The 72,089-nt window shown below is 35.7% G+C and overlaps 5 protein-coding genes across 5 annotated transcripts; 2 read left to right on the top strand and 3 right to left on the bottom strand.

Moving 5' to 3' along the window:
- The first annotated feature begins 32,397 nt into the window (after window positions 1–32,397).
- On the top strand, window positions 32,398–33,028 carry LOC111903741 (auxin-induced protein 15A). The gene has a single exon (XM_023899500.3). The coding sequence runs from the start codon at window positions 32,509–32,511 to the stop codon at window positions 32,809–32,811; it is 303 nt and encodes a 100-aa protein (XP_023755268.1). The 5' UTR covers window positions 32,398–32,508; the 3' UTR covers window positions 32,812–33,028.
- Window positions 33,029–41,152: 8,124 nt separating this feature from the next.
- LOC128127560 (uncharacterized) lies at window positions 41,153–42,628 on the bottom strand. Its single transcript, XM_052766132.1, has one exon. The coding sequence runs from the start codon at window positions 42,497–42,499 to the stop codon at window positions 41,879–41,881; it is 621 nt and encodes a 206-aa protein (XP_052622092.1). The 5' UTR covers window positions 42,500–42,628; the 3' UTR covers window positions 41,153–41,878.
- A 1,444-nt stretch (window positions 42,629–44,072) lies between these two features.
- Window positions 44,073–45,552, bottom strand: LOC128127561 (uncharacterized). The gene has a single exon (XM_052766133.1). It carries the CDS (start codon window positions 45,417–45,419, stop codon window positions 44,799–44,801), a length of 621 nt encoding a protein of 206 aa, XP_052622093.1. The 5' UTR covers window positions 45,420–45,552; the 3' UTR covers window positions 44,073–44,798.
- Window positions 45,553–50,216: 4,664 nt separating this feature from the next.
- Window positions 50,217–51,060, bottom strand: LOC111903740 (auxin-induced protein 15A). The gene has a single exon (XM_023899498.3). The coding sequence runs from the start codon at window positions 50,773–50,775 to the stop codon at window positions 50,356–50,358; it is 420 nt and encodes a 139-aa protein (XP_023755266.1). The 5' UTR covers window positions 50,776–51,060; the 3' UTR covers window positions 50,217–50,355.
- A 6,425-nt stretch (window positions 51,061–57,485) lies between these two features.
- Window positions 57,486–58,077, top strand: LOC111903746 (auxin-responsive protein SAUR19). Its single transcript, XM_023899505.3, has one exon. The coding sequence runs from the start codon at window positions 57,595–57,597 to the stop codon at window positions 57,892–57,894; it is 300 nt and encodes a 99-aa protein (XP_023755273.1). The 5' UTR covers window positions 57,486–57,594; the 3' UTR covers window positions 57,895–58,077.
- Window positions 58,078–72,089: the final 14,012 nt, after the last annotated feature.

Below are 72,089 nucleotides of genomic sequence, written 5' to 3'. Positions count from 1 at the left end.
GAAAAATGTACACAGTAACGTCTTGCTGTTGTTTTAGTTAGTACCGAACAATTTACTTTTGGGCATGTAATATTATGGATCAATGTACTGAATGTAAACGCTACCAGTTGTAATATTCCAATGCTTGGTATTGTATGATGTTATGTTTCATGTATATTCATTGTGATGGTATTCAATTGAGTCACAATAGCCCTCGGACGTTTCCGCCGTCTGGTTCGGGGGTGTGACAACCGTTGAACTCAATAAGGTATGTATATTATCTTGATACATGCTAGAAAATGATGCGTTGGAAAGGGAGAAGAGTAGAGAGTTTTTCCGTGTCCTTTACCATGTACAAGATCACTATATTTATAGTGCAAACTTGTAACTCTCACCATAATTATAATTTATGGCGATTACAAAACAACACCTTAATTGTTGAATTAAAATCAATACTAAACACAAAATTTATAATGGAAATTTTGTTTATTTTTCTATTTTAATTCATTTTTAAAAAAAAATTAACAAAATAGAAATTTGTTTACTTTAATTGTTTAACCACTCGACCACTCTATACACCATAGTTTGGTGCGTAATTTCTCATTCATTTTTTTCCAACAATCCCCCACATGAATGGAGATTTATCATACATTTTCAAGCTACCTAGATAAATCCAACAGTTGAATCATGTATTGGATAGGTAGGTGTTACCCTTTGAACCTTCCTTTAAGATACGTATTTATTTTACTAGCAAACCAGTAGACTCGATGTCCTTGAACTGTTCTTCCGTTTGTGTAAATAATCGATATATGTATCACATGATTCTCCCTGACCTATTTAGGTTCTCATTGATATGTCCGTTATGGTCATGGGCACTTGTCGATTTCTGTAAGAGCTCTTAGGAATGTGCCCATACAATTCCATTTGAAGAGAACCCACTTTTCTCTCACATAGGTAATTACATCATAATCATTAAAAGCTAATGCATGATGATTTACAACTTATCATCTTCGGCTATAAGCTTAACCTGCATCACTGTTTCTTTTAGGAATGGGACGGGGTTAACCCCCACAGTGATTCACAAATGTTATATGCAAGTAGGTTGTCCCATTGAACCTAGATCTTGGAATCTCCAGTCAAGTAGGTTGGGTTTTCCATAGAAATAAATTATTAATCTATGGGTTTTAGTCCCATTCATCATAAAGACCTCTCATTCCAAGCATTTTGTTAACGGATCCACAATCTTATTTTTACTTTATGTAGTCACTAAAGATAATTCACCTTGAGAGTCATTGTTGAATGATGTTATGTCTTTGAAAAATATGTCTAGACTCACCATGTACACATACAGGAGATATTAGCTTATCATGGGACATCTCCCAAGAACTTACAAAGGCCTTATAAACTTGCAAATTTGTTATCCTACATTTTCCAACAAATGTTGACCATTATCAATATGGTTACTCTTACTCCATAGTTACCACTATTGAATATGCATAATTGTGTCAACATAATACGATAAGCATATGTGCTACATGTATTTGTGAATTCACAATAACATTGGCCAAATGTAATTATGAATATTCCATACATGAGTTTCCTTGCAATATCGCATTTTCCATGCAATTTCTTGCTTTAGCCATCTACATCTAAAATTCTTTAGGCATCCTGTCACACCCTCAAACTGGACGACAGAAACGTCTGAGGGCTCGTGTCACCACAAATTGAAATATCATCACAATGAATATACATGAAACATAACATGATCATCACCAAACATTATATAATACAAATGGTATTATTCACATCAAGTACATTGTCTTAGATTACATATTCCAAAATGTTAATAATTGTATGATGCTTGACATTACACAAAATAAATCCACACACTTGAAGATTCTTCTGCTTAACGGTTGCCTGAGAATACAAGTTATTTTGAAAACGGTCAGCATATATAATGTTGATGAGTTCAAAAGCAAGTTTGATTTAAAAAGATTTGTATTGATAGTATAACCCAAAAAATCAGATATTTTTTGTAAAATTTATTTACAACATGATGTGATGATCTAATATATGTGTGTATGTGTGATTTCAAAACATGTTTAAATGAATGAATTCCAAAAGTTTTCTTTGTCTTGTATTTGATGCATGTAAAAGAAAGTAAATGATGGTAATTCCCAGAAAATCCGATATTTCCCGATCTATAATAGTATTGTAATAATTGTATTATCGTATGAATTGTTTTGTATCGCCATAATGTATGAATTTCATTTCCCCTGAAACGTATAAACGGTAATGGGTCTTTATGTGAGTCGTTATAACCATGCATGTTAAATGAGTAATTCGCCTATCTTGGCATTTTTCCAAACACCGGTTTGGATCAAGATTTTGTCACCCTAGACTGGCTGAGTCTAACTGTAACGAACAGATCAGGTGTGGGGGAGTCACCCCTGTATAGATCTATACACAAACTCTCGCTCTCCCTTCCTGGAGACTCTGACTATAACTACAGGCTACGACCAAACACTCAATGGTGTCAACCGATAATTCTCATTAGACCCTAATGATTTTCACATGAATATGATTAAGGTTAAAGGTAGTTTGATTTACTAACACCTGATCATACTTGAATGTGATAGACACAACCCAACAAACATGCATAAGGACAACTATGGCCCAGTAAACACGTAAGTTATTTCTAGGCTTGATGGCATGCAAACGGACACGTTGAAGCCCATTAAGCATACAACAACTCTCTCCGGGCAAAATTAACATGCAAATGGGCCACTAAGGCCCAATAACATGTAAAAGTTAATTTAGACCCAATAAGAATGTCATTGGGTCACTAAGGCCCAGTAGACATGAATTGATTATATTGGGCCTAATAAACAGGCAAATGCATCACGAAGGCCCAATAAGCATGTATTACAAGTACCAGACCCAATATTGATACCATTATTCTATTTTTGTATATTTGATGTGGTATAGTGTTTTTATATGAAGCATTTACTTATGATATTAAGATACTCAATGTTTGATCTATAACGATTTTAAATCCTTAATAAAACTTATATTGGTTTATAAAATATACCATTTTAAATCCTTAATAAAACTTATATTTTTGGGCCAATGGTTTAATAGTTGATACGTTTGACTCAAAACTTTTAATTGGCCATTTCAAACCTTGATTTGTAAGAATTTACATTTTCAGCCCTGATTTGTAAAAAAAATTCACTTTTGGCCCAATTCCCGCAAATTTTACATTTTTGGCCCAAAATCCAAAAACTTTGCATTTTTAATCCCAATTTAGAAATAAATGTTATTTTCACCACTAAATTTGGTTTATTTACATTTATGGCTCAAACTTTGGTCAAATGATATTTTTAACCCCAAAACTTCTTATTTTTCCCAAATTTGGGCCCAAAACCATAAGGCCCAAATATTAAGCCCATTAGGCTAAAATTTACACTTTTGGCCCTTTGAAAAGTATGGTTATGATAAAAACCCATTTTTATACAAGTATGACCTGTTTGATCCTTATAAAACCGTAAATGTCTCTTTTTGCCCTTATCTTTTGTTTTCTTGACAAATATGACCCTTAACAAGATTTTTGCTTTGAATTTTTTCATATCTTAAGCATATAAACACTTTTAACTTGATAATATGATGTATAAAGTGACTTAATTCATGGGTGTTTACTGATTGTTTCTTAAGATGTCGAGATGTGTTAAGATCTAACACATATTTACAAAATAAACTAAGAAATTACACATATCAAGCATATAACACATAGATATACACATTTTTACTTGTATTCTCCCCCCAAAAATCAAGTAAAAACCGAAAACAATGGGTATGAACTCACCTTGGGTGATGAATCGGTTTTGATGAAGAAGTGGAAGAAGCTTTTTTGATCCTAGCAGCTTTCTTGAGTAGATCTTGAACTTAGGAAGGTTCTAAGAGTATGATTTACAAAAACTTGTTTAGAAGGAGTGTCTTGACATAAAATGAAGTTATAGCACTTGTATATGTAAGAACTTACCAATAAATGATGATTTTTGGTGGCAAACCTTCTTGAAAATGCTTAGAGGATCTCGAAAATTTGAAAGGAAAGGAAGGAGTGTTCTTGTGAGTGTTTGAGAGTTTATTTGAGAGAAATTTGCAAGTGAAGTGTGTGTGTGTGTGTGTGTGTGTGTGTGTGCTCTTCTCAACCTAGAGTAATAATGAGAGAGGGAGAGAAGTCTTGAGGTGGTGGTTGCATGGAGATATGAGAAGTTTATATATATATATATATATATATATATATATATATATATATATATATATATATATATATATATATATATATGTTGTGTATAATGCATTGTTATCCTATATATAAAAATAAGGTGGCATTGTTAAGATTAATCATCCATTTTCTTTCTTTCTTTTTTTTGGCCGAGAACGGGCTAAAGAGAAAGGAGGCAGATTAGCTTGGCCCATTTCTAGCCTTTGTTCGAAATTATGAGACCTAACAATTATTTTTAGCCCATTGGGCCATTAGGGTAATTCACGGCCCAAATGACATATAAGATTGGGTTTTATGGTCCAATAGGGTTAGTTGGATCAAATATGGCCTAATAAGGTTGTAACACCCGTCAAAATTAGGTCAATAACAATCATATGTGATTATGCCAATCATGTAAAGTGATTTTGTTAAACTAGTAATGTGATAAACTTACTATGTAATTCATGTTAAAGTATGAAATTTCATGATACAACTCAAAACTATATGTTCATACGATTACAAAAATACAGAGAACATCTAAATCTAACTTCGCATGAAGAAGTTATGATAAATTCTAACGCTATAATGACTTATAACAAGAGGAATTTAAAATAGACTTAGAATTAGCTATTGGAGTCTAAAAGAAAGTCGTAGTACTCAGAATTACCTACACGAGCATATAAAGAACACCGAAAACGGAGTTCGTATGGAAAAGTTATGGCCTTCTGAAGATGCAGCTGTCAGAAACCCTAATTTGACTAAACTCACGACGTGAACATCAAAACTTCACGACGTGAGGAGTCAACAGACACTAATCGGAGCTAGAAAACACGCGTTAAGTCTATGGGATGACTCATGGAAGTTCACGACGTGAACCTATCATGTTCACGACGTGAATAGCCCCAGAACACCCTATAAATAGCGATCAAAGCTCATTCAATCCTCACACCTTCTCCTTTCATTCTCTCTTGTTTCCGAAGGCAGTTTTCCCTTCCCAAGCCTGACAACGATGAGCCTCTTACCGTTTAGATTCTATAATCACGCTACTAAGGTGAGTTTTACGGCCCCACTTTCTAATATTTTTGGGGGAGAACGCATGCTAAATATTGAATAAAAGTTAATATTATGTTTATATGATAGTATGTTCGTATCAACATATATAGTTGTATTAACTGTGATATAGTTGTTTTGCCTCATATATACCTAAAGTATATATTATATTTTTTAAAACATACAACCATCGTAAACTTGTTAGCATGTTATTATACTAATGTAGACCTTGAGTTATACTCGGGATTTTATATATACTATGTGTGATATAGCCTCGATGCTATACTCGAGAGTTATATATATATATATATATATATATATATATATATATATATATATATATATATATATATTGATTTCTAAGTATGTTATTATTGTTGGTTTTACGTCAACATAAAACCTGGTGTGTTATATGCTATTATTGTTGGTTTTTTGTCAAGATAAAACCTAGTTTTACCTCAAGTTATAGCTGTTATACTGCCTAAATGTTATGAAATTAGGAGTAATGTTTAAAAGCATAGTCTAGTAATTTAGGGTTTTAGACATGAAAATGCTTTTGTTGTTAGAACTATAGAACGTCGTCAAAGTCTACCTGAGCTACTATACTCATCATTTAAGATTGGGGATCTTAGTGAAAATCCTCTAACCTGTATCGTTAATCTCGTGTGAGCGAGGAAGTCGTGTAAAATTAGTATACGGGTTGATGATCCCACTTGTGATTGTTAGCTACAGTCAACCAAAACTGAGTGATGAACTCTCCTTTTATTTGTTATTATTCTGGAGTCGATGAAACATGCGGAAACTACCGCAAGGTGTGATCCTTGTACTACCAAAAGGTGTGATCCTTGTACTACCTCAAGGTGTAATCCTTGTACTACCGAAAGGTGTAATCCTTGTACTACCTCAAGGTGTGATCCTTGTACTACCGCAAGGTGTGATCCTTGTACTACCTCAAGGTGTAATCCTTGTACTACCGCAATGTGTGATCCTTGTAATAATAATAGGAGGTATATGACTATGTCATACAGTCACAACTACAGACTCATGGTAGCAAAACTTTAGAAGCATTATACTTTGTCGATATACAAGTATGAATGTTAATTATAAGTTTCCCAAAGACTTATACTCTAAGTATAAGAATCTAGTAGGTATATTATTTGTATATTAAGTAGACCACTATACCTATTCTACATACTCGTATAGAATTGAAATAGATTTATACGTAGCAGTTTTACTCGTATAGAATTGAAATAAGATTTATACGTAACAACTTAGTTTGTATGGAATTACAAACATTTATACTTATATTCTAGGTTCAAGGATTGTTTAGGTATAACACTTATTCGGTAAGTAAACCATTATACCTAGGATATGTATACAAAACGTTGGAGAGTCAAAATGATACTTTCAAAACTATACTTTTGAACTTGGAAAATGTATTATTTTATGTAGGGATGGAAAAAAGCCCCATACCCGATGGGGAACCCGAAACCCACACCCGTTTTGACCGGGGAATCCCCAAGTTGACCGGGGATGGGGATGGGGATGGGGAATCCCCGAATAAAAAAAGTGGGGAAGGGGATGGGGATGGGGACACCCCTAATCTCCGCCCCTGGACCCGCCCCCGATATATATTAATATATAAAAGTAATACAAAACATATATTTATAGTACAATTTACAATACATAGAATTTTATCCAAGTAACCTAACTCATTAGTAATTTGTGGTTGAAATTATACTTTGTTTTTCTTTTTATCTTATTTAAACTCATGTATGATTTTTTTTTGTATTTTGTTCATTTACTTTACCTCAAATATCACTCTGATAATTTTTTCTACTTGATTTCTCATGTATATATTTAAATATGGTAGAAATTTATTTATATTTTTTATGCAATCTATATATTTTTTTATATTTTGTAAAATCTTTAAACTTATGCTGGTAAAATTGAAATTTAGATGTTTTCTTTACATAAATTTTTTCATATTAAAAGAGAAAAATAAATCCCCGATTCCCCGTCGGGGGTGGGGATGGGGGTTTATTTATATTCCCCGGTGGGGATGGGGATGGGGATGGGGATGGGGATTGGAATGAGGATTCAGGGATGGGGATGGGGATTGGGGTCCCCTGTAAAACCCGCCCCCGTTGCCATCTCTAATTTTATGGAGTCAAAACTTGTGAACTCACCAACTTTATGTTGACATATTTTAAAATGCATGTGTTTTCAGGAAGTTGATAACTATGATACGAGAAATGACGTTACACCGCCCGGTGTTTCTGCCGACGGCCGGGTGTGACAAAGGCCCATTAGGGTTAGAATGAATCATTATAGGCCCAAATGGCCCAAAATGTTATAGGTTTATGCATTGGGTCCCTTTAGAAACCAAATAGGGTTTCTAAGCTCAATTTAGCTGAGTTGAATGCTTCTTGGTCCATTAGGCCCAATAAAAAAAATCCTAGTCCATAATAAACTTGAACCCGGATCTCTAGGGTTTTCAACTCCCCAATTGACTGTTTATATGTTTTGTGTAAAGTTTTGAACTTCACATGTGAATCTTGATTAAGTTTGTGGTCATAGAGTGAACATAGTGTATCATATCAAGTTAGAGTTACAAGTATTATCATAGATGACGTTTACACGATCACAAAATTTCCTGACAAACTGCCAGTTGTGACACGTCCTATCTTAAGCTTCCTACTATGTCATAAAATAGAATAACACTCTTAAGTGCCATTTATATGGATCTATTTCATCACATCCATTGATGTTGAATGACATATTCAAACTTTTGATACCCGTTGGTCCAAAGCTTGTTTAATCATATACTGACTTTACTACTCACATATTTTATTACTTTCCATTGGGTAAGATAACAACTTGACAATTCCATGTAGATTTATACTTCTAAATATATGTCTAGAAGTTTTAGTTTCATATCAGAATGATATGCTTCCAAATTTTGAGAAGTTAAACCATGTATAATTATAAGAGCATACAAATGAAATTAATCAAGATATTCTTATGTTTGTAATCCAAACATGTATTTCAAATATGTCATCAGCTCTTACTTCTCATTTGGAAATCCACTAAGCTGTGGTAATTTCTCAAGTTTAATAGTTCAACCGAGAGAACCATTATTGGTTTTTACAAATTAATCCAACATGATCTTCTAAGAAATTATTATATAATTCCAAATTTAGAATACTCATATTTCCATTCATAGTCCTTTCAACTTCATTTTGAGTATCTAAATATTCATCAAAACCTTTATCTTGTTTTGATGAATTCCATCCAATATTATTGGATTTAATGGAAATAGATTCTTGGAGTATAGAAGTATCATGTGATTCTAAATTTTTAAACAAGAAATCGGTGCACATTTCTATTGAAATCATAGACCATTATGTTCTAACTGATTCTCATATTCTTTGGATCTATTTGCTTTCATTGTCCTCTTGAAAGTCCATTTATAGCCTAGTGGTTTACATATTAGAGGTATATCTTTTGGATTAATGTCTAAGTCCATAACTATATTTGGTATGTAGTTGACCCGACCCGGCATGGTCCATTTGGGTTGCACTTCACCGACACAATTTATATGGATAATCTTTTGAGAATAGTATGTTTATTATTAATATTAATATATTATAAGTTCTAATATATTATTATGGAATCATATTATTTAATTAGTATTGATCAAGAATTAATTTATAATTAATTAAGTGATCAAAAGGAACTAATTAAATATGGACTCTTATATATATGGAATGGGCCAAGTTCATTTAGGTTGGGCTAAGCTTTCATGGATAGTCCATGGAGTGTTTAACCCATGGATCCTAGGAAATGATAGGTCATGGGTATTAGGGTTTAACCCTAATCCTCCATACTATATAAAGATGTCCTTGGTTGGTGAAATTGGCACTAGTGTGGATACACTAAAGAAGGGCTAGCCAATTTCACTAGAGAGAACCAAGTAATCATATTCTCTAAAGTATTCCAAGGTGTCTTGGTGATTTGTGATTCCACTTGAGGCTTCCACACTATTGGGGCTAAGCTCTTAAAGCTTGAAGACATCAAGTTACATCAAGAGGTATGTATTCTATCTTGTTACATTCATAGTTTTTGTATGCTAGATTAGGATAATACCTTGGATGTTCTTATTTGCATGTATAATAGAGAAAACATAGATCCAAGGTATTTAGGGTTGCATGTACACTTAGGAGTGTTAGAATGCTCAAAACCCAACAGTGGTATCAGAGCCTAGGCTTGTTTTCTTGTTATATCTGCAATAGAAGCTGAAAAAACGAATTTGGTGTTGTCTGATCATCAGACTCGGCGAGTCCATTAGAGGACTCGGCGAGTCCATGCCTAAAAATTGATGAATTCGATCCAACTCGCCGAGTTGGTTCATGCACTCGACGAGTTGGACCCCCAGACAGCATAAACTCGATTTTTTTGGCTAGAAATGGACTAGGAACATTACCCTAAGTTGTTTTTGAACTTATAAACGTGTTTTTTGATGTGGTAATGTTCATGCTAATCCATTTTCAAAGATAATTGTCAATAGATTCATGTTTTGTATTAGTTTAAGGTTTAGACTAATTACATGAAAAAGTTTGATTTGAATTATCTTGTTCTTATGAGTTGCTTAGATTAATAGAAAAGTTAATTGAAATAGTTGTTTTCAATCCATTTTAATCTAATAGTTGAGTATAAAATGTGTTTGTGTAACTTGTCCTCAAGTTACATGAAAAGTCACATTTAAGACTCATAAAACTCATAAAAGTTGGCAATGGTTACAAAATGAAGAGTCTTGTGTCATTGAATAATTTTTTATGACTCCATAACTTGTCCTCAAGTTATGGAAGTTCAAGAGTCACTTCATTAAAGAAAAATATGTAACCATAATTAAATACATAAGTTATAAAATAAAGAAAAAGTTAGTTCTTTTATTAGTTTAAAGTCTTCCATAACTTGTCCTCAAGTTATGGAACTTGAAGAGTTTATGGATTAAAACTACTTTAAACACATAAGTTATGGAATTAATTAGTTTTGAATAGTTTCAAAACTTGCCCTCAAGTTTTGGAATTTGGAAAGTTTTCCTTATGAATACTTTAATTCCAAGTTAGCCCTTAGAATTTTAAAAGTTAAAATTCAACCCTTATACTTTATAATATTATAAGTTAATAATATATATATGTATAAGAGTAAAGTCAGTCTTACCGCTAGTACGCCTCATTCACGAAGCCGGTCTATAAGGTGGGTATAAGGTTGTTGCCTATAAAATGGCAACTTAATGGGTGTCCACTCTCACCCACCGCTTGCTTGATCGGTGGAGGGTTGTTAGCCGAACGGGTTTGACAAGACTATAATTCTCCTTCATTAAAAGTATTAATGATAATACTAAGTAACTAAACTCTTAATAATACCCAATCTTAGTTACTTAGGAAAAATGTGAATAAGGTGCTAACCCATGAAATTACACTTTACACTTTGTCTAAGTCGTTAGTGGAGCGTGTGTGGTTAACCGGCACACTAACTTGGACTTAACAAGGTAGGTAAAGGGTGACTTAATATTTATCATAGTATCGATGGAGCGTGTGTGGTTAACCGGCACATCGATTGAGGGGTAATTTACTAAGGGTACCAAGTGATTTGCATGGTTACTTCACACCTTGTTTTGTGATCCTCGGCATCCCAGTCACAAAACCTGAAGGGCACACTCGAGATTGAAACATGCCTTTGAACAGTTCAATGAATCTCAAAGATCTAGGAGTTTCAAAACCAATTAAAACCTAATAATACATTTCGTTTATCTTGGTGGAAATTGGTGAATCGTCATTCACCTACCTTCAAATATTTTATAGCTTGGATTACGACATACCTCTTCTAAGTTATAAAATAGTTTGTTGGGTGCTAGCCTTAATATTTCATATTGGGTGTCATATTAAGGACTTTAAAATCAACTATCTTGAATATCTCCCAAAAGTTGTCTGGTTTAGGCACCTATGATCTTCCCAAATCTTTTGAAACAAGGTTTCCTAATGAAGATGATGTCCCATGGATATCATACTTCTTTCTCCTCCTCCAACTATTCTCCCTAACCCACATGTTCTCAAAAAAAGTTTAAGGTCACTCAAGCCCTATTGGCAAGGCAAGGTCTAGGTGTGGTCACATCTTGGAGATGTAGTCACATATTGACAAGCCGGGAGAGTTGGGTGTCAAAGTCTTGAGAAAGTTGGTGGTTCAATCACTTTCTAAGTCACATAGTGAGTTCCTTTGGGACACCTATGAAACAGACTATGACAAGACCCTTAATGATCTTATCTATTTGCTAAGATCAACTTCCTAAAACTTTATGGACATTGACAATGATGACATTGGATATCTAGTAAAGCATTCTCTTCCCAATGGAAAGGGATCGGCCATAGTCAACTCGGTTGACCAAATGGTAAAGAGAAAAGCTAAGTCTGTGATAGTCTCGTGTACCATTATCAAACGGTCCATATGTTTATATTGCCAAAGGAAGGGCATTGGTTGCGAAGCTGCCAAATTTACCTAAGGATGTTAAAGTCAATAAGTTTAAATCTACTTCAGGTAAAGTCCACCATCTAACTCTGTTAAGTTTCTATTATGAGATTCTTGATACATGATGTGACCGGGTCACATGGTGATGTTTTAAGAATCAAAGAAAAGTGAAGAAACTTAAAGAAAGAATATGCTGAATCTGATCGCATAGATGGATTTCTATCGCATAATTTGAATATCGGATTCTTGAGCTACTTCTTAGGAGTTATGAGATATTTCTTAGGAATAGATAACAACAAGTTTTCATATGGATTGTAAGGATAAGTTTTTCCGCAAAGCTTTAAAATAAAAGAAAAATTTTTGATTTTATTTATTTTAAAATATCCTTACAATGGCATTTAAGGAAAAATTGTTGCTTATATGATTCCATTAAGAGCAAGAGTGGAAATATTAAATTGATTCTTTCATTTGTGGTAATGTCTAGATTTACCAAATAAGGAAAGATTCTCATCACCCAAGTTTCAATTGGACCGGAACTTGGAATCATGCAAGTTGTATAGCATGATGAATGAGAACTTTCAAGTTTTGGAAAATTAAGACTAATTACTCGGTCACATGGATGTGTGAGTCAAGTAAAGGACTAAGGGATCGAGTACACATTCTTGTGCACTGATTAAGTCCACCATAAAAGATTGATAAGACTATTCGTCATAGTTTACTAAAGCTCAGTAAACATGATTATACTTACAAGCTTAAGTGTAACTCTGAGACATTGGAAAAGGTTCCAATGTATGGCAGAGCGAATAAGAAGAATCAAATTAGGAAGAAGGATAAAAGTTTCTCAAATCTGAAAAGATGGGAGAGTACTTTAGTATCAATTTTGTGATCATCTTAATGATTAAAAAACCATATCAAAATTAGTTCTCTAAGGAAATCTTAGTACATTCTTATGACTAAGAAGAGGAACTTGAATTGTTGAAATGGCTAAATCAAGAAGATGAGTCATACTTCGTTCCAATACAAGTCTTAGAGTCATACTCCAAGATTGTAACTTGAGTGACATGTCTCAAAAGAAGGTTAAAACGCTTGTCAAATGTAAGAGTAAAAGTTTTCTACTCTTGTACATTTGAAATTGGTAAGTTGTGATGTTTTGGATAAAACAAAGACCAACTTAGGCCAATTGTGTGAAGTGTTTGTCTTGATTAGAATCCACACTATCTCTTGGATATTTGACAAGGGAGTCTTATATGTCAAGAGGACAGTGGGAGTCTTAAAGGTCTTGAAAGTCTCAAGAACTAATCAAGAATAAAACCTGAAGTTCTTCACTAGCACACGACTTGAGGTTTACAACCTATCGTGTTGACATATTCTGTGCCCATTCCAGTTAAAGTTGGCTTTGCATATGAGTTCTTAGAGTTCTCAATTGGTTGCACAACAACTTGGAAGCAATGGTAGGCCCTTGAGCTGCCAGGTGGCAAGAAATTAAGATTGAGTTCAGTCCATATGAGTTTGGATTTGTCATTACCCTTGCCCTGTGACTAAGGTTTTGACAATTCACATGGATAAGAACACATACACCATTAAAAATCTAAGTGTCATAAGGTTTCTCTCCGATTCATGAAAATGATGGTGAGGAAGCACTTTCACTAAGTAGATTTTAGCTAGATAGCAATTGTGATATTTGCATTCTCAAAGTCGTTAGTGGAGCGTGTGTGGTTTACCGGCACACTAACCTGGACTTGTGAGAAATGGCAAAAAGGTCTAACCATTATGATTACGGCATCCCTCTTCATAATTTTTTAGACACACAAGTGTGCTAACTAAGGGAAGGTGTATGCTTTTGATAAAGTTTTATCAAAACAATCTAGTATCAGAAATCTGAACTTTGGTAAGAAAGTTAGCTGATTTTTGAGTACATGTCAAAGCTAGTGGGAGCATAAGTGTTATGCTAATAATCATCATGTTAGTGGGAGCATGATAATTATGATAAGTATTGCAAGTTAGCAATGTTAATTATAGAAAACAAAAGGTTTCAATTGGGAAAAGGTTGTTTTGCTATAATTAAGGGAGAGGAAATTATACTTCATCTCAAATCTATAAGCTTAGATCGTGAGGTTTTAATCATTTAGTCAAGGATATATATGAATTTCATGTTGGAATGGCTCAACATAAGGAAATTCTGTATATGGGTCCATTATTTGCGTTCTAAAATTCGGTTATGATTACGGCATCCCTTTTCATAATCTGAATTATGAGAACTTGGCAAATTGAAATGGACATATTATAGCAAAAGACTGGTTTAGTCTTTATGTGAGACATCATGAATCGTGTCCCATATGCTTCGGATATAGGATCGATTACATGTGCTATAATCATCCGTTCTAAAATTTTCCAAATGCCTGGGGCATTAAGAAGGGAAAAGGTTTAGAACTGGATATGACTAAAAGGATTAAACAATTGTCGAGAACAATCTAAGGTTTACCAAAGATTGGTTACTCAAGGACAATTGGAAGTATAGTGATAATTCTGGAAGGACCATATTGACATAATCTGTAAGGAGGCAACTCTTGTTCAGAAGTGATAGTCAAAATGGAATCTGGAAATGTTTAAAAGTTAGAATTTTCAATCTGTGTAAGATTAAAGAAACTTAATGCAAGAAGGATATTTCCAAGGAGTTGATCTCCTTTGGAGTACTCTGTAATGATTGTTGCCAAGTCTTTGTGAGTTTGTGCATAATCGTTACAAGAGTATCAATGCATATAAGTTTAGAATCTAACAGATTTCAGTAAATGGCATGAATTTGGAATTCTTGCATTTGCAGTAAGGATTTGGGAGTGTGAAAAGAGAATCATTGAAGTTATGTTCAATTGATCTAGTTCACAAAGTAAAGATCATAGACAAACATAGTATGCATACTTGGTGTATGACATGACTAGTGTTTAAGAAAACATAGTGTACATGCTTGGAGCATGGGACAACTATTGTTTTAAATTCAAGAATAAAGTTGATAGCTGAAACAGTATACAATGAATAATGTGTAATCATATGGTGATAAATAAAAGGTGTTTTATTTATGTTCAAAGAGTTGATACCATATTGGATTCAATTATTATTGTGTTTCATTTTGCATGTTTTGACTTCCCGAATAAACTGGGTTATTCTTCCGAAATGACTAAGTTATTCAAACCATCCACAGTCGGTCATATGTTGGAAGTAGATACGAATTAAGACTGTCATGGGTTGGCTTGTAGAGGTCTAAGGTGTTAGACAAAGGGCTACAACACTCATGAGTGCTCATAAGTTCTGAGTATTGGATTCAACCCGCGCTCATTGGAATCACTTCATGGATTTTATCACGAGTGATCATGAGACGATAATATCTTATATTCTTCAAACCTAGAGATATGAGTTGTTACTATGAGTTGATAGTACATTGATTGCACGAAAACGCATACGGTAACTCGGTGTTATAAAACGTGCCTTTGTGTATGATTCAACAAGTAGTAGAACAAGCCATATGAGTCGAAGTTTATCCGTTCCTTTTACCTTCGGGATAAAAGCGATATCTGTGGGCCCCTCGATGATTTGATAATGACAAATGGAAGTGCTCGGCCGGGCCACGACTGATTTGATTTGTTCAATTAGTCATTCGTCATAAATCGCAAATCGGGAAACAACAAATGGACAGAGAGAATGATTATAATCCATGTCTCAGTCCATATGATATCTAGAATGGAGGAATATATGATCCCTTATCTAATGGAAAAGTCATTGACAAAGGTCAGAGTTCACCGACAAGGTCAGAGTTCGACAGCGGCTTTAAGAGCTACGATTGCCAGTTAGGTTTGAAGTCATACGCAATAATAGTTTTAGACTTATCCAAGTGGGAGACTGTTGGATTAATGTCTAAGTCCATAACTATATTTGGTATGTACTTGACCCGACCCGGCATGGTCCATTTGGGTTGCACTTCACCGACACAATTTATATGGATAATCTTTTGAGAATAGTATGTTTATGATTAATATTAATATATTATAAGTTCTAATATATTATTATGGAATCATATTATTTAATTAGTATTGATCAAGAATTAATTTATAATTAATTAAGTGATCAAAAGGAACTAATTAAATATGGACTCTTATATATATGGAATGGGCCAAGTTCATTTAGGTTGGGCTAAGCTTTCATGGATAGTCCATGGAGTGTTTAACCCATGGATCCTAGGAAATGATAGGTCATGGGTATTAGGGTTTAACCCTAATCCTCCATACTATATAAAGATGTCCTTGGTTGGTGAAATTGGCACTAGTGTGGATACACTAAAGAAGGGCTAGCCAATTTCACTAGAGAGAACCAAGTAATCATATTCTCTAAAGTATTCCAAGGTGTCTTGGTGATTTGTGATTCCACTTGAGGCTTCCACACTATTAGGGCTAAGCTCTTAAAGCTTGAAGACATCAAGTTACATCAAGAGGTATGTATTCTATCTTGTTACATTCATAGTTTTTATATGCTAGATTAGGATAATACCTTGGATGTTCTTATTTGCATGTATAATAGAGAAAACATAGATCCAAGGTATTTAGGGTTGCATGTACACTTAGGAGTGTTAGAATGCTCAAAACACAACAATATCCACTAGCTCTCATGTGTGATTTGGCAAGATAGAATCCATTTCACTTTTAATTGCCTCTTTTCATTGAGATTTGTTAGAGGAAGTGAATTCATTTTTGAAAGTTTGAGGCTCTCTTTCAACCATATACATGCATAAATCATCTCCAAATGATTTCTCACTTGTCCCCTTTTACTCCATCATGATCTATTTCTTCCTCCATTTCTTCTTCATGAGAGGATTCTGTGTGCTCAATTGTTTTAGAGCACTTGTCTTTTATTTATCAAGAGATGGAAACACATTTTCAAAGTATGATGCATTTGTTGATTCCATTAGTGTACAAGAAAACAATAAACACTATTGGTTTGTGCATAACCAATAAAGACGCAACCAATAATCTAGTGTCCAATCCTTACAACCATCGGGTTAGGTATAACACCCTTTGCGATACACCCTCACATTGAGTATGGCAACCCAAAACATAAGCAACAACGTGACATTCATCATTTCATTTAAGATATGATGTTTCCTTTCAGTGATGCCATTTGTTATGGTGAATAAGGTGTCTTAAGCTTATGTTTAATACCATGACTTGCAAAAAGTTCCTCAAATGGTGATGCATATTCACCTCCATATTCACTCTTTTTGTTGAGATGATTCTCAACCTCACTTTTGTACAATTTAAACTTTTACATCTTTACTTCTAAGCAAATTAACATAACAAAGTTTAATGCAATCCTCAATAAAAGTGATAAAGTACTTATATCACAGTATATGGATTCAATTTCATAGCACACACAACTATATGAACTAATCCAAGGGGTTCAATTGTCCTTTCAATGGACTTGAATGATTGTCATGTTAACTTTGATTCAACATATGTGTTGCATCCATATTTTTACTTATATGAAAGCGAGGTATGTGTTCAAGTTTGATTAACCATCTTAGTGTTTCAAAATTAACATGACCAAGTATAACATGCCACATATTAGAGGATTTAAGGAATTAAGCGGAAGAGTTATCCAATATATATATATATATATATATATATATATATATATATATATAATAGTGGTGATTTTTGTATAGATGTAACTATACTGATACTAGTTAACATCTTTTGGTAAATATAGGAGAATAAATTTATAATTCTATACAAGTTTGGACAATGAGATAAGTAGGTCTTCAATTTCCTGAGAGATGTCCTAATATCATCTAATATCGCTAATATTTGTACATGGTGATTTAAATAATGGTGACTCTAGATGTATTTGTCAAAGACACAATACCATTCAAAAATTACTCCCAAGATTATTTATATTTAATGACTGCATGATTCAAAATATGATTATAGATGCGATAATGAAATGCTTAAAGTGAGAGGTTATTATGATGAATAGGATTAAAACCCAAGGATTAATAAGTTATTAAGAAGGAAAACCCAACCTAGTTGATTGAGATCCCAAGATCTAAGTTCAACATGACAACCTACTTGTATAGAACATCTGTGAATCATTGTGGGGGTCAAACCCAACCTATTCCTAAAACAAATAGTGATTCATGTTAAATTTACTAGCTAACATCCATGATAAATTGGAAATCCCGTTATGCATTAGCTTTTAATGATTACAATGTAGTCATTTATGTGAGAGATAAGTATGTTCGCTTTAAAGGAAATTGTGTTGGCACATTCCTCAGAGGTCAAAACCATGCCAATGTCTATTACCAGAACATACGCAACAATCAGAACCTAAATAGGTCATGGAGAACATGGGAGACACATATTGATTATATACACGAATGACATAATAGTTAAAAGACATGTTATCTACTAGTATGCTAGTAAAATAAATATATATCTTAAGGGATGGTTCAACTGTTGGATTTTATTTGGGTGGATTGAAAATATGTGATGAATTTGCATTCATGTGGGGGATTGTTGGAAAAATGGTTTTAACCGATTTATAAAATTGGGTTTTCTCATTTTTGAACTTGAAATTCGACTATAAAACATTATTGTAATGAATAAATGGTTATATGTTTATGTTCTTTTACATGATACTTTCATTTTGGTACATCACACACGCCAATGGGATTTAAGATGAATGCAAAGATAATATTTATAGTAAGGCTGCTGGAAAAAGTAAAAAACTAGGTTTTAATGGATTTTGAGTTCACCCCACATAGGTTGGGGAAGGTAAAGAAAGTTGTTTTAGAAGTAAGAATTTTTCTAAGCTTTGTAAGACTTAAACAACAAATGCTCTCTTTTGTACATGTATGAGGCATAAATGCAAACCAAATTTGGTTGGGTTCACTAAACATTTGTACGAGCTCACGTCTTGTAGGTATGAATGAACAATACTGAATGACCGTAATTAACATTAACATTTAATTACATTTTAAACACCAATTTCTGTTGCATATTGTGTATTTAATCTTGGAAGAATTTTGTATATACTTTTCTTAAACATAAAAGTATCATATTTACCCAACCTAATTTATAAATACCATATTTACCCTTCATAACTGTCAAATTATCGTATTTTCCCAAATCTTCTTTAAACATTTTATAACCATTGTAAATCTTTGTTATTATTATTATTATTATTATTATTATTATTATTATTATTATTATTATTATTATTATCATCATCATCATCAATTAACTATTATACCCCTCTCATAAATATAATTTTCAAATATGTTCAATACCCTTCATAAAATACCCCAAAACCTTTACTTGACCAAAATGTTGTCGGCATTTACCTCTAATGTTTCATACTAGTATATATAGTATATAGTTTGAGACAAACCACATGGAAACAACATGAACTATTAATTTCACAAAACATTTCATATGAAACGCGACCACGGCTATGTGATTCTTGTTACATGGATGGGCACCTTATTTAAGTTTCAAACAGAAAGTAACCATTCAGTTAACTAAGTAACTGATTTTTTAAATTTTCTCATTGCAATGTATCAACGATTCTTAAGTTTAAATGTTATGTGAAAACATTGTGTATGGTATCAAGATATTGAGGCACAAGTGAGAAAGGCGAAGGTATGTGTAACATCCCAAAATCATCCATAAACTTTTTTGAAAATTAGAGTGTAGTTTTACCAAAAGGTTTTATTAATAATCATTAACAAATCATAAAATTATATTTTCATGTTAGGTCAACATAATCACAATACAAAGCGGAACCTAAGTCTTGTTTTGGAAACCATATCACAAAATAGAGTAGATAAACCAGATGTCATGCCCCTCTGAGAATGTCCAGATGTTCCAATCATGCCAGCTCCTTGCCCTTCGGACCTAAAAGACCAACAACTAAAAACATAAAGTAATAATTATAAGGCTGAGGCTTAGTGAGTAATCAAAACACTTAATCACTATATAAATTATATGCGTTCTGAAACTTACACATAAACATATTAATGAGCACATAAGAACATAACATAACACATAAGCATATACAATGAATTGTAAACCTATTAGCATGCTAACATAAATGACCACGATCACAAGATTCCCTATGACTGTGACTGGTCTATCTCTACTTGACTTGGTATTGACCACTTCCCTTTGATCGGTCTATCATGGTCTTGAAGACTTCCCTTAGAGAGGTATGTCATGGTCCTGATTCCTCTAGATTCTCTCTAAGAGGTCTATATGTGGTCTCGATAGCATATGACACATAATATATATAGTAATTAAGTTTGCGAGAACTCACATGAGTGAATGATAAAGCAATCCACTCACATCGAGCTGAGCAGTACTGATACTGTCTCGAAATACTACACAATAATGACCCTAATTTATTATTTAAGGTATAAAATCTAATTAACTAGCTCTTCTAATAAAATTTTCTCTTTAAACCCCTTCTTTAGGGTAAAAGTCCATTTTGCCCAACTGGTCAAAGATACACTTTTACTAATAAATGAAAAACCTCAAACTTGGTCAAAAGTCAATGATAAACGACCACCGCGCCGTGGCGAGACCTTAACCGAACCGTAGTCCAGCTCAGACAACAATCACGATGAATCTGCTCACTACAACATGGCCAGTCCTTAGTTATGTCGTGGTCTGCTTGATAGATTCCAAACCTTGTTTTGTCCTTAATCTGTGAAGATAAATCCTAATACTTTCCAAAAAGCTTCATGTCACCCTAATTGTTAATAAAAATCATAACTTTATTGTCATACATTTCCTTCACCAAACTTGGTTAAAATAAAGGAAAATTTGGTGAAATCCACATGCATGGCACCAAAACAAGTTGTGAATCTAGATCTGAAACATATAATACTCGTGGGACTTAAAAGAGCAATTAACATGCAAAATTATTGCAATAAATCGCTCAAAACATCATAAACAAGGAGAAACTAGCTCAAAACCTAGACCTACTAAGAATGAACTATAAAGCAACAAGCTTGATGACTTACATAAGCCCAAAAGATGACTAGCAAACCAGATTCTAACAAGCTTCTTGTGTCCTTGCTTCCAAATGAGCACTCAAAAACCTTCAACGAGCAAAACAAGCCCAAAAAGTTCCAAAAATAGAGGAGAGAAGAGGCTCATACTTGGGAAAAGGAGGCTAGGGTTTGCTCCAAAAGAGCTCTTGATGTGATGGAGGCTAAAAAGTGACTTAAAACATAGAAAAATGCATTTAAATACGAAGCAAAACACTAATTTTATGGACTTGGGTTACACAACTCACCATGTCATAATATTTATATGCACACAAAGGTATTAACAAGCCTCACAATTATATCTAATTTCTTTTGACTTAAAACATAATGGACTTAATTCATTAATACATGAAAAGAGTTCGCAATATCACTTTTCCCATTTTAGTCCTTTGGCTCCAAAACACAGTTCTTGGCCTCAAATCACTTAACCAACATTATCAACATCTAATAATGTCCAAACTTTAACCCATGAAACCTGAGACCTTTACTCGATCAAATTACGGTCCGCTATCCAAAAATAAGAAATATCCAAAAATTAGATGTTACAGTATGCAATACTTACGTGATTGTTGATACACACAATAGGTAAATAGTATAACCAACATTCATAAGTGATAATATTTGGAGGAAACAGAGTTTCATTTTTTATTGGAATACAACAACACATAAGGATAATGGAGAAATAGATACACAAATTTGTGGGATGGATGAAACAAAACTTTTTATTTTGTGAAATTAACAATCTATGGATGCCGATTCTAAGCTTTTTATATTTGTTTCCATATTAGGATGAAACTTTGGAGGTAAATTTCAGCAACATGTGGTCGAGTCGGGGTTTTGGATGTTTATGAAGTGTATAAACATTGTTTTTAAACTAAGATTTATAAAGGGGTATAGTAGTCAATTGATAAAAACATTAAAATTATTATTATGTTTAAGAAAAAAGATTAGGGTAAATACAATATTTTTAAACTTATTAAGGGTAAATATGATATTTAGAAATTAGGTTTGATCTATATCTATCTATCTATATATATATATATATATATATATATATATATATATATATATATATATATATATATATATATATATATATATATATATAATATGTTTAAGACGGGGATATGAAAGGCTTCCTTTAATCTTTGGTCGGTTACACAATACCACCACTAGAGTGTGTTGGTTTCATTTGTTGTATAAATACAACTTCAAGACCACCATTTGGACACACTATAAAATCACAATAGACTCCTCTAATATACTTCTCTGCTCGTTTTTGCTACTTGATGGTAAAGTCCAAGCCTTCTATAAGTTCGGTGGTCTAGTAGAACCACTTAAAATGTATCTTGGCAACCCATAGTGGAAATTTTTTTAAGGTTACTATATTAAACACAACACTTTTTGTTTTTCTTGTTTGAAAAGGATACTTGAAAACCCCAAAATCATGCAAGAAAAGGATACTTGACCCTAAGTTCTTATAAAAAAGCCTTTATAGCATTAGTTATATTAAATGTGAGGCATCGAACACCTATGTAATGCAAACAAGGAGAACAACCTTGACGAAACTATTACATAAGCAAAACATCTAAGTGGGGGAACAAGTATTCAACTGTCATGGAAAAATTGACAAAATTTTCCGTTTATATTATGGATAGATAGAGGGAGGAAGGGAGGGATGGAGATACTATCCTTTTCATATGGTAGTGTATGTGTGTGTATGTGTGTGTGTGTGTGTGTATATATATATATATATATATATATATATATATATATATATATATATGTGTGTGTGTGTGTGTGTGTGTGTGTGTGTCCTCATTTCTATTCCCTTGAATGGCAAGTTATTGACGCCTGGAATCAAGTTGTTTTTTACGTTTTCCGTGAACAAAGGTATTCTATACACATATAACAACAGAGGCGGTATAAACTATAGTCTCATTCTCATGCACTACTATGTTTACGATTTATTACTTTTTATGGTTTTTTTCACTGTAGCACAACAAAGTTTGGCGAATTTACACATTTAGTTACTCAAGTAATTTTTGTGCTCAATTGGTCTTTAACGTTAGGAGATACTAACAAATTAAGGGTTTGGGGGAAAACTTATCTGGTTCACGGGTGACATGCTTACATCGTTGAATGTTTTGAGTAAAACCCATATGGGGTTTGTAGCATTGTGTCACAACAAAATTTGGCAAATTTACATATTTAGTCACTCAAGTAATCGGCTCTTCCTATATCAGGTTATATAATGGTGTAATTGATAGATAAAATTCAACTTTAATGGTCTGTTAGGCACAAAAAAACTTAAGCGACTAAGTCTGTAAAATGACCAAACTTTGGTATGCTACAGTGCCAAAAACCGTACTTTTTATGCCCAACTTGTTGGGAGTTGTTTTATTATATGTGTATCTATATGGTATGCCCTTTGAATACAAAAAACATAAATTTATTACATACATGAAGATGAATTGTGACAAAGCTCATGATCCGTTCTCATGTAGCCTTTTCTTAATACATCTTATCATTTTATATATCACTTTCTGAAGCTGACATATGAGGAGATTTTATCGGCGAAGGGACGCACTTCAAGGTATGAGAAATTTTTATAGCCAAAATAGTAGATTGTGCAATTTTCTGCATTTCATGTCTTATCTCATAATGCTAAACAGAATACAATGAAGTCTAAATAGTTCCTTGTTCAAGTTTCTTAGAAAATGGGACAACTGTCTCAATACAAATGATAAAAAAGTTCTACTCGTCAGTGACCTACTCATGATAACTAAGAATGTTGTATACAAGTCATAATGTGCCCAAACGACAAGCTAGATCCATGAATGTATATTTACTACATGGAATAGTCAGGCCGCCCATTGGATGCCTATACCTAAATTCTTCCTCATCCTTATCTAGCAATTCATGAAAACTAGGTTGCATTAAAAACCATACAGGAACTACAAATCTCTTTTTCTCTTGCTCACCAACATAAAGTGTTAAACAGCCTTTTGGGATATCCATAGATTTTGTTATGCTACTTCCATTTGAGAATGACCGTTTAAGAATTTTCTTTGCCTGAGTGACGTGGGGCATAAGGATGGCCATTTTATAAGCAGGGTATTGTCTGTTAACTTCCAAAGGCTTAAGGTGAATGAAAATTATCAAAGCACGACTTCATGTGGAAAAGATGTGAATCTCTGGTTGTTTTATTCATATTGAATGGTTTATATATCCATATGATATATGGAAAATTAGATGACAAATGGTGACATATGGTGGAAATGGGATCAATACCACATGCCTTTGTCTTTCCTGTTGTAAAAAAAGAAGAAAAAACATAATTAATTTATGAATCTAAAGGCCAATATTGGATCACAAATATTTCAAGGATTGGTTGGTCCATTGAAATACAAAAACCATGTGATGATGCCTATACTAAGGTTTCCTATTCAATGTGTTGAATTATATCTGTATACATAATACATCATAGGCCACATGTGTTGTAAGAAAACCCCAATGGGTTTTGACAGAACTATGGGTTTGTTAGGAAGCAGAGCCACACTCCCATTAATATCACATGGGCGCATGATGTTTGTAGTGTTCTTCACCGTTTACCTTCTGTAACTCCTCCGCAATATGTTTTAACAAAGAAAATACTCTCACATTGTTTTACTTCCTTCAGCAACCTTCAGCAAAATGGGTATTCGTATCCCTTGGATCGTTCAAGCAAAACAAATTCTCCGAAGGTCTTTGTCAAGTGGCACTCGCACATCAACAATGGATCTTCCAAAAGGATATTTTGCAGTTTATGTTGGGCAGCATGATAAGAAGCACTTTGTAGTTCCTGCGTCGCTGTTAAGCCAAACTTCATTTCAAGACTTATTACATAAGGGAGAGGAAGAGTATGGATATGACCATCCAATAGGTGGCCTCACAATCCCATGTAGCGAGCACATATTCTTTGATCTCTTAGCCAGTCTAGGCGCATTATGAATTCAATTTAGTGCATTGAATTTGTAAATAGTTTCTTTTGTAAAGTACCGATCACTGACCGTTTTGCAACATGTGACACCACATCAGTTGTCCGGATTGTTTTGAAACTCAAATTTGGACTTCATTCGAATCCACTATGTATTGGTTAACTATATAATCTAGACTTGACTGACAAACAAAATTCAATGTAAATAGTTTTCTCAAGAAAAGTTTGACTCAATTTGAAGATTGTTTGTAGACTGATATAAGCATCATATACGTATTTCCTCCTTGGGTTCCTAAGCTAGAATAAGCTTATGCTTTGACCGATACAAACAATTCAAAGATCAAGCATTACTGTTATTATCTCTCTCTCCTGTTCCTAAAACTCAAAGATCATAACCATGAATAAAACATAATATTTGTACCACTCTTGTTGCATGTTTGGTTGTAATATTATTATCAAAGAATTACACAATTATGTTATGATAAATAAAATGTACAAATTTCTTTATATAGGACTCGGTGTCTGTCCTTAACAAGATCATTACGTACATATATGAAATATAAGAAATATATATACATGTTTAAACATTATTATAAGAATATATATATATATATATATATATATATATATATATATATATATATATATATATATATATATATATATATATATATATACCCCTTCGTTATCTTTCAACCGGTAACTGCCATCGGTATCTTTCAACCGGTATCTGCCATCGGTATCTTTCAACCGGTATCTGCCATCGGTATCTTTCAACCGGTATCCACCATCGGTATCTTTCAACCGGTAACTGCCATCGGTATCTTTCAACTGGTAACCGGGGACTATTTCACCCCCTACCACTATCATATAATAACATGATATAATTATACAGTCAGACATTTCTAGGGTACTGCCCTACCCTTCGATCCTAACGACCGAATCAGGGAAGAACTATTCCCTACTACTACCACTGACACACATAGCATATCATATAAGCATACTAAGATAATTATCACAAAGACAATTATCTACCAACTACCCCTGTTGGTGAGCCGACAATGTGACCTTAGACCCACCCCTACTGGAAGGTAACTCACCTCATACTGCGGAAGTCCCGTAGACACAATCCCACACTGCTGTAGTCCTGCAGACTCAACCCCAGCTGCTAGATGACAGGTTCTCGAACTGTCAATTTCAAAATAACACCCAAATAATAATTGGGTCCCAACACATAACCATAATACATACTTGGATAATTGCTACATTACCCCAAGCTTGGCTTATTAAAGCCCAAGGCCCAAACCATAGGCCCAAAGTCAACTAAGAACCTAAGCCCAACACATGGCCCAATTTTCGAAATTGGGCCCAAACCTTTATAAGGTATTACCATAAGGCCCAACCAAAAGTCCAGTCTGACATTTGACCTTCTAATGACCTAATGTCATGTAATCACTAAGGCCCAAACCATGGCCCATTTATGGCCCAATTTTACAAATTGGCCCAACTCCTCATATAAGCCTTACCTCAAAGCCCATTAATTTCCCAATTATCAAGGCCCACTAGAAGGCCCAACAATAAACCCAAGCGGAATTAGGGTTTCACATAAACTGATGATTAGGGTTAAGTTTCCTGCTTAACCCATTAAGGACTTAATCCTCTAAAGACTTTTAATCCATTAAGTCCACTACCGCTTAGATTAATCTACCCAATGATTATTATTTATTATTCCACGTTATTAATAATTCCCGTATGTTCCGAATAAATTCCCAAAATTAGGGTTTTGACGGCATTAGGGTTTTCCAAACCCTAATTAGGGTTTCCAACCCAAATACTAGCCCATTTATTAGTTTGTTGGGCTTTTAGGTCATTTAGGGCTTTATTGGGCCTATTAAGGTCTCTTTGCGTCAATTAGGGTACATTAGACCCATTAGCGTTTCCTTAAGCCCATTGATCACATGTTTGGGCTTTTATGTCCATTAATCCTCATTAGGCCCATTAGGGTTTCAAGGCCAATTAGGGTTTTAGTCCCTTGTCCAAACATCCCAAACTAGCAATCCCAACACAACTAAGCACACCGCCACACGACACGACGGTCGGTGGCGGAAAGGTGGTGGTTTTTCAATTTCTTTACATTATTCCATTTTTGTTACAATGTACAATGCCAAATTCCGAAATAAACACACACACACTAATGCTAAAAACACACACACACATAACCACCTTGTGTTGGCCGGTGGTGGTGAGTGGCGGCAGCCACCACCCTATGGTGGTGGTGATGTCATTTTCGAGAGTTACAGCTATGCACACATACACACCAACTGAAACACGCATATTTTCTTCTTCACTCGGAAAAGAAAGTCAACCACCCACCAGGCGGCGTACGGTGGCAGTGGTGACACGAGGAGGCGGCATAACGGAAATATCTTTGCTAGCAGCGGCCAGGGTGTTTTTTCTTCAGGTCTTCCAGTCCATCAAGAGTCCAAATCGACATCAGCAACCCAAGAGCACCCCCATGACTGCGATACACGGCTGAAGCTCACACGCACCCACCATTTCAGCAGTGGTGAGCGGCAGCAGTTGCGGAAACAACGTGGATGGAAGCGTTAGCAGCGATCTAGAGCAGCAACAGCAACCGTATGTTCCGAATAAATTCCCAAAATTAGGGTTTTGACGGCATTAGGGTTTTCCAAACCCTAATTAGGGTTTCCAACCCAAATACTAGCCCATTTATTAGTTTGTTGGGCTTTTAGGTCATTTAGGGCTTTATTGGGCCTATTAAGGTCTCTTTGCGTCAATTAGGGTACATTAGACCCATTAGCGTTTCCTTAAGCCCATTGATCACATGTTTGGGCTTTTATGTCCATTAATCCTCATTAGGCCCATTAGGGTTTCAAGGCCAATTAGGGTTTTAGTCCCTTGTCCAAACATCCCAAACTAGCAATCCCAACACAACTAAGCACACCGCCACACGACACGACGGTCGGTGGCGGAAAGGTGGTGGTTTTTCAATTTCTTTACATTATTCCATTTTTGTTACAATGTACAATGCCAAATTCCGAAATAAACACACACACACTAATGCTAAAAACACACACACACATAACCACCTTGTGTTGGCCGGTGGTGGTGAGTGGCGGCAGCCACCACCCTATGGTGGTGGTGATGTCATTTTCGAGAGTTACAGCTATGCACACATACACACCAACTGAAACACGCATATTTTCTTCTTCACTCGGAAAAGAAAGTCAACCACCCACCAGGCGGCGTACGGTGGCAGTGGTGACACGAGAAGGCGGCATAACGGAAATATCTTTGCTAGCAGCGGCCAGGGTGTTTTTTCTTCAGGTCTTCCAGTCCATCAAGAGTCCAAATCGACATCAGCAACCCAAGAGCACCCCCATGACTGCGATACACGGCTGAAGCTCACACGCACCCACCATTTCAGCAGTGGTGAGCGGCGGCAGTTGCGGAAACAACGTGGATGGAAGCGTTAGCAGCGATCTAGAGCAGCAACAGCAACCGCTGTCTCGGTCTTCACTCTTTTCGCCGGATTCACATAATCGGCGGTTCACCATGGTGTCACAGAGGCGGCGGCTAGAGGGCAGCATAAGGAGAAGAAGAAATCGTGAAGTGACGCTGATAGTGTTGAGGTCGCTGGCAGCCTTCGCTAATCGGAAACGTGGCATGGCGGTTGCGGCATGGCGGAGGGGAGATGGTGGCGCCAGAGGGAGTCATAAGGGTGGCATCGTTGGAGAAGATGTAAGGGGTGAAGTTGGCGGCTGTCATAGTTCTTTAGGGTTAGGGTTAGGCAACGGTTATATACTCCCGAGCCCATAAGCATTATTTCCATAATGACCAACTTTGCCCCTCCTTCTACCTTTTCTTTCAAAACGAATCCATAACTTATTGTTTAAACCCTCATCATTAAAATTCATTACAAATCCAATCCGGAACTTACATTTTTAACCCCCAACTTCTAAAATTATGACAATTAGCTCTTCGAAACCATCCTTTGAAATATAACTATTTATTTTAGAGCTACAATTCGTTCACTAATTTATTTATGTATCTAATAAATAAACGAGTGTTACAAATCATATATTGATTCACATGAGAAAACATTTTCTATGTGAATATAACATGATAATTTAGTTTATGCATTTCATCAAATAGTTAGAGTGTATACAAGTTAACTTTTTTAAAAATATTAAAAATATGATACTTTGACTATTTAAATTTTACAAAATAGCAGATTGATAGAGAATTATATAAAAATTTTCAAACAAAAAATAATTTGATCTTTTTCTAACCTTTATTTCGATGTTTTATTTTATGAATGATGTAGAATGAATGATATGAATTGAATTTTTTGTTGATTATCGATGATGTTAATCTAATGATGCTGTGAGTATAATTAATCGTTGATGTTGAAGATATGCTCGCATTCAAATAGAATTGAAGGTTAGATTGAAAAAACAAAAAACGAATTTTTGTTGTCAACTGTTGAATGGTGTTGATGAACGTGTTATTGACATAGATCGATTATTGATTAACACAAGATGACGTTGAACGATGATTTAATTGAAGAAATCTGGATGATTGTTGAATGTTGGAAGAGAAATTTGGATGATGAATGATCTATTGAAATGGATTTCAACTGTTATCTAACTCTCTACAGTTACGTATTTGTGATTGAAGGCTATTATATAATATTTACAAGTTTGCCACCGTGTCCTTTATGTTTAGAAGCTAATTAAATGATTGGGTGAGAATGATTATCTCATTCTCAACGTTTTTTTCTCAATTGAACCATCCTATATATATATATATATATATATATATATATATATATATATATATATATATATATATATATATATATATATATATATATATATATATATATATATATATATATATATATATATATATATATATCACAAGGCCATGGACCCAAGTCTTGTTCAGCACTTCAGTTGACTAACAAGTATGTGATCCATAATAAAAAGTAGCACTAGTCATAGAGCTAAATTACTAGAATCTATAACTATGTGCAAAAGTTTGGATCCACAAGAAAAGTTTTAAGATAATCATTCTCCAGAGCTAGTACTGGGAAAGGGGAGATAACGAAAATTTCGCATTATAATTTATTATAGTAGATTTATAGCATTAAACACCCATCCATGTGTGTGTGTGGGTGGGGGAAGTAATCAATATCCGTTGCCACATTAGTCCAAACATCCCATTTATCATTATGGACTAGGCTTTACGCGAAGGGATAGGAGGAGGGGGGGGGGGGGGTGGGGTGGAGATATAGACACGAAGATGAATTCTACCATTTTCATATGAATTAAAAATGTATATATAAAAAGCAGCATCATCAAAAAAAAATTTACATATGTGGGTTCTTAATTATTTATGATTAAGACAAGCCAAAACTCTTCATCTGATTCATTAAATTTGTCCTATGTTGCTTTTTGCAAGAATAATCTTGCCCGATAAGAAACTCTTGTATATTTGTACTAAATCTGTTTGCATTCCTCCACTAATAATTGTTGCAGATCTTATAGTTATCTTCCAATGAAAATCAAGTTATAAACCTCCGAGCTCCATAGGCATCAGGTTGATTTTATGTTTTCTTTAAACAGAAAATGCATTATGAAATATATATATATATATATATATATATATATATATATATATATATATATATATATATATATATATATATATATATATAGAGAGAGAGAGAGAGAGAGAGAGAGAGAGAGAGAGAGAGAGGGTACAAAACAGGAAAAAAAAAATAGAACATAAAATGAAACAGAACATGCAGTGTTTTACGTTGAAGTAAGTCTAGTGTTGTGTACTTCATATTTAAATAAATATTTCCTAAACTGAATACAAATATTTATCTCTTGTATAAACAACACTCTCATTCTCATGTACTACTATGTTTACTATTTATTACTTTTTATGCTCAGTCTCATTCTCATGTACTACTATGTTTATTATTTATTAACTTTTATGGCCGGCATACTTTTTAGGTGTTGTTTCATTATATGTGTATCTATATGGTATGCCCTTTGAATACAAAAACATAAATTTATTACATACAGGAAGATGGATTGCAAAAAAGCTCATGATCCGTTCTCATGTAGCCTTTTCTTAATTCATTATATCATTTTATATATCGGTTTCTGAAAAAAGAAACTGACGTATGAGGTGATTTTATCTGCATATAGTAGGGACACACTTCAAGGTATGAGAAATAATTAGAGCCAAAATAGTAGATTGTGCAATTTTCTGCATTTCATCTCTTATCTCATAATGCTAAACAGAATACAATGAAGTCTAAATAGTTCCTTGTTCAAGTTTCTTACAAAAATGGGACAATTGTCTCTAATTACAAATGATAAAAAAAAAATTCTACTGGTCAGTCAACTACAAATGATAACTAACAATTGCTGTATACAAGTCATAATGCGCCCAAACGAGAAGCTAAATCGGTGAACGTATATTCACTACATGGAATAGTCAGGCCACCCATTGGATGACTATAGCCAAATTCTTCCTCAGCCTGATCAAGCAGTTGTTGAAAAGTAGGTTCCATTAACAACCATACGGGAACTATAAATCTCTTCTTCTCTTGCTCACCAACATAAACCGCTAAACAGCCTTTTGGGATATCCATAGATTTCGTTGTGCTACTTCCATTTGTGAATGACCGTTTAAGAATTTGCTTTGCTTGAGTGATGCGGGGCATAAGGATGACCATTTTATAAGGATGTATTGTCTGTTAACTTCAAAAGGCTTACGGTGAATGAAAATTCTCAAAGCACGACTTCTTGGGGAAAAGCTGTGAATCTGAGGTTGTGTTATTCATCTTGAATGGTTTATATATCCATATGGTATATGGAAAACTAGATGACAGATGGTGACATATGATGGAAATGGGATCAAGGTCACATGCGTCTTTCCTGTTATAAAAACGAAAAACAAATACATAATTAATTTGTGAATCTAAAGGCTAATATAGCATCACATATATTTCAAGGATTGCTTGGTCCATCCAAATAAAAAAAAACCATGTGATGATGCCTATATACAAAGGCTTCCTAATCAATACGATGAATTATATCCATATACATAATACATCATAGGCCACACCTGTTGTAAGAAAACCCCAGTGCCACACTCCCATTAACATCACATGGGCCCATGATGTTTGTAGAGTTCTTCACCACTTACCTTCTATAGAGAATATTGGCCATACATGTTTTCCTCAATGATTAATTCTTTTAGGTATACAAGTACAAGTGTAATCCATTATTTTATCTCTGAATATATGGTTGTGATATGTAAGATCATACTTTCTTGCAAGTTGAGAAACAGAGCACATGATATTGCCTTTCTGTCACAACGTCGCTATCTGTAATTTAATTGCTTTCTTATCAACTACAGTACATTAATTTGAAGCTTCAATAAACCATTATATAAAACATGTAATAGGCAAAGCACCAGCACACTTTCCTCTATAGCTCCTCTGCAGCATCTTTTAACAAAGAAAATAATCACATTATTTTACTTCCTTCAGCAACCTTCATAAAAATGGGTATTCGTATGCCTCGGATCATTCAAGCAAAACACATTCTCCAAAGATCTTTGTCAAATGGAACACGCACATCAACAATGGATTTACCAAAAGGCTATTTTGCAGTTTATGTTGGGGAGAAAGAGCAAGAAAAGAAGCGCTTTGTGGTTCCTGTGTCGATGTTAAGCCAACCTTCATTTCAAGACTTATTACATCAGGCAGAGGAAGAGTATGGATATGACCATCCAATGGGTGGCCTCACAATCCCATGTAGTGAGCACACATTCTTTGATCTCACAACTCGTCTGGGCGCATTATGAGTTCAAGTTATTGCATTATAGTTGTAACAGTTTTTTTATTAGCACTAATCACTGACCTTTTTGCGACATGTGACGCAAATCAGTTGTCCAGGTTGTTTTAAAACTCAAATTCAGACTTCTTTAAAATCCACTCTGTATTGATTAATGATATAATGTAGACTTGAATGACAAACAAAATTCAGTGTAACTAGTTTTCTCAAGAACAGTTTTAACTCGATTTGAAGATTGTCTGTAGATTGATATAAGCATCTTATACGTATTTTCTCCTAGGGTTCCTAAGATAGAATCAGTTTACGTTTTAACTATAAGACAAGTCTTAAGAAGAATTCTCCAGAGCTAATAGTCTGAAAGGGGAGATTCCCATAATTTCTTATAGTAGATTTGAAGCATCAAACACCTAACTAAAGCATACTTGGAGTATCTTCTAGCTGTTGACCATGATGATGAGAGGAATGGAAGAGAAAGCAGAAATTCTTTTCTTATTTCTTTTTTATGTATATGAACAAGCTTACGTACAAGCTTACGTACAGAATATATAGTCTATACAAAAAACTAAATAAGGAAAATACAATAAATTGCATTGGAAAGAATGGCTGGCAATTAGCTAGGACCAGAAGTGGCTTGAAAGGTCAATGGTCTATTTTGGGAGATGATGGAGTATTTTAATCAAATATTTCAACATTCCCCCTCAAGTTGAGTAGTGGGATTTTCGATACTCAACTTGCCAAGACAATGATTAAAAGTTTTTCCATTGACCGCCTTTGTTAATATATCTGCGAGTTGGTCTTCTGAGCGGACAAACGGAAGTTCAATTATCCCTTTTTCAAGTTTTTCTTTGATGAAGTGTCGGTCTACTTCAACATGTTTTGTGCGATCATGTTGGACTGGATTCTCTGAAATTTGAATAGCTGCTTCGTTATCGCACATAATTTTGCTGGATTGGGTTGGAGGGTACCCGATTTCTGTCAAGAGTTTCCGTATCCAAAGTATCTCTGCTAGACCGCGTGCTATTCCTCGAAATTCTGCTTCGGCACTTGAAAGAGCCACCACCTTTTGTTTCTTGCTCCTCCAAGTAACAAGATTCCCACCAACAAGGGTAAAGTAACCAGATGTTGATCTCCGATTTCCTTTATCCCCTGCCCAGTCCGCATCGGTATATATTTGGGTTTCTAGATGCCCATTTTTCTTGAACAGGACTCCATGACCAGGTGTCCCTTTGAGATATCTGATAATTCTCCACACAGCTTCCATATGGGTAACTTGAGGTTGATGCATAAATTGGCTCACCACTCCCACTGCGTGAGCAATGTCAGGCCGGGTATGTGAGAGATATATTAGTTTACCTACTATCCGTTGATATTTTCCCTTGTCGGCCAACTTAGCCTTTTCCTCCATATAGAGCTTTTGGTTCACCATCATAGGAGTATCCACAGGTTTGCAATCTATCATCCCTGTTTCTGCCAGCAGGTCAAGGACGTATTTCTTTTGGCAGATAAAAATCCCCTGCCTGGACCTCAGGACTTCGATTCCAAGGAAATATTTAAGTCTTCCCAGATCCTTCATTTCGAATTCTTTGAATAGATTTATCTTTAACCTTTTCATCTCTTCCTCATCATTACCTGTGATTATCATATCATCAACATAAATAATTAAACATGTTACAAGTCCATTCCTCCGTTTAAGGAACAGAGTATGATCTGAGTTACTCTGTTTGAAGCCATATTTTCTCATGGCTAAAGTAAACCTGCCAAACCAAGCACGAGGAGACTGTTTTAATCCATATAAGGATTTCTTCAAGCGACATACTTCTTTAGAGTCTCCCTTGAATCCGGGAGGGGGTTCCATATAGACTTCTTCTTTAAGTTCTCCATGTAAAAAGGCATTTTTTACATCAAATTGAAGGAGAGGCCAACCTTTATTTGCAGCTATAGAGAATAGGACCCTAATTGTGTCGATTTTGGCCACGGGAGAAAATGTCTCGGAATAGTCAATTCCGTAAGTTTGAGTGTATCCCTTTGCTACAAGTCGGGCTTTGTATCTTTCAATGGTTCCATCCGGCTTATACTTTATAGTGAAGACCCAACGACATCCTACTGGTTTTTTTCCAGGAGGAAGGGTACATTTTTCCCATGTGTCATTTTTATTCAGTGCATCCATTTCAGTTTTCATAGCCTTTCTCCAGTCCTTAGACTCAAGAGCTTGTTCAACTGTAGTTGGAATTTCTTCATAGCATAGAGATGTGGCAAAAGCCTGGGCTTCTTGTGATAAATTTCCGGCTGCCACGTTTGCCATCGGGTATTGAGAACTTCGAGCTTCCTTCTCGGGAGAGTATCTTTTTGGAGGAACTCCTCTGTTGGATCTTGGGGGTAGAACATATCTGGCTTGTTCAACCTGTGATGACTCGTGTTCTGTCGTATGGTTAGGCAAATCAGGAGCTTCAACATTTTCATGAGTTTCACAGTTAGTAGATGACTCAGAAACAATGGGAGAATCAACATGCTCTTGAGATTGAGAATTACTTACCTCTGACGTCAGGTTGGGAGGATCATTGTTAGTGGTACTGTCTTCTCGACTTGTGGATTGTGACATGGTTTGGGTTCCGTGATTAATTTCTACTGATGATGGCATCCATTTTATCCAACCCAATGTGTCATCATACTCCTTTTCCCCCTGACCAATATGTTGGATATTGTAGAAATATTCGGTTTCGAGAAAGTCACAATTCATCGTGGTGTACATATGACATTTGCTCGGACTGTAACATCGATAACCTTGTTGATTGACTCCGTAACCGACAAACACACATTTCTCAGCACATGCATCAAGTTTGGAACGTTCTGATTTTGGTATGTGAACAAACACAGAACAACCAAAGACACGAGGTTCAAGGGTAAGGGTAGATGGAGGTTTGTGAAATTTAGACATGGCTTGAATTGGAGTTTTTAAGTCAAGGGCTCTTGTTGGAAGACGGTTCACAAGATAGGTTGCTGTGGCAAGAGCTTCGGGCCAAAAAGATTTCGGAACTTGGGATTCAATCATGAGCGCACGGGTTATTTCTAAGAGGAAGCGGTTTTTTCTTTCAGATACCCCATTTTGTTCGGGGGTGTGAGCACATGAGGTTTGATGAATTATTCCCTTTTCTTGACAAAACTGTTTCATGGAAGTATTAACAAATTCCCCCCCATTATCGGACCTAAGAATTTGTATATCACTTTTAAATTGGGTTTTAACCATGGCACAAAAACTTTTGAATTTTGAAAAAACTTCGGATTTATTTCTCAAGAGGTAAATCCAAGTCATGCGGGTGCAATCATCAATGAATGCAACGAAATACCGGAAATTTTGTCCCCCCTCAACTTTTGCTGGCCCCCACACATCCGAATGAATCAACAAAAAAGGAAAATCAACCTTAGTATCATTTGATTTGAAAGTGTGTCTATGACTCTTAGCCAAAAAACATGTCTCACAATTTAAGACTTTATTTGTTGGGAATAATTCAGGAAATAAATGATGCAAGTATCCATTGGATGAGTGTCCCAATCTTCGATGCCATAACCAAGCCTCCCTATCTGTAGATCCATGAGCTAGCATTACAGTACCTTGTCGAGTCATTTCATCCACATAGTATAGTCCTTGTTGCTCAGTACCACGCCCAATGATCTTCCCCGTCCTGATGTCCTGTAAGATACAGAAGGTTGGATGCATTAGAACAACACAATTTAATTCTTTGGTAACATGACTGATCGATAGCAATTTATGAGATAAGGATGGAACATAGAGACAATTTTTTAATTTCATGTTTGGTGAAATTTGAATGGTCCCTCCTCCTTTGACTTGGAGAACTTCTCCATTTGCAGTATGAATTCTTGATTTTTGCGGTTTTGACATTGAGCACATGTCAGAAATTTCAAAAGTCATTGTATCAGTAGCACCACAATCAAATATCCATGAGTCTTTATTTTTTATATTTTTTGTTGCTATGTTAACTTTCCCGACGTTAAAAGAATTTGTTGACTTGACTGTCATATTGGAACTATAGGGTTGTGAATGAAAATGTTGAGAGAATGAAGGGTTTGAGGTGTAATTCTCAAACCCTATACCTGCGATGCCCCCTGATTCTTCTTCTTTAATTGCCGTCGAACAACAATTCCCTCCATGGTTTCCTTTTTTGGTGCTCTCTTGATTTCCGGCGGGTTTTGAGTGGTCGTCACTGCTATCGCCGCTGCTGGTGGTCCCTTGATTGCCCACAGCGACTGCGGCTTTGCCATCTCTCCCTTTTTTGTGTCCGTCGGCCCACCATTCCGGGTACCCCACGAGTTTGAAACACTGTTCTTTCGTATGCTTGGTCATGCCACAGTGTTCGCATTTCAATCTACTTTTATCAACCCGGGATGATGACGGATTGAATTTCTGGTCTGACCGGCGACCTTTGGAAACGAGCCCTAACCCATCACCGGTTGAGTTCAGACCCGACGCCACCCCTTGTTGTATGTTCCCGAAAATACTTTGATGCGCTGTTTCTTTTCGGACAGCAGCATAGGCGGCTTCAGCAGACGGCAAGGGGTCCCACCGGAGGATCTCTCTTTTAAGGGAATCATAGTTTCGATCAAGGGCATTGAGAAATTGAAACAATTTGTGTTCTGACCTGACTTTGTTGTAAGTGGCGATGTCGGTAGAACATGTCATTGGGTTTGGATCTCGTCATTCAATTTCTCCCCAGATACCCTGCATCACGATCCAAAATTCTTCTAAAGGTACGCCATTTTGCTTGAACTCGTTTGCTTTGACGTGGAGATCGAAAGTCTGAAGTTTGTCTTTGCCGCTGCTATACGTAACCGTAAGAGCATCCCATAGCGTTTTCGCTGTTGGGAACTCTGTTAAGTTACTAGCAAGGACCGGCTCTATATTTTGGATGAGCCATGAAAAAACGATCAAATCATCTTGTTCCCACTGATCATCACTGGGTTCTGGCGGGTTTTGGGTGAGATGGTTTAAAAGAGTTTTCGATTTCCCCCCTATGGCGACTCGTATCATCCGAGCCCATAGAGGGTAGTTTTGGCTAGTAAGATTCAGGCTAATTTTTAGGCTATCAGAAGGATTTGGTTTTGGGTTCTGGGTTTGAATTTGAACTCCATTTTTGAGGAGATTGGCTATTTGGATGGCTAGGTTATTGTTATCTTCTTCTGACATTGCTTCTGGTAGATGATGAGCAGAAATGGTTTTTGGATCATAAACACCGCTCTGATACCATGTTGACCATGATGATGAGAGGAATGGAAGAGAAAGCAGAAATTCTTTTCTTATTTCTTTTTTATGTATATGAACAAGCTTACGTACAGAATATATAGTCTATACAAAAAACTAAATAAGGAAAATACAATAAATTGCATTGGAAAGAATGGCTGGCAATTAGCTAGGACCAGAAGTGGCTTGAAAGGTCAATGGTCTATTTTGGGAGATGATGGAGTATTTTAATCAAATATTTCAACACTAGCCAAATTAAACTCTCATATAAGCAAAAATAACCATGTGGGGGGCAACAAGTAATCAATATTTGTTGCCACTTTAGTCCAAACTTCCCATTTATCACTATGTATTAGGCTTTACGCGAGGGGATAGGAGGAGAGGTGTGGAGACATACACACCTAGAGGGATTCTACCATTTTCATATGAATTAAAGATTTATCAATAAAAAAGCGGACATCATCAAAATAAATTTTGTGTATGTGGCTGTTTAATTATATATGATTATAACAAGCCATAACCCTTCATCTGATTCATTAAGGTAGTCCTATGTAGCCTATTGCCAGAATAATCTATAAGAAACTCTTGTATATTTGTATTAAATAAGTTTGCATTCCTCCAGTAATAGCTATCAGATTGTAGCAGGTCCTCTAGTTCTCTTCCAATGAATACCAAGTTACAAATGTGTGAGCTCCATAGGCGTCAGCATACTCTTTTGGAGTTATTTCATTGTATGTGTAAACTAAAGTCCCATTCTAATCTTCTACTATATTTATTACCTTTTATTTTTATGCTCAGCATACTTTTTATAGTTGTTTCATGATATGTGTATCTATATGGTATGCCCTTTGAATACAAAAATATAAATTTATTACATGCAGGAAGATGGATGGCGACAAAGCTCATGATCCGTTCATATAGACTTTTCTTAATTCATTTTATCATTTTGCATACCGGTTTCTGAAAAAACAAACTGATATGACGTGGTTTTATCTTCTTGGGGACGCACATCATGGTATGAGAAATTATTATAGCCAAAATAGTGGATGATGCAATTTTCTGCATTTCTTATCTCATAACGCTAAACAAAATCCAATAAACTCTAAATAGTTATGGTTCAAGTTTCTTACAAAAATGGAACAATTGTCTAATTACAAATGATAAAAAAAAAATTCTACTGGTCATTTAACTACTCATGATAACTAAGAATGTTGTATACAAGTGTCATAATGCACCCAAACGAGAAGCTAAATCGGTGAACGTATATTCACTACATGGAATAGTCAGGCCACCCATTGGATGACTATACCCAAATTCTTCCTCAGCCTGATCTATCAGTTCATGAAAAGTAGGTTGCATTAACAACCATATGGGAACTACAAATCTCTTCTTCTCTTGCTCACCAATATAAACGGCTAAACAGCCTTTTGGGATATCCATAGATTTTGTTGTGCTACTTCCATTTGAGAATGACCGTTTAAGAATTTGCTTTGCTTGAGTGATGCGGGGCATAAGAATGCCCATTTTACAAGGAGGGTATTGTCTGTTAACTTCAAAAGGCTTACGGTGAATGAAAATTCTCAAAGCACGACTTCTTGGGGAAAAGTTGTGAATTTGTGGTTGTGTTATTCATTTTGAATGGTTTATATATCCATATGATATATGGAAAATTAGATTAAGGATGGTGACATAGGGTGGAAATGGGATCAATACCACATGCCTTTGTCTTTCCTCTTGTAAAAAGAAAGAAAATACATAATTAATTTTTGAATCTAAAGGCCAATATAGGATCAAAAACTATTTCAAGGATTGGTTGGTCCATTTGAAATACAAAAACCATGTGATGATGCCTATACAAAGGTTTCGTAATCAATGCGATGAATTATATCCATAAACATAATACATCATAGGCCACACCTGTTGTAAGAAAACCTCAATGATTTTAGCTAGAACTATAGGTTTGTTAGGAAGTAGAGCCACACTCCCATTAATATCACATGGGCCCATGATGTTTGTAGTGTTTTTTGTTAGAATTAACCTAGATTGTTAGTTAGTTATATTATATCCTGTTAAATATGTTAAATATGGCAGTTATAAGTTAGTTTTACTGTCAAGTTATGAACCGTTGTGATAGTTTAGGTGAACCATTGTGATGGTTCAAACATTATATATGCGTGTAAGTAAACTAATTGTGATGTTCTGTGAAATTAATAAAAAAATACTATTTGTTTCCTGCACAATATCTCCTTCTATCTTCTTGTTTCGATATGCTTTCTCCAACAAAGTGGTATCAGAGCCTTTTGGTTCAAAATGACAGATGAAGAAAATGGAGAAAGCATCGAAGAATATGTGGATGAGATGCAATATAGTTGTGGTATAGGACCGGTGGTGGGAGTCTTGTTGTTTCTGCCCCTGGTAATGGGACCGATGGCACCAACTTCGCTCCCTGAGCCGGGTGATATGTGTTTCATCCATAGAGTGGCTATCATTTATCCAAGCCTTGCTAGTGATCCACCGTTCTTGATAATAAATGGAGTCACGGATTGATCACATGTGCGTTTGAATTCGAAGTACTTCCGATCCATATGAAAAGATTCTAGGGTCGATGATGATGATGATTTATGGTTCTGTAAAGGAACCAAAGATTGATGGAACAATGTTTGTTCAATATGTAGTGTATGATGCATGCCAAGTGAAAAGATCTTGATATGAACCAAAGTTTGTTGTTTGATATACAAAAGTATTACGAAGAAAGATAATATCTTCATATGTCAAAGGATGAAAGCGTGCCTATGTGTTGTCAAATCTAGTTCAAAATATAGGTATTCAGAAAACGTGTACCATGGTGACGAAAATCAATGGGCATTTGTTATGCCCCGGGATCTATATCTTGTGACAGACCTGTACTTGTACTTCCTACAGCCGTGAGTATTACTATCACCTAATCTCCTATTGAGAGGAGACTAGGTTAAACTATTCTAAGAGATTAAAAGCATTTGACTTCAAGCATAGTTTTATTTCATAAACAACTACCATTTAAATAGGGATAAACAAAAGACTCTAATAAGGAAACAAAGATCACCAAAATCGACTCAAATACTAAATGATCATAATTACCAATTTTAAAAAATGAAACAAGATAATTCCCTAAAATAAGATACTTTCTAGAAATTAAAAATACTTATTATCCATATGATTCATAACATTACTCCCCTCCTCCGCATTGATCTTGTCCTCAAGCTCAATAGTCACCCATTAGCGTCATCTTCCTCATTATCCATCATGATGCAAAAGAGCTTGGCACATTTATGCCCAATCGATAATATTTCATCACAGTTGAAGCACAAGCCTTTAGCCCGCCTCTCTGCCATTTCTGCAGACGTTAGTTTTTTCCAGGCCGGATTTAGTGTTTCAGTTTAGTAGTTTCCAGCTCCTCCTTTTCCTTTTGACTCTCGTTTTTGGCTTGCAGTCGAGGTTTGGTTTCCTGTTGGCCCAACACCTATTGCTTGTCCTGCTTCCGCCACCCTTAGTTTAATTTGTCTGGCTAGATTCATGACATAGTATAGATTTATGGGTCTTGCAAATTCAACCTCATATCTTATCACGTTTATTAGCCCCATACAAAAGTGCCAAATGCTTTGCTCCGGAATGACCCCCGTCGTCCTACCCAACAATAATTTGAAGGTTTCACAGTAGTCTTCTGCTGTCCCAACTTGTCGAAGCCGAGTTAATTCCCCTAAGGGATTCAAGCTTATAGGCAGGCCGAAACGGATTTTGCATTCTTCCAAAAAATTGACCCAATTCAAACAATTTTTCATCCTTCTCAGGTTTCGGTACTACCCGTTTGCCCAGCCCTATAGGGCGAAAGTTGCTTGGTAGACCCAAGCCTCCGGCGGTGTTTGTTGTTCTTCGAAGAAGTCCTCACACTTATGTGACCATTCGAGTGGGTCATCCTTGCCCTCATACACCGGAAACTCCATCTTGGCGAATCTAGGCACCCGATCGCCACAGTAACCTCCTTCATCAAATTCATCCCAACTTTTATGCGCCTGTTCTTGTTCAATATGCCGATTGTGTCCCGATCCTTCAGCCTTATGGAAACCCAACGGTGTTTGAATGATTTTGGTTCTGCATTGCGCCAAGAATCAAACCCCTTCCCTACTCCCCGTCCTGTTCCCAAGGGGTTTGATCCAAACGACCCCCTGCCTTGACGTAACACCGTCCTGTTCCCAAATTCTTCCTCAGCCTGATCAAGCAGTTGTTGAAAAGTAGGTTGCATTAACAACCATATGGGAACTACAAATCTCTTCTTCTCTTGCTCACCAACATAAACCGCTAAACAGCCTTTTGGGATATCCATAGATTTTGTTGTGCTACTTCCATTTGAGAATGACCGTTTAAGAATTTGCTTTGCTTGAGTGATGCGGGGCATAAGAATGCCCATTTTACAAGGAGGGTATTGTCTGTTAACTTCAAAAGGCTTACGGTGAATGAAAATTCTCAAAGCACGACTTCTTGGGGAAAAGTTGTGAATTTGTGGTTGTGTTATTCATTTTGAATGGTTTATATATCCATATGATATATGGAAAATTAGATTAAGGATGGTGACATAGGGTGGAAATGGGATCAATACCACATGCCTTTGTCTTTCCTCTTGTAAAAAGAAAGAAAATACATAATTAATTTTTGAATCTAAAGGCCAATATAGGATCAAAAACTATTTCAAGGATTGGTTGGTCCATTTGAAATACAAAAACCATGTGATGATGCCTATACAAAGGTTTCGTAATCAATGCGATGAATTATATCCATAAACATAATACATCATAGGCCACACCTGTTGTAAGAAAACCTCAATGATTTTAGCTAGAACTATAGGTTTGTTAGGAAGTAGAGCCACACTCCCATTAATATCACATGGGCCCATGATGTTTGTAGTGTTTTTTGTTAGAATTAACCTAGATTGTTAGTTAGTTATATTATATCCTGTTAAATATGTTAAATATGGCAGTTATAAGTTAGTTTTACTGTCAAGTTATGAACCGTTGTGATAGTTTAGGTGAACCATTGTGATGGTTCAAACATTATATATGCGTGTAAGTAAACTAATTGTGATGTTCTGTGAAATTAATAAAAAAATACTATTTGTTTCCTGCACAATATCTCCTTCTATCTTCTTGTTTCGATATGCTTTCTCCAACAAAGTGGTATCAGAGCCTTTTGGTTCAAAATGACAGATGAAGAAAATGGAGAAAGCATCGAAGAATATGTGGATGAGATGCAATATAGTTGTGGTATAGGACCGGTGGTGGGAGTCTTGTTGTTTCTGCCCCTGGTAATGGGACCGATGGCACCAACTTCGCTCCCTGAGCCGGGTGATATGTGTTTCATCCATAGAGTGGCTATCATTTATCCAAGCCTTGCTAGTGATCCACCGTTCTTGATAATAAATGGAGTCACGGATTGATCACATGTGCGTTTGAATTCGAAGTACTTCCGATCCATATGAAAAGATTCTAGGGTCGATGATGATGATGATTTATGGTTCTGTAAAGGAACCAAAGATTGATGGAACAATGTTTGTTCAATATGTAGTGTATGATGCATGCCAAGTGAAAAGATCTTGATATGAACCAAAGTTTGTTGTTTGATATACAAAAGTATTACGAAGAAAGATAATATCTTCATATGTCAAAGGATGAAAGCGTGCCTATGTGTTGTCAAATCTAGTTCAAAATATAGGTATTCAGAAAACGTGTACCATGGTGACGAAAATCAATGGGCATTTGTTATGCCCCGGGATCTATATCTTGTGACAGACCTGTACTTGTACTTCCTACAGCCGTGAGTATTACTATCACCTAATCTCCTATTGAGAGGAGACTAGGTTAAACTATTCTAAGAGATTAAAAGCATTTGACTTCAAGCATAGTTTTATTTCATAAACAACTACCATTTAAATAGGGATAAACAAAAGACTCTAATAAGGAAACAAAGATCACCAAAATCGACTCAAATACTAAATGATCATAATTACCAATTTTAAAAAATGAAACAAGATAATTCCCTAAAATAAGATACTTTCTAGAAATTAAAAATACTTATTATCCATATGATTCATAACATTACTCCCCTCCTCCGCATTGATCTTGTCCTCAAGCTCAATAGTCACCCATTAGCGTCATCTTCCTCATTATCCATCATGATGCAAAAGAGCTTGGCACATTTATGCCCAATCGATAATATTTCATCACAGTTGAAGCACAAGCCTTTAGCCCGCCTCTCTGCCATTTCTGCAGACGTTAGTTTTTTCCAGGCCGGATTTAGTGTTTCAGTTTAGTAGTTTCCAGCTCCTCCTTTTCCTTTTGACTCTCGTTTTTGGCTTGCAGTCGAGGTTTGGTTTCCTGTTGGCCCAACACCTATTGCTTGTCCTGCTTCCGCCACCCTTAGTTTAATTTGTCTGGCTAGATTCATGACATAGTATAGATTTATGGGTCTTGCAAATTCAACCTCATATCTTATCACGTTTATTAGCCCCATACAAAAGTGCCAAATGCTTTGCTCCGGAATGACCCCCGTCGTCCTACCCAACAATAATTTGAAGGTTTCACAGTAGTCTTCTGCTGTCCCAACTTGTCGAAGCCGAGTTAATTCCCCTAAGGGATTCAAGCTTATAGGCAGGCCGAAACGGATTTTGCATTCTTCCAAAAAATTGACCCAATTCAAACAATTTTTCATCCTTCTCAGGTTTCGGTACTACCCGTTTGCCCAGCCCTATAGGGCGAAAGTTGCTTGGTAGACCCAAGCCTCCGGCGGTGTTTGTTGTTCTTCGAAGAAGTCCTCACACTTATGTGACCATTCGAGTGGGTCATCCTTGCCCTCATACACCGGAAACTCCATCTTGGCGAATCTAGGCACCCGATCGCCACAGTAACCTCCTTCATCAAATTCATCCCAACTTTTATGCGCCTGTTCTTGTTCAATATGCCGATTGTGTCCCGATCCTTCAGCCTTATGGAAACCCAACGGTGTTTGAATGATTTTGGTTCTGCATTGCGCCAAGAATCAAACCCCTTCCCTACTCCCCGTCCTGTTCCCAAGGGGTTTGATCCAAACGACCCCCTGCCTTGACGTAACACCGTCCTGTTCCCAAATTCTTCCTCAGCCTGATCAAGCAGTTGTTGAAAAGTAGGTTGCATTAACAACCATATGGGAACTACAAATCTCTTCTTCTCTTGCTCACCAATATAAACGGCTAAACAGCCTTTTGGGATATCCATAGATTTTGTTGTGCTACTTCCATTTGAGAATGACCGTTTAAGAATTTGCTTTGCTTGAGTGATGCGGGGCATAAGAATGCCCATTTTACAAGGAGGGTATTGTCTGTTAACTTCAAAAGGCTTACGGTGAATGAAAATTCTCAAAGCACGACTTCTTGGGGAAAAGTTGTGAATTTGTGGTTGTGTTATTCATTTTGAATGGTTTATATATCCATATGATATATGGAAAATTAGATTAAGGATGGTGACATAGGGTGGAAATGGGATCAATACCACATGCCTTTGTCTTTCCTCTTGTAAAAAGAAAGAAAATACATAATTAATTTTTGAATCTAAAGGCCAATATAGGATCAAAAACTATTTCAAGGATTGGTTGGTCCATTTGAAATACAAAAACCATGTGATGATGCCTATACAAAGGTTTCGTAATCAATGCGATGAATTATATCCATAAACATAATACATCATAGGCCACACCTGTTGTAAGAAAACCTCAATGATTTTAGCTAGAACTATAGGTTTGTTAGGAAGTAGAGCCACACTCCCATTAATATCACATGGGCCCATGATGTTTGTAGTGTTTTTTGTTAGAATTAACCTAGATTGTTAGTTAGTTATATTATATCCTGTTAAATATGTTAAATATGGCAGTTATAAGTTAGTTTTACTGTCAAGTTATGAACCGTTGTGATAGTTTAGGTGAACCATTGTGATGGTTCAAACATTATATATGCGTGTAAGTAAACTAATTGTGATGTTCTGTGAAATTAATAAAAAAATACTATTTGTTTCCTGCACAATATCTCCTTCTATCTTCTTGTTTCGATATGCTTTCTCCAACAAAGTGGTATCAGAGCCTTTTGGTTCAAAATGACAGATGAAGAAAATGGAGAAAGCATCGAAGAATATGTGGATGAGATGCAATATAGTTGTGGTATAGGACCGGTGGTGGGAGTCTTGTTGTTTCTGCCCCTGGTAATGGGACCGATGGCACCAACTTCGCTCCCTGAGCCGGGTGATATGTGTTTCATCCATAGAGTGGCTATCATTTATCCAAGCCTTGCTAGTGATCCACCGTTCTTGATAATAAATGGAGTCACGGATTGATCACATGTGCGTTTGAATTCGAAGTACTTCCGATCCATATGAAAAGATTCTAGGGTCGATGATGATGATGATTTATGGTTCTGTAAAGGAACCAAAGATTGATGGAACGATGTTTGTTCAATATGTAGTGTATGATGCATGCCAAGTGAAAAGATCTTGATATGAACCAAAGTTTGTTGTTTGATATACAAAAGTATTACGAAGAAAGATAATATCTTCATATGTCAAAGGATGAAAGCGTGCCTATGTGTTGTCAAATCTAGTTCAAAATATAGGTATTCAGAAAACGTGTACCATGGTGACAAAAATCAATGGGCATTTGTTATGCCCCGGGATCTATATCTTGTGACAGACCTGTACTTGTACTTCCTACAGCCGTGAGTATTACTATCACCTAATCTCCTATTGAGAGGAGACTAGGTTAAACTATTCTAAGAGATTAAAAGCATTTGACTTCAAGCATAGTTTTATTTCATAAACAACTACCATTTAAATAGGGATAAACAAAAGACTCTAATAAGGAAACAAAGATCACCAAAATCGACTCAAATACTAAATGATCATAATTACCAATTTTAAAAAATGAAACAAGATAATTCCCTAAAATAAGATACTTTCTAGAAATTAAAAATACTTATTATCCATATGATTCATAACATTACTCCCCTCCTCCGCATTGATCTTGTCCTCAAGCTCAATAGTCACCCATTAGCGTCATCTTCCTCATTATCCATCATGATGCAAAAGAGCTTGGCACATTTATGCCCAATCGATAATATTTCATCACAGTTGAAGCACAAGCCTTTAGCCCGCCTCTCTGCCATTTCTGCAGACGTTAGTTTTTTCCAGGCCGGATTTAGTGTTTCAGTTTAGTAGTTTCCAGCTCCTCCTTTTCCTTTTGACTCTCGTTTTTGGCTTGCAGTCGAGGTTTGGTTTCCTGTTGGCCCAACACCTATTGCTTGTCCTGCTTCCGCCACCCTTAGTTTAATTTGTCTGGCTAGATTCATGACATAGTATAGATTTATGGGTCTTGCAAATTCAACCTCATATCTTATCACGTTTATTAGCCCCATACAAAAGTGCCAAATGCTTTGCTCCGGAATGACCCCCGTCGTCCTACCCAACAATAATTTGAAGGTTTCACAGTAGTCTTCTGCTGTCCCAACTTGTCGAAGCCGAGTTAATTCCCCTAAGGGATTCAAGCTTATAGGCAGACCGAAACGGATTTTGCATTCTTCCAAAAAATTGACCCAATTCAAACAATTTTTCATCCTTCTCAGGTTTCGGTACTACCCGTTTGCCCAGCCCTATAGGGCGAAAGTTGCTTGGTAGACCCAAGCCTCCGGCGGTGTTTGTTGTTCTTCGAAGAAGTCCTCACACTTATGTGACCATTCGAGTGGGTCATCCTTGCCCTCATACACCGGAAACTCCATCTTGGCGAATCTAGGCACCCGATCGCCACAGTAACCTCCTTCATCAAATTCATCCCAACTTTTATGCGCCTGTTCTTGTTCAATATGCCGATTGTGTCCCGATCCTTCAGCCTTATGGAAACCCAACGGTGTTTGAATGATTTTGGTTCTGCATTGCGCCAAGAATCAAACCCCTTCCCTACTCCCCGTCCTGTTCCCAAGGGGTTTGATCCAAACGACCCCCTGCCTTGACGTAACACCGTGAAGGAACTCGTCATCTTACCTCCTGGTGCGCTGCCGGTGATGATGCCCTTGCCCCTTCCTCGGCCTAGCTCGTTGTTATCTTCAAATTGCTGGTCCATCTCTTCTTCTTCCACGCTTGCTTCAGACCCTTGTTTGTTGACCTTGTTTTAGGATTGTGATAAACTCTCTTCCAGCGCCGCATGCTTGGCCTGCAAGGCTTCGACTGCCCCCTTCAGTTCAAGGGTAATCTGAGTTTGCTGGATCATGAATACTTCTAGCTTCTTCATCGATTCTTCCTGTTGAGTAGACATCACGAGTGGCTCTGATACCAAATTTGTTACGCCCCTAGATCTAGCTCTCGTGACAGGACCTGTACGTGTACTTCTTACAGCCGTGAGTATTACTAACACCTAATCTCCTATTGAGAGGAGACTAGGTTAAACTATTCTAAGAGATTAAAATCAGTTGACTTCAAGCATAATTTTATTTCATAAACAACTACCCTTGAAATAGGGATAAACAAAAGACTCCAATAAGGAAACAAAGATCACCCAAATCGACTCAAATACTAAATGATCCTAATTACCAACGTTAAAAACTGAAACGAGATAATTCCCTAAAATAAGATACTTTCCAGAAATTAAAAATACTTATTATCCATATGATTCATAACAGCATTCCTTGAAATCATTCAAAGTAGTCAGAAGTTACACATGTTCTTACTAAAAAAAAGATTGTGTAAAATATTGTAAACAAGTACAAGTTGTGGTCTTGACGTGGAGTAAGGCAAAAAGGAGTATTATGTGTCAGCTGGTTACAAAAAGGCATGGTGAATGTGATGATTTTCATGTTAAAAAAGGATGATGAATATATATATATGCCCATGGATGATACTCTTCTTGGGAATGTCAAATTTAATGATGCTTGAAGTTTGGATGCTTCAAGATAATGAATGTTGCTGGAAGAAATCCAGGTTAACGGGGTGTGTTAGAATTAACCTAGATTGTTAGTTACTTATATTATATTCTATTAAATATGGCAGTTATAAGTTAGTTTTACTGTCAAGTTATGAACCGCTGTGATTGTTTAGGTGAACCATTGTAATGGTTCAAACATTATATATGTGTGTATGTAAATTAATCGTGATGTTCTGTGAAATTAATAAAAAATTCTATTTGTTTCCTACACAGTATCTCCTTCTATCTTCTTGTTTCGATATGCTTTCTCCAACAAGTATCACGGCTATAATAATGTTTCCCTGATTTTTTGAGATACATTAAAAAACTGACAAATTTAAAATATAATTGAACTTATTAGATAATAAATAATTCAAATTTTAATTTAGTATAAGATTTTTGTTTCAAATTTTGAATATGAATTTCGTTGTAACCAAAATTTGTGGAATGGAACGAATAACAGCAGAAATTTGATTTTGGAAAGCTGTAAAATCGGTACTTTTTGAACTGTTGTTTTATTAGTAAGGGTAGATTTGCTAGCTGGCATGTATATCTGTATCTTATATACTTGTATAAATATATACCTTGATTGATGAAATTACATGCATTGTGGGAAATACGTTTTATACCACCTAACCACTAGGATCGATCTTGTATCAGTTGTGAATAGAGAAAATTTTCCCATTTGAATGGATTTAGGACAAGGATTATTAATTTAGAGTTCATTGTATTTTGTTTATTGTTATGAGGTAGGACATAAATAAAAAACTACTTTCTGAGTCTACTGTATCCTCAATGTGAATTTCTCACGGTCCATAAACTGATAAAATCACTCCCTACATAACTATTCTTGGTTTTTGTCTTTTTCTGACACTAACCAATATATATATATATATATATATATATATATATATATATATATATATATATATATATATATATATATATATATATATATATATATATATATATATATATATATATATATATATATATATATATATATATAGAACGAAATAATATGGCATGATTATTGATCGTCAATTCTGTGGACAAAACATTAATTCTTAAGTAGCAATTCTATCTGTTAAATATGGTGATACTGTTTACAATGAATTTTGTTTGTCATCCGAGTCTAGATTATATCATTAACCAACACATAGTGGATTTGAATGAAGTTCGAATTCGAGTTTCAAAACAACTTGGGCAACCGGACAACCAATGAGTGTCACATGTTACAAAAAGGTAGTGATCATTACTTTACAAAAAAACTATTTACAACTTCAACTCAATAAATTGAATTCATAATGCGCCCAGACTAGTTGCGAGATCATAGAATATGTGCTGGCTACATGGGATTGTGAGGCCACCCATTGGATGGTCATATCCATACTCTTCCTCTGCCTGATGTAATAAGTCTTGAAATGAAGGTTGGCTTAACAACGACACAGGAACCACAAAGCGCTTCTTTTCTTGCTCTTGCTCCCCAACATAAACTGCAAAATAGCCTTTTGGTAGATCCATTGTTGATGTGCGAGTTCCATTTGAGAAAGACCTTTGAAGAATGTGTTTCGCTTGAATGATCCGAGGCATACGAATACCCATTTTCTGAAGGTTGCTGAAGGAAGTAAAACAATGTGAGAGTATTTTCTTTGTAGGAAGATGATGCGGAGGAGTTACAGAGGAAAGTGCATGTGCTGGTTCTTTGCCTATCAGATTCATTATATAATGGTTTATTGAAGCTCCAAGTATACAACAGATGATAAAAAGGTAATTAGATTACAGATGGAAACATCGTGACAGAAAGGCAGCATCATGTGCTGTGTTTCTCAACTTGCAAGAAAGTATGATCTAACATATCACAACCATATATTCAGAGATAGGATAATGTCTTTGACATTTACTTGTATACCCAAAAGAATTAAACATAGGGGATAACATGTATGGCCAGTATTCTCTACAGAAGGTAACTGGTGAAGAAGTCTACAAACATCATGAGCCCATGTAAGTGATATTAATGGGAGTGTGGCTCTGTTACCTAACAAACCCGTATAAAATCAGTGGGGTTTTCTTACAACAGGTGTGGCCTATGATGTATTATGTATATGGATATAATTCATCACATTGATTAGGAAACCTTTGTATATAGGCATCATCACATGGTTTTTTTTATTTGGATGGACCAACCAATCCTTGAAATATTTTGATTCACAAATTATTTATGTATTTTTTTTTTCCTTTTTACAAGAGGAAAGACAAAAGCATGTGGTATTGATCCCATTTCCACCATATGTCACCATCCTTCATCTAATTTTCCATATATCGTATGGATATATAAACCATTCAAGATGAATAACATAACCACAGATTCACAGCTTTTCCCCAAGAAGTCGTGCTTTGAGAATTTTCATTCACCGTAAGCCTTTTGAAGTTAACAGACAATATCCTCCTTATAAAATGGCCATCCTTATGCCCGGCATCACTCAGGCAAAGCAAATTCTTAAACGGTCGTTCTCAAATGGAAGTAGCACAACAAAATCTATGGATATCCCAAAAGGCTGTTTAGCGGTTTATGTTGGTGAGCAAGAGAAGAAGAGATTTGTAGTTCCCGTATGGTTGTTAATGCAACCTACTTTTCAACAACTGCTTGATCAGGCTGAGGAAGAATTTGGGTATAGTCATCCAATGGGTGGCCTCACTATTCCATGTAGTGAATATATGTTCACGGATTTAGCTTCTCGTTTGGGCGCAATATGACTTGTATACAGTATTCTTAGTTATCATGAGTAGTTAAATGACCAGTAGAATTTTTTTTTTTTATCATTTGTAGTTAGAGACAATTGTCCCATTTTTGTAAGAAACATGAAGCAGAACTATTTCGAGTTTATTGGATTTTGTTTAGTATTATGATATAAGAAATGCAGAAAATTGCATCATCCACTATTTTGGCTATAGTAATTATGTGCGTCCCTAAGAAGATAAAACCACGTCATATCAGTTTGTTTTTTCAGAAACCGGTATGCAAAATGATAAAATGAATTAAGAAAAGTGTATATGAGAATGGATCATGAGCTTTGTCTCCATCCATTTTCCTGCATGTAATAAATTTATATTTTTATACCCAAAGGGCATACCATATAGATACACATATCATGAAACAACTCTAAAAAAGTATGCTGAGCATAAAAAGTAATAAATATAGTGTTGGAGAAAGGTATTGAAACATAAAGAGAGAAAGAGATTAAAATCAATACAGATTTTTTTATTAAATACAATATCAACAATATTCATACAGTTTACATGTTTGAAGGTATTTATACACACATACAAACAGATACAACCCTTTCACAACCATTGCACCCCTTCACTTTGACTAACTAACTTTCCAGAAATAACTAACTTATAATAACTAATTTTAACAGGATTAACTACTACAACATAATTACCAAAGTAACCCTAAGTCTAGATTAACTTTCATCACTCCCCCTTAATCTAGACTTATTCACTCTTGGCCTTTTTTATTTTCATTGCAGTCGATTTGATGATTCCAACAGCACCCTCACGGACAACACTTTAACATCTTTTGACCTTTGGTCCTTCTGGCTTTTTTGAGAATATAGTACAAATATAGGGCCTCTGGTTCCGGTGGCTTATGATTTCTGAGCATGCCTCCTTTGTTTGACTATACATGAAATTGGACTGAATAGTCCATAACCAAGTACATGCTCCATATCTTTTGTGTCCTTTATTGATAATCTTTCACACAAACAGCATCCGATAACCTCTTTTCGTCAGATTTCTCTAGAATATCACTATCTTCATTAGGATTCCTTACACTCATCATTTTCTTCAACCATTCGATCACCTCTTTTCGTCAATGACCGATATTTTCCATCTTTCATTTATGTTTTCCTCTCGTGATTATCTTTCAACATATAGTAGTAGATTAGAATGGGACTTTAGTTTACACATATAATGAAATAACTCCAAAAGAGTATGCTGACGCCTATGGAGCTCACACATTTGTCACTTGATATTCATTGGAAGACAACTAGAGGACCTGCAACAATCGGATAGCTATTACTAGAGGAATGCAAACTTATTTAATACAAATATACATGAGTTTCTTATAGATTATTCTGGCAATAGGCTACATAGGGAAACCTTAATGAATCAGATGAAGGTTATGGCTTGTTTTAATCATATATAATTAAAGAGCCACATACACAAAATTTATTTTGATGATGTCCGCTTTTTTATAGATAAATCTTTAATTCATATGAAAATGGTAGAATCCCTCTAGATGTGTATGTCTCCACACCTCTCCTGCTATCCACTCATGTAAAGCCTAATACATAGTGATAAATGGGAAGTTTGGACTAAAGTGGCAACAAATATTGATTACTTGTTGCCCTTACAAGAATAAGCATCTATAGGGATGACACTTATCGTCCCTATAGGCACTCTATAGGGACGACATGTCGTCCCCATAGAGTTGACCAATCTTTTGAACCTACAGCGTCGACTTCTCATCTCAACATGTTAAGCAGGAAAATAAGCAGATTTGGCGCGTTTTGTGGATAACTATCAAGACGACCTGTTGTCCTAAAGAACCCAAAAATAAATATTTTTTGAGGCTATAGGGACGATATGTCATCCCTATAGGGTTAAGATCGATAAGCCCCTTTCCCCTGAGTCGTCTCGGATCTTCTCTGTTGCTCTCTCAAGGCGATTTGCTCACATCGATTAGCTTCTCTCAGGTGTTTAACCTAACATTTTAACACAAGCTTATTCACGCCTCCATCTCCGTTTCTCTCACAGGTTTGTTCAAGGCTTTTAAAGCTCAATCAGTTTTTCCTTAAAGTTCGTTCAAGCTCATCGCATCTCGAGTTTTCTAAGTTTTTTTTGTTCCTTCTTCTCCATCCCTAACCTGTGATTTTTTATGGTTTCACAGCTTCTTGTTTTGAAGGAGGCTTATATCTTCCCCAACGTAGCTTCTTCAATTAAAAGGTATTTTGGTTTTTTCACCGATATATGTTTTCTGTACCGATTCTCTTGTTGCTAAATCACTTTTCTTTCCAGGTTCATATGCTATATTTATATCTTATTTAGGGTTCTTAAGATTTTTAATTGCTGATTTTCAATGCATAATGATTAAACACCAATAGTTGGGATCTGAAGAACATACTCCTCCATTGATTATTTACAGTCTTTATAATCCAATTTGATAGTATCATATGATTCATTTCATAGTCTATATGTCTAATTCTTCATTACTTTAGCATAAACATGTTATTCAACACATCTTTGTTGTAATTTTCAACAATGGCATGGATTTGATAGAAACAACTCATGTTATAGTTAAACCATCCTCCTTATATTTGTTCTTGCAACTTTGTGATTTGTTTTCTTTCATCATTGTGTAACTTGCCATGATTGATTGTGAAGTTGAAATCCTCATGTTAAAGTCACTTTTGTCTTAAAAAAGGTTTCAAGTTTCAATTTCTTAATTGTCTCTTGACCTTATTCTTGGATTGTAATCCTTCTCTTCTTCACCTATTCTGAGAAACTACTACTTATATCACCTGCAGTTTGGAATTGAAATTGAAATGGGAATCAGAAGCAAACAAAGGAATATGCAAAACTACTAAAGGAATAATTCATGTTGAAAAAGGGTATGTCAATTGCATTCCATTCTATTCGTTTCAATTTCGTTCCATTATTTTCTCATGAAACCAATTGACATTCTTCTTGTGGAAATCTCAGGTCAGAAGAGAAAAGATTAGTGAGAGGATGAAGTTCCTTCAAGATCTTGTTCCTGGTTGCAACAAGGTACTAAGAAAAAAAATATTATTTATTATATATGGAATTTTTGTACAAACTGTTTGTAATTTGAGATGACATTTTTCTTTTTCTTTTAATTTTTAATTAAAGGTGACAGGAAAGGTTGTTATGTTGATGAGATTATAATTTACATATAATCATTACAGAGGCAATTTGAGGTATATACAGACTAATTCAAAGATAAAATATGTTACTAATATATATATATATATATATATATATATATATATATATATATATATATATATATATATGTCGATTTTTTGTAGTGCTTGTCAATGAAATTGGCAATCGTTAATCCTAGAACAGGTATGAACATGGAATCTCTTTTATCTAAAGATTTAAACACTTTTCATATAATATCCAACTTTTTTGTCAATGGGCATTTTAGTAATTCCCATACTTTTCTGTCTATGTTTTAGACTTTCCAAAGGGCATCCATATCAAATGTCGTGAAACCTCTTAGTAAATGAATTCAAAGGCAAGATAGTCTAAGGCCCTAGTTAGAAGGAGGAGACGAGAACACATTTGGTGGCAGCTTGTGGGGGTGAATCCTTGTTTAATTTGTATAAAACTTATAAACAATTTCAAATTATGTAGTATGCTTTGGTAAACAATTAATTGTATAAGATATTCAAATGTTTTGATATTGTAAGATATTTTAATGTTTTTCTAGTTAAATTTAGTGTTTTTGTTCTTCTGTGTTTGAGAAAAGTAGAAAAATAATCAAACAATAGGAGCTAATTGTAAATTCTATAAAACATCTATGGAGACGACATTTTGTTGCTATAGATCTAGCTACAGGGATGACATGTCATCTTTATAGGTCCAACAATGGGGACGACAACCATGAACCAACAATGACGATATGTCATCTCTAAAAGGTACCTACGGCGACGGAATCTATAGTGACGACTAAAGTTATCTATTGCGATGGGGCTATAGTGACAAAGGCTATAGGGACGACTTGTCATCACAATCACCTATAGGGACGACTTTATATAACCTATAGAGACAAAAATTGTAGCCCCTATAGGTCTCGTTTTTTGTCCCCCACATGAATTTTTTTGCTTATATGAGAGTTTAATTTGGCAAGAAGATACTCCTAGTATGCTTTAGTTAGGTGTCTGACGCTTCAAATCTACTATCAGAAATTATGGGCATCTCCCCTTTCCGAGTATTAGCACTGGAGAATTCTTCTTAAGACTTGTCTTACAGTTAAAGCATAAGATGATTCTATCTTAGGAACCCAAGGAGAAAATACGTATAAGATGCTTAAATCAATCTACATACGATCTTCAAATCGAGTTAAAACTGTTGTTGAGAAAACTATTTACACTGAATTTTGTTTGTCATTCAAGTCTACATTATATAATTAATCAATACATAGTGGATTTGAATGATGTCGGAATTCGAGTTTCAAAACAACCTGAACAACTGATGAGATGTCACATGTTGCAAAAAGGTCAGTGATTAGTACTTTATAAAAGAAACTATTTACAAATTCAATGCAATAACTAGAACTCATAATGCGCCTAAACGAGTTGCGAGATCAAAGAATGTCTGCTCACTACATGGGATTGTGAGGCCACCCATTGGATGGTCATATCCATACTCTTCCTCAGCCTGATGTAATAAGTCTTGAAATGAAAGTTGGCTTAACAGTGACACAGGAACCACAAAGCGCTTCTTTTCTTGCTCTTGCTCCCCAATATAAACTGCAAAATAGCCATTTGGTAGATCCGTTGGTGATGTGTGAGTGCCATTTGACAAAGACCTTTGGAGAATTTGTCTTGCTTGAACGATCCGAGGCATACGAATACCCATATTTCTGAAGGTTTCTGAAGGAAGTAAAACAATGTGATTATTTTTTTTTCTTAAAAGATTCCGCAGAGGAACTATAGAGGAAAGCGTGCTGGTGCTTTTCCTGTCATATGCTTTATATAATGGTTTATTGATGCTTCAGATTAATGTACTGTAGTTGATAAGAAAGCAATTAAATTACAGATAGGGACATTGTGACAGAAAGGCAATATCATGTGCTCTGTTTCTTAACTTGCAAGAAAGTATGACGTTACATATCACGACCATATATTCAGAGATAAAATAATGGATTAAACTTGTACTTGTAACCCAAAAGAATTAATCATGGAGGAAAACATGTATGGCCAGTATTCTCTACGGAAGGTAATCCGTGAAGAGCTCTACAAACATCATGGGCCCATGTGATACTAATGGGAGTGTGGCTCTGCTTCCTAACAAACCCATACTTTTGTCTAAAAGCACTGGGGATTTCTTACAACAGGTGTGACCTATGATGTATTATGTATATGGATATAATGCATCGCATTGATTAGGAAACCTTTGTAAAGACATCATCACATGGTTTTTTAATTTGGATGGACCAACCAATTCTTGAAATATTTGTGATCCTATATTTTCCTTTAGATTCATAAATTAATTATGTATTTTTTTTTTCCTTTTTACAACAGGAAAGACAAAGGCATGTGATATTGATCCCGTTTCCACCATATGTCACCATCTGTCATCTAATTTTCTGTATATCATATGGATATATAAACCATAAGATGAATAACATAACCACACATTCACATCTTTTCCCCAAGAAGTAGTGCTTGAAGAATTTTCATTCATCGTAAGCCTTTTGGAGTTAACAGACAATACCCTCCTTATAAAATGGCCATCCTTATGCCCTTCATCACTCAAGCAAAGCAAATTCTTAAACGGTCATTCTCAAATGGAAGTAGCACAACAAAATCTATGGATATCCCAAAAGGCTGTTTAGCGGTTTATGTTGGTGAGCAAGAGAAGAAGAGATTTGTAGTTCCCGTATGGTTGTTAATGCAACCAACTTTTCAAGAACTGCTAGATCAGGCTGAGGAAGAATTTGGGTATAGTCATCCAATGGGCGGCCTGACTATTCCATGTAGTGAATATATGTTCACGGATTTAGCTTCTCGTTTGGGCGCAATATGACTTGTATACACAGGATTCTTAGTTATCATGAGTAGGTGACTGACCGGTAGAATTTTTTTTATCATTTGTAATTAGAGACAATTGTCCCATTTTTGTAAGAAACTTGAACAAGGAACTATTTAGACTTCATTGTATTCTGTTTAGCATTATGAGATAAGACATGAAATGCAGAAAATTGCACAATCTACTATTTTCGCTATAAATATTTCTCATACCTTGAAGTGTGTTCGTACTATACGCTGATAAAATTACCTCATACATCAGTTTCTTTTTTCAGAAACCGATATATAAAATGATAAAATGAATTAAGAAAAGGATACATGAGAACGGAACATGAGCTTGGTTGCAATCCATCTTCCTGTATGTAATAAATTTATGTTTTTTTATTCAAAGGGCATACCATATAGATACATATATAATGACACAACACCTAAAAAGTATGTTGGGCATAAAAACTAGGGTTTTTGACACAGTAGCACAACAAAGTTTGAACATTTTACACATTTAGTCACACAAGTTTTTTTGTGCCTAATAGACCATTAAAGTTGAATTTTACCTATCAATTACTATATTATATTATATAATCAGATATAGGAACAGTCGATTACTTGAGTGACTAAATATGTAAATTCGTCAAACTTTGTTATGATACAATGCCAAAAACCCCATATGGGTTTTGCTCAAAACATTTAGCCATGTCAGCATGTCACCATGAACCCAATACAATTTCCCGAAACCCTTAATTAGCCAGTATTTCCTAATGAAGGTCCAATTGAGCACAAAAAATATTTGAGTGACTAAATATGTAAATTCGCCAAACTTTGTTGTGCTACAGTACCAAAAACCCTAAAAAGTAATAAATCATAAACATAACATCCGGACTCCCATGTGTAAATTTAATTGTTATATATTCATATTGGCGGGGCAACTCGACGAGTTGGAGGCCCCAACTCGTCGAGCAGATATTGAGATGGACGCGTGGATTTTAGAATCAACTCGACGAGTTGGAGGACCCTACTCGACGAGTTGGAGCTGATTGTGAGAAGCCTAATTTTCAGGGTTTACACACTATTTAAAAGACCTTAAGTCCTTTACCCCGCCTCCCTCATCACCTTATCACCCTGAAACAAAACCTAATCAAGCTATCTTCCATTTTGAGAGTGTGTAGGGCTAAGAGTGTATGTTTTGGTGCATTCTTTGAAGAAACTTGAAGTGTAAAGTGCTTGGATCAAGAAGGAGTCTTTGGACCCGACATCCATTTAGTTGTAGAAACCATCTGGAAGTAAAAAGCCATTACCTTGATCACTTGTTTGTTAGATCTCTCCATTAGAGAGTTTATGGTCATTTCTAGCATCTTCTTGAGTCATTATTGGTTTTGAGCATGCTTTGAAACTAAGACTTCAAATCTGGACAACATTAGGCCCTTTATGCCTAAAGACTCAAGCTTTGTCCAACTTCCATGCCTTGAACCCCTTGTTGAGCTTTGTTTTGGCAAACTTAGCCCCTAAATGTCATGAATAGACGTAAAGCTTGCAGCTTTACGTGGTATCTCAGCCTTATAAGGCTAGATCTAGAGTTTGGGGCTTTAGTCTCACTTAATACCGTCTGAATGAGAGACAGAGCTAAAGGAACTCGACGAGTTGGTTAGGGTTTTCCCCGATATTCTAGACATTATACAAACGCGACATGTTGGTGAGACAACGTCGAGTTGAGTCGAATTTTCTTGATTTTTCTAATAATATAAGGAACTCAACGAGTCACATAGATGCACTCAACGAGTTGGGTCAACAAGGGTTGTTGACTTGAGTGTTGACTTCCGTTGACTTTTAGGGTTTGGTTAAGTTATGGACTGTGGAGACCATGGAGGGGTAAAATGGTCTTTCACCCTTTCTGAGAATTAGTAAAGGAGTTATCTTAACATCTTTGGAGTTATTATTATAAAGTGTTAATTAAAGATGATTGTGATATATGTAGGTGGAGTCTTAACTGACAGTTGAGTGCAAGACATACTTGCTTTACTTATTAGGTGGGTCTTCTCACTATACTTACCTGAGTCGTAATTACTGTGCAACCGGAGGATCTTATTTGTGTTACTGACCGGAGGGTCTTACGTTCTTATATTGAGATATGTGATATTATGCATTTTGTCTTTGTGATTTATGTTGTATATTATCATGTGCATTATTGAGATAAGACTAGAGGTTCCAACCCGAGCCATGAGACTAGAGGGTCTTCATTGAGATACAGGACCGGAGGGTCCAACCAGATTCGTGAGACCGGAGGGTCTTCGCTGAGATATAGGACAGGAGGGTCCAACCTGAGCCGTAAGACTGAATGGTCTTCACTTAGATGCATTACCGGAGGGTCCAACCCGATCCATGAGAACGGATGGTCCTCACTAAGATACATGACCGGAGGGTCCTTATCGAGATATAGCCATGAGAGGCTAATTATTTGTGTTTGGTATTTTGGGGAACTCACTAATCTTTGTGCTTATAGTGTTGTGTGAAATGTGTTTCAGATACATCTCAGGATCGCAGGAATGTGACGGCATGATTGTACACACCAGTTAGTTGATTCGTGTTTTGAGGATTCTAGCATACTTGACAAACAATTTTATGTCTTGTGTTTGAAACAATTTATAAATTGAGTATGAGAAATTTTAGACTGGATTTTGGGTGGATTTAAAAATGAAAATTTTATTTGAAAATTTAGAGTGTTACAAGTTGGTTCAGAGCCTTGGTTTGGGGTATGTTTAGACTCAAACTGAGAATTTGTGGAATTTTTCTAAAAAGAAATTATTTTCAAAACGAGTAAAAGATTAGAGGAAATGAGATGAAGCAGTGTGTACAATCAGCAGAACCCAAGCGGTGATTTCCTAAAACACCCTTACTTGATTATGTGTTGTTATTATGAGTTGATAGAACTACACGCCAATTTAGGGCTAGGTATTTGCTCATAATTATATGCTAGTGTGCCTGCTTAAGAGAGATGCCTTAATGCATGTTATGTGAACTGGTATTATTGCATATGTATGATTAGAGATCTCCGAGGAGTTGAGAGGTAGGATTGCCTGAGTTCGGTGATGCCTTCTGTGCTGTGGATAGAGCGATTGAAGTTGTACTAGAGTGGTTTTATGAGTTGATGGAGGTTGCTCGATGCTCGAATGTTGCTTTCTTTGTGCTTTGTGGAACTCCTGAGCCATGCGAGTTAGCTAAAAAGCTAATGGACATTACGAGGAGTACCTCGGCAGCTAATGACAGAGAGGTGTGGGAACCTAGTAAAGCCTAGGCAGTAATTGCAGTCCAAGGGGTGCGCTTCTTAGAGGTGAGTATTCATTAGGCAGCGAGCATGTGGAATGGGATTAGTAGATTAGGAAGGTTGAGCCGCTACTTAGGAAATTTGGGACGATCTTTGTGGAAAGTATGGGTAGATACAGAGGGTAGTATTAGGCCCGTACTAATGAAAGCAGAGGACCCATACTCAGAACAAGGAGAATTTTAGAGGTTCTAAGTGGCAAGTTGAGGGAAGATAACATGGTTTTGGTACCATGATTTGTAACAGAGTATGTTACCATCTTTACCGGTTAGCCGGTTGTGGTTGTTCAGACTGAGTGTGGATACGGTAGATTATGAGGCCAAAGGGCCATGTAGGTCGAGCTTCAATGGTGTCACACCCCGCTAAAGCGGAAACACGAGGTGTGGCAGTATAAAGGGTTTCATAGCAAAAGTTAAAAGACAACACCAACCATAGTATTAAAAATCATTACAAATTTACAATGGGTTTGAACAAATTTTAAAAGAAATTACAATGTAAATTGAAATACAACACATGCGAATGCTCCTAACAGTGATGTGTCCCTAAGTGCAACTTACTCGATGATTCCTGAAAAAGCATGTAAAACGAGCGTCAACTATAAAAATAGTTGGTGAGTACTCACAAGTTTATAACATAATATAGTTTGAAATTCATGATAATCTAAATATTGATAACAGTTTCCATAAACAAATGTTCATTGCTAAAATAAGTTAATAAGTTTTCATGAGTAGAAATTCCTTGCGAAAGCGAGTAATAAAGTTTCCATAAATAGAAATATATTGCAAAAATGAGTATTAAGTTTGCATAAACAAGGTTTGTTGTCATCATGAGAGATAAAGTAAATAGTTTTTAGGACATGCTTTTCCACCCCAAAACATTTAAAATTTGAAAATAGGAGAGTGGTGAATACTCACAATATGTAAAAGATAGCAACCAAGTTTGATACAAATCAATTTAAATGCAACGAACAATAAATAGTTTTTCGGACATGCTTTTCCACCCCAAAACATAAAAACCAAAAATAGGGGAGTCGTGAATACTCACAATGTATTGAGATGATGCAAATGATGTCTTGATCTAAGTTCCACTTGTACTACTATTTAATCCTACAATAATGGTATACGCTAGTGAGTCTCTAGTCGAAATCTAATGCTAATATACTTACTACTACGATAGAATTATATCAATATTGTGTCAAAATTTAAGAGCTTAAAACACATTTAAGCTCTTAAATTCATAACTAATGTGATTAAGACAATTTTGGATATTAATTTCCAGATTTTTATAATATTAATTAAGGGTATTTCAACACATTTAAATGTGTTTTAAGCTCTGGTCGAAATCTAATGCTAATATACTTACTACTACAATAGAACTATGTCAATATTGTGTCAAAATTTAATATTAATAAGTTTCAAACATTTTTCTAAAATGGTGAAAATTTATAACTCATGTGATTAAGACAATTTTGGATATTAATTTCCAGATTTTTATAATATTAATTAAGGGTATTTCAACACATTTAAATGTGTTTTAAGCTCTTAAAAAGCCAAAATATTATCAAACAGTTTCCAAAAATTATCAAACTTTTCATTTTCATTCAACATAGTAGAGGTCTTCCAGAAATTTTCCCTTGAATTTTTGATGTGATTAACTATTTTTCCTAATTTTTAAGCCTTAATAACAATATAAATTCGTGAAAAATAGTATCCAGATGATCAAAATTCCCAAAAATTTTATAATACTGCCATTGAGCATAATTAAGTTGGGAAAGATATTAAAATGGATTTCTAAACTGTTTAACCCATTTTTATGATTTTTGTGCATTTATTCTAATAAAAATTGAAATAAATAGAAAACAGTTTACAAACCCAAAAATACGACCCAAAAATTTCATTTTTCAATATAACCAAAAACCATAATCTGAGTGTCATATCATAACCATACGTGATGTATTCCAAACATAATAAAAACATTGTGCAGAAAACTGTATCATATCTATGTCATATCAAAATCAAAAACTGAATCAACTCCCAGGATAAAAGCTGAAGCTGTGGTGTGTGCGATGCCATCATCCCGAGCTCTTCCCTCTACTTGCGGAAGTACTTGAAACCAAAATTGAAACTGTAAGCACGAAGCTTAGTGAGCTCCCCCAAACTACCACATACCATACAATACATATATAAAGCACATACTGGGCCTTGCCCACTGCATCAGACCGAAGTCTGGAACTAGCTGCATCGGACCGAAGTCCGGAACTGACTGGGACCTTGTCCCCTGCATCGGACCAGAGTCCGGAACTAACTGCATCGGACCGAAGTCCGGAACTGACTGCATCGGACCGAACTCCAGAACTAACTGCATCGGACCGAAGTCCGGAACTGACTGCATCGGACCGAAGTCCGGAACTGACTGATCATGGCATAGCATAAAACATAACAACTATTATAATCACATATACTGCATACTGCATCGGAACAGAGTCCGGAACACATAACACAAATATGCTTGAATCACAAAGACATCAAGCACTCTAGCTACTGCATCAGACCAAAGTCCGGGACTACTGCTAATTAAACGGACCGACATTGTGGCCGTAGACCCGTTCCTACTGAAAGGAAACTCACCTCGTGAACTGGCTGCTGTGTGAATGGCTCTGGAAGCTAACTGCTGCTGCTCCGGTATCTCCCCAGCTACAAGTCCATAAACACACTCAATCAAATACTAAACACTGCACTGGGTAAAATGACTCCTTTAAGTCAACTCTCGGTCAAAGTCAACTCTCGGTCAAAGTCAACTCATAGTTGACCTGACTCGCCGAGTTGGGCCGCCAACTCGCTGAGTCCCTATTCTCACTCCTCGACCCTACTCGCTGCTACTCGTCGAGTATGGCATCAACTCGACGAGTTCTTCTTTTGCATCATAACCCTAGATCTACCCTTTTAAGTGCCTTTTTAGCCTTTTTGTAACACAGTTATTATACATATAGAAGCTGTGAAAAATATAAAAGATATTTTTCAATTAGTTTTTGCGTTTTTTCTTTGTTTTATGCTCTTGAATAATCATTAAATGGTGAATAATTACCAAATAGTTAAAGTAAATTACCAAAATTTTTTAAACTCCATTTATAGTGTACATAATCCGGGAAAAATACCAATGGTGATTTTTATATAATGAAATCCAATTTTGTGGATTTAAGTGTATTTAATCTAAGAAAATAGAAGAAAAATAGCATACTCGTAGAAGCAAAATTGTAAAAGTCGAATATTGTGTTTGTATAGTTTCGCATCTTTTGTTATTTTACTAAGTCAATTTTGTGCGAAGTGTAATGTTTAGACTTAGTATATTTTTTGTACACTCCTGTTCCCTATAAATAGGGACTAAGGATAGAAGTAGAGGATAACTTTTGGATACGCAAATATCCTTTTTGCTTATTCTGTAATCAGTCTTCATCAATATAAGATCTGATTAATATTTACTCTTCGTGTTCTTACTTTTCAATCACTCATATCATATTTTGCTTTCATAAATCTCGATAACAATTCTCTTCAATTGGTATCAAAGCCTTTTAATCCAAAAGGAAAGGCTAGTGATGCGAAGAGTGGAGTCACAAAAACTGGAGGAGAGGAGAGGAAGAAAATGGAGAAAGCTGATGAGAAACAAAAAGATGCGAAAGAAGTGAAAAAGCTGAAAGGTGACTCAGGAATTTACTGTCACTACTGCAATGGTGTGAATCACTTCACAGCCGATTGCATGTTGCGAAAGAAAGAAAAGAAGAAAGAAAAAGTTAAAGATGAAGCATACTATTCTGAAAAGATTGAAGAGTTGCACGCTAAGACAAAAGGAGTGTCTCTAGTTGCAAAGGGTGAATCCACTGATGAAGAGAGTGGAACATATCAGATCTGGTCATCAGGATCTGATGATGAAGAAATGAGGCATCCCACACATGGAGCCATGTTCGCAAGTTTTTAAGATTGTGAAGATGACATTTCAGGGAGATGCTTCGTATCCAAATCCACGGACAAATCACCCATGACCACCAAGGTACGTGCAATACTTGAATCTTTTAATATTCCTTTATCTGCTTATGATGCTGAAATCATTTCATTTGATGATACTGTGGCTTATTTTGATTCTGTTATTGTGTCTGCTAGTACTGAAGCTCAAAAATTAAATATGCAACTAGGTGAGACACGAAGAGAATTAGAAATAAAAAGGAGCAGAGTAGAAAAACTTGAAATGCAGATCAAAAATGTAGATTGTGATAGGAATAATCTTACAAATGATGTTAGGTTGTTGCTAGCACAAAGGAACATATATTGTAATTCTGCCAAATGATTGTATGCAAAATTAACTGCTTTACATCATTCTTCTGACATTAGCAAAGAACAACTTTTCTAGAGTATGAACGTGAAAAAGTTGATATTGTTTCTTATGATTACGAAAGTACATTTGCTCAATTTGACAAAATAGCTGATGATAGATATCCATATGGTATTGTCAAAATTGATGAATTTTTGAATGCTGATGAGTTGGTTAACATTGTTAATGAAAGTTTGACAAAGAGTGAACAAGTGAAAATCGTAAAGAAAACAGAAACTTCAATTCTTGCCTCTCAATTCAATTATGCTGATATTGATATTGACAATTCAGATAATGTGAGTGAAATCAGTGAGATAGAAGAGGAAGAAGAGGTTGATTGTTCTCAATTGTCAATCATTAATATCACATCTAAGATCAAAGGTAAAGAAATTATAGTTGATTCGATAGTAGAGGATGACATTGATAAACCTTCAACTTCGCAACATTGTAAGTTTGATAATGTGGAAGTTGAAAGCTGGAAATTTGATGATACTGATGAAAACAAAGAAGAAGTTAAAGATTCACATGAAATACCTCCACGAGTTGTGGTTGATCAAGTGTTTGAGAATACAAAAGAATTTGACAAAATTTTAAATGACAAAGGTGCACATTATTTGGAAACCAACACTGTGGTATATCTAAATTTTGTATGCACTGATAAAACCATTTTTCCAAATCAAGTTTTTGTCACAATAGGAAATGCTGAGAAAATTCATCCTGAATTCAACAAAATGATTGAAAAAGATAATCTAAGGTCAACTACTGAAGGGTTTTTCGCAAATCAAAACACAGAAGAAAACAATTTAACTCAAAATCCTTATGTGTTTCAAAAACAAAAGTCATTACAAAAGTGGGTGGTTAAAGGTGAAAAATTTAACCAAGGTTTTGAAAAAGTTGAAAAACCAAAGGATGAAGTAAAATTAAATTCTCATGAATTCAAATTAATGGTTGGAAATTATTCAACAGAAAATAATGTTTCAAAAAGAAAAGCAAGAAAAGCAATTTTCTGGCAAGTTGTGTCTAATGACAAACCAAGAGCTGAAAAAGAACAAAATTCAAAAACAAAATCATCAAAATTTCAAAGCAAAAATAAACAAATAGATTCAAGTTTTCATAAACCAATAAATTCTGTTGACAAAATTTCATATGTTCGCAAATATGACAACAATCGAAAATTTGAGAATTCGCAAAAATTTGTAAATAATCAAAAGTTTCAAAATGTTGGCAAATTCACGAATACTTCATCAAGTTTGAAAGATTCAACTCAAGCAAAAGTGAAATTTTCACCAAAACAACCAAATTTTCCAAATCCTTCAGTCTCAAAACCGACCAAAGTTTCAGAGCAACAAATCAAGAATGCATTTGACAAGTTCGCAAATAACTCTTCCACTGCCAGTTCAATATCTCATAATTCGCAAGTTCTGGTTCAAAAATGGAACCCAGTTATCAAAAATGCGAATGTTGTGAAGGATGAGATTACAATCAATGGAAATCCAAAACTATTGAACGACTATATTTCAATATCTAGATCTGATGATGTTGATATAATGGATTCTGTCACAAACAAAGTGAAAACATGGTTTTTAAATTTAAAGAATTTGTTTAATTCTACTAATGATGGACCCAACAAGTCTTGGGTTCCTAAAATTTTCCAATAAATGCAGGTGATGTGTGACGAGCAATATGATATGAAATGGTATATTGATAGTGGTTGCTCTCGTCATATGACTGGAAGAAAGGAAAACTTGCGAGATTATAGAAGCTTGGAAAATGCAGGAGTAGTCAAATTTGGGAATAATCACAAGTGTCAATTGAAAGGATATGGGAAAGTCACAAATGGACAATTCACTGTGAATAGAGTTGCTTATGTTGAAGGACTTCAACATAATTTGATAAGTGTGTCACAACTTGTTGTTGGTACTGGAAACCAAGTTGTATTTAATGAAGAAGGAAGTATCATTTCAAATGTGAAGTCAAATGAAATACTTCTCAAATCCAAAAGATATGGTGATATGTCTACACTGGACATCAAACCAATTGTGGGAAAACCTGCTGTGTGTTTACTATCAAAAGCGTCTAATGATGTCAGTTGGCTTTGGCATAGAAGATTGTCACATTTGAACTTTCGCAATATTAACAAACTTGTCACTGAAGATTTAGTTCGGGGGTTACCTGTACTAAAATTTGACAATGATTCTCTGTGTGCAGCTTGTGAACTAGGAAAACAACATAGAAAAGGTCATCCGATTGTGATCGATTCAAAAATTGTAGAACCATTGGAACTTCTTCACATTGACTTATGTGGACCGTCGACTGTTGCTACAATCAATAAAAAGCGGTACATTTTAGTTATTCTAGATGATTATTCTCGATTCACATGGGTATTTTTTCTCAGGTTAAAATCTGAAGCAGCACAGACGATGATTGATTGTATCAAAAATATTGAACTTAGTCTGAAAAAGAATGTTCGCAAAATTAAAAGTGATGATGGTTCTGAGTTTAAAAATCAAACTCTTGAATCTTTTCTCACAAGCAAAGGCATTTCGCATAATTTCTCATCACCATATACTCCACAACAAAATGGTGTTGTTGAAAGAAGAAATCGATCTCTATGCGAAGCAGCCAGAACCATGTTAACATATGCGAATCTACCTCAATATCTTTGGGCTGAAGCATTTTCCACTGCATGTTTTACTCATAATCGATCATTCATTCATCGAAGATTCAATGTTACTCCATATGAAATAATCAATAATAGGAAACCTAATGTCAAATTCTTTCATGTTTTTGGTTTCAGGTGTTTTATCATGAATCTCAAAGATAATTTGTCCAAGTTCCAAGCTAAAGCTGATGAAGGCATATTCTTAGGCTATTCGCACAATTCAGTTGCATACAGAGTGCTCAACAAAAGAACTAGAAAAGTTGAAGAAACTTTCAATTTAACTTTTGATGATTACTATCTTAAACAAACGAATAGTAAATTTGAAAATAAATCAATACTTATTGATTCAAATACTCAAATTGATAATTCTGAAATAAATGATTTTGATTATGACTTAATTTTCGGAATACCTGACAGGGCAATTGAAGCGGAAAATAGTGCTCCTGATAATCAAACATCAGAATCCTCAAAACATAATGATGATTCAACAATTACTACATGGTCAATATCTTGCGAAAGTGTGCCTGATGCTCGTATGGAGGGGGAGCATACGATCAACAATGAAGATTGTCAGTCAACTTTAGAGGGGGAGAATGAAAATATGAATCATCAAATTGAGGGGGAGCAATCGCAAAATCAAGATGAACATCATGTTGAGGGGGAGCATGATGAAACAGAGACAATTAATCTTGATGAAAATGATGAGTTTCATGAACTAAATGAAAATTTTTCTATTGCAGGATCTGAAAATGAAGATATGTTTGAAGATGCACCGTTGGAATTTGATCCTAATTTTCCACCACTTGAGAAATGGACAAGAAATCATCCAAAAGAACAGGTAATTGGAAATCCACAAGATAGTGTGTTGACAAGAGCTCAAATTCGTGCGAAAAATAAGGTACTGAATGCGAACCAAGAACTATGTATGTTTAATGTCTTTATTTCGAAAATAGAGCCAAAGACAGTAAAGGATGCTATGGAACACTCAGATTGGGTTGTTTCTATGCAATCTGAACTGGCTGAATTTGAACGAAATAAGGTTTAGAGATTAATTTCTAAACCTTCTGATGTTTCAATTGTCGGATTAAAATGGATTTTTAAAAATAAAACTGACAAAGATGACAATATTATTCGCAATAAAGCAAGACTAGTGGTTAAAGGTTATTCGCAACAAGAAGGAATAGTGTAACAGCCCGGATTTCCAGGTATCTTTATTGTTTTGATTTTTTTTGATGTTTTGAGAGGGGACTCGGCGAGTTGGAGCTCAGACTCGCCGAGTAGGGTCGCGATTCTGGACGCAGGATTTGTCTGGACTCGGCGAGTCCAAGATATGGACTCGGCGAGTCCATGCTGTTTAATGAAACCCTAAATTCTCAGATTTGGGACCTATTTAAAGGGCCTTATGGCCGTCATTTGCACCCAACAGTCCATAGAGAGAAACCCTAGAGTGCCTTAGCGATTTGAGAGAGAAAGGAAGCATTTCTTGACATTTGTGTGTTGTTTAGCAAAGAAGAGGGAGGTTCTAGCCAAGAGGAGACAAAGGAGATTGCTATTCTGTGGATTTGAAGCTTAGCCCTTCAATCTAAAGGTATGATTTCGGCTCATCTCCTGTTTTGTGAAGTATAATTGATTTTAGGGTTTCTTGTGACCTTGTTGAGTTGATTGGATGGCCAAATAGTCCCTTGCTAGTGATGAGACTTTGGATCTGGATCCATAGAGGTCCAGAGAGCCTCATTCATCAAGCTTTATAGAGAACAATTGAGGTTATGACCTTGAGTAGTGATAATTGTTGATGATTCTTCATATATGGTCATATAGAGGTTGTTTATGCACCAAGTCTGGGGCTTTACGTGGTGAATCAGTCTAGGAAGGCCAGATCTATGAATTGTTGGAATAGATCTGACCTTAGAAGCAGGTTTGAGTGATTGCATGGCATGGACTCGCCGAGTCCGATGAGCAGACTCGGCGAGTAGCTTGAAGATTGCCTTAGACCGGCCAGTGAGTGGTCCAGTCGAGTCATGGGTTGACTCAGTGAGTCAGGGTGAGTTAGAGAGGGTTGTTAAGTGGACTGAGTCAAGCTGGGACTCGCCGAGTCGTTCTTGAGACTCGGCGAGTTGAGTCGGGGTGGCCCCGCGATTTCTGCCAGGTGAAACTCGTCGAGTCAGGGGGGGAGTACTCGACGTGTAGAAAGGGAATCCTAGAGAGTTGGTGAGAACGTCTAGACTCGCCGAGTTGCCGTGTGCACTCGCCGAGTCCGGTCAAAGTTGACCATTGACCGTTGACCTGTGTTGACTTCTTAGGGATAGTCAACCTTAGAGATAAAAAGTGTTAATTAGAGTCATGTGATGTTATAGGAGGATTAGAGCTCGGAGGATCGAGCACGAGGGATTTCCAGGATTCGTGAGATACCGAGATACGCGAGGTGAGTCTTCTCACTATACTTTACCTTGAGTAGGTAATCAGAGTTATGTGTTAGTGTATGTATGTTATGTGTATGCTATGTGTTGTACTGCATTATTTCTATGTGATTTATGTTGTGCATGATTACAGAGTTGGAACCGGAAGGTTCCTAGAGTTAGAACCTGAGGGTTCACAGAGTTGGGTGCACGGACCCATAGAGTTATGGCCTCGAGTGGCTAATATGTGTTTTATGTGTGGTATTTTGGGGAAATCACTAAGTTTCATGCTTACAGTGTTAGTGTTGTTGTTTCAGGTACTAGCGATGACCGTGGGAAGGCGCCGGCTTGATCTGTACACATGCAGGGGACTTTTGATATATTTATGTGATCTTGGGATTTGTATGATACAGATTGGAATTTGAAACTTAATGTTTTTATGAAATTAAATGGGAAATGTTTTATATTGTGAAAAATTATTTTGAAATTCACGGTGTTACAAGTTGGTATCAGAGCCTTGGTTTGAGGGATTCGAGTACACCTTCGGGCGTATTTGAACTCAAACTGAGGATTTGAGATGTATTTTCAAAAAGCGTAAAAGATTTTTGAAAAACGCAGAGCAAGAGATGTGTGTACGATCAGTCAGCGCCCGAACGGTGATTTCCCAAAATACCTTTATGTATTATGTGATATTGACATTGATATGATGTATTCGCATGCTAGAGTAGGCTAGGTATTGCTATTAGGACTAGAGTGGCCTGATTTGTGATGCCTTAGCCTAGGGAGAGGTGAGCTGCTATGAGATGCTTGAGAGTGAGTAGGTAGCAGCGAGGGACTTATGAGAGATCTATTAGAGAGTGGTCTACGCATGATAGGGTACTTGAGACCTGGGATCCGAAGAGGAGGACTTGGAGTGTATTCGGGTGCGGTGCGGACAGTAGTATTGGGCCCGTACTACTGGAAGCACCGGAGCGGTGTGCATCCCAAGTAAGAATCTTTGGAATGCCAAGAATCAAGGAGGAAAGAGTTGACGAGTGTGTGTGCATACTCGTGTGGATTCTAATTTATCGTATGTTGTATTTCAGAGGTAGATCATGGTGAGGACACGTTTGATGCCCGAGAGCAGTGGTACCAGTGAGGAGGAGATCCGCCGGATCATTCAGGAGGAGGTGGCTACGGCCATCAGGGCAGAGATACCGGAGATGTTTGGGTCTATAAAGACCACATTGATTGAGACGTTTGATGAGCGTTATGCCGCTCTTTCTGAGGTTGTTGCTGCAGCGGCTACCGCAGCGATTGCTGCTGCGAGGCCGCAGGGTGGGGATGCGTTGCTGTTCCGTGAGTTCAGCAACACAAAACCACCAGAGTTTGATGGTACTCAGGACCCAGTGGCAGCTATGAGGTGGATATCTGATATTGAGGGGTGTTTCTTCACTTGCTCGTCTCCTGAGCATTTG

The sequence above is a fragment of the Lactuca sativa genome, chromosome 8 (genome assembly GCF_002870075.4).
Source record: "Lactuca sativa cultivar Salinas chromosome 8, Lsat_Salinas_v11, whole genome shotgun sequence".
Classification (NCBI taxonomy): Eukaryota; Viridiplantae; Streptophyta; class Magnoliopsida; order Asterales; family Asteraceae; genus Lactuca; species Lactuca sativa.
This window is presented reverse-complemented; position numbering and strand designations above follow the sequence as displayed.

What these genes read in the sequence shown, in the direction of transcription:
- LOC111903741 (XM_023899500.3), top strand. Translation starts at nt 32,509, where the DNA reads ATGGGTATTCGTATGCCTCGGATCATTCAAGCAAAACACATTCTCCAA.
- LOC128127560 (XM_052766132.1), bottom strand. Translation starts at nt 42,499, where the DNA reads ATGGGCATTCTTATGCCCCGCATCACTCAAGCAAAGCAAATTCTTAAA.
- LOC128127561 (XM_052766133.1), bottom strand. Translation starts at nt 45,419, where the DNA reads ATGGGCATTCTTATGCCCCGCATCACTCAAGCAAAGCAAATTCTTAAA.
- LOC111903740 (XM_023899498.3), bottom strand. Translation starts at nt 50,775, where the DNA reads ATGAATCTGATAGGCAAAGAACCAGCACATGCACTTTCCTCTGTAACT.
- LOC111903746 (XM_023899505.3), top strand. Translation starts at nt 57,595, where the DNA reads ATGGCCATCCTTATGCCCTTCATCACTCAAGCAAAGCAAATTCTTAAA.